The sequence below is a fragment of the Sinohyriopsis cumingii genome, chromosome 7 (assembly GCF_028554795.1).
Source record: "Sinohyriopsis cumingii isolate HCF-2022 chromosome 7, ASM2855479v2, whole genome shotgun sequence".
Taxonomy (NCBI): domain Eukaryota; kingdom Metazoa; phylum Mollusca; class Bivalvia; order Unionida; family Unionidae; genus Sinohyriopsis; species Sinohyriopsis cumingii.
In genome coordinates, this window is record NC_142967.1 from 103,547,481 (window position 1) to 103,619,569 (window position 72,089).

A 72,089-nucleotide genomic window follows, 5' to 3' on the forward strand; every position below is an offset into this window, starting at 1 on the left:
GACACTAGCTTTCGACAGGATTGTTACAGTACTCTTTCTAACTGAACGGTTGGTAATTCTCCCCTGGATTCCTGCCTTTTCGGCGGCTCGTTTCATCAGAGTTCCTAGTCGATTAACCCCATCTGGTCTCAGATAATAACTGCAAGTTTTTATATTTTTTCCAGTAAAATATATTTTTTATATTTCTTAAATGCACTCATTACAAAAATCAGTGTTCTTATATATCGCGAGGTTAATTGCATTTCATTGTGAAAATTGTTTGGTATTTGCAGAGCAAACCATTTATTCCAGATTTTTTCCATAGTTCTTTTTACTTTGATATAATTTTATTTTCATTTAATTTTTATTGTCGGTAAAACCTTTACGAATATATTTTATTTTATTAATTTTTTTTATTTTAAATAAAGACTTTAATTAAATCTTTAGAAATACAATTACCATCTCTGTGAGTTTTTGTCAATGTATGCATTGGAATTGGTGTCACATAAATGGGGCTGTTGGCATCTAACACTTCCAAGAGCCTTAGTTTCAAATGTTGCAGGTTAAGATGAACAGGGTCTCGCTTTGTTGTTATTCCAATAGAACAAATGCGAGGTATTATTGATCTGTAGTCATCCGTCCCATTACCGTCAAAGGTTCTGCTATCCTCCCTGCATATTTCCTGTGCTCGTCTCGGCCTTTAAATCCAAACATTTTTAAAGCAAAAGTGCAACAGGAAAAATTGCAAAGCAGGTGGCGTGTGAGAGCCCATTTTACCGGCTGACAAAAAGGTTGCTTCGTCATCGGCTCTGATGCTCTTGTTTTTTTTATAAAAACAGACTTCTTCAGTTGCATTTTTATAGAATTTAGTGCTTCGATTTATTTCTGAAATGGACGGCCTCTAAGACAGACGGGTAGACTTACGTTTCCTTTGTATGTTGTTTCTTATAGAATCGAAAGAGCAGGGCTCAAACTCAGAACCATTGGCTTTGTCAATCTTTATAAACATCTCGGCTAAATAAAATTTTAAATGACATTTTGAACGCAGCGTGTCTCACGTTTGTTATCATTCATTAATCGCTGCACATTTCTGATATTACCATCAGTCGCCTACTTCTTTGAAAGTTTATTTTTTGAATATATGAATTAATCCACTTTGTCAACTTTGGCATCTCTTTTTTCAAATGGCTCAAACAGTTGGTTTACTTCATCCACAGACAAATAAATAAATCAAAAGTGCTGGCATCTGTGTCCATCGTTTGTTTACAATAGAAAGTAGTTCCTATATGTACTTGAATGCAATATATTTGTATTTGCACGCGAGTTCAGAATCGGGCACTATTGCACAATTCTGACAATCTAAAGATAACGGAGAAAAAAGCAACATATAATTAGAACACCTTTTGTGAAAGTAATATTTGTCTCAGGATCACAGATATATACCGACATATGTGCAGTGGAATATTAAATGCTGTATTAAACGGGAAAAAAGTTTGAATGTATGCGATTAGTTGAAATGAATAACCAGAAAAGGGTATTCAAGTACGTATATTTGTAAATAGCAAATTTATGGATACTAGTAATTCATATTAGTCTCGAATCTAACGTGGTTTTCACGTAATAGCCATCGCGCATATTTTCTACAAAAATGTCAAATACGATTTTTCACCGGGCTGCATTTTTATAGTAGTCACGTACACGGGATTTATTGCTATAAACCCAGATGAGAATTGTAATTTTTCCGTTTTGAAATTTCCACTTGAGTAAATCATGCATTGATTTGTTTTGCCATGAATAACAAAACGTATTATAATATGGCAAAACATTACCATTACAGTCTTCAGAAATGAATCAGCTGTGTTGTTCCCACTATGGATCTTTTCCCATTTCTAAGCTGTCCTCACAACACGATATTCATCTAATAGGATAAGCATATCTCTCTTTCGTAGATGCAATCCCTTTTGACACTGTGCAAAACTTGACCGGATCTTAATTTGTTATTTACAGCAAATACATTTCGTTTTGTCCCCAAACCTGACAGCGATATAAAATTTTCACTTGCTCATGCGCAAAAGGCATGCACAGAGGCAGGGACCACCATCACTTCAACAAAAACTATTAGAGAAGCAGTTGCTCATGGGTACGACGAATGCCTATGCAGCTGGTTGTCGGAAGGAACCATGGAATCACCAAAACCGAATGACATATGTAAACAAAATGGTGGCCTCAGTACGGTCATTTGCACAAGTACTAACACTTGGTGTGTTTATTGTAACAATATATTTTAGAAAGAGAATTCATATGTTTAACCAATGCGTATTCTTAAGATAACACCATTTCGGAATGAGAAATGAACTTTTAGTTTCCATTTAAAAAAGAATTAGATTGTTTAGATAATTAGAATGTGAATAAATAATTACTTTTATAATATGCAGTAAATGGTGACACAAACAATATAAACATCTATCACTTCTTTTTTATGTAATATTCCATACAAATCAACTGTTCATGTAATAATGCATGTAGGCATGTATTTATGTATGTAAATGCCCATGTTTTATTCATCATAAATTTTCAATATTTGTCTTGAACTTTAAAAACAGACACTAGACGTAAACAAAAAATAAAGATTCGGCTTAATGTTTGGGAAATTATTGATTGAAATATTGGAGTCATTGAATGCTAAATATTCATATGTTTTTTTTATTTGCTCTTAGTATCACACTTTCTAAACAAAACATAAGTTATGATGTATAATAAAACCAAAAATAAATACTACTCATGTACATCACGGAATTCATATATTTGTGTGAAAATATCAACTTTTCTCCCTAATATATCCAATAAAACATGGTTATAATCATTCCCTAGAGTATGCTAATGTGTTCAGTAAATGTAATCCTTTGTATGACCAAATATTATTCTACTATTTGCAGGAAAGCATCTGGGGTTTTTTCTTGTTTATACGTTACGTAATGTATCTGAATAAATAAATATGTTTCGTCTCCTAGATCTTTTCTGTTATATTTACCGACACTCTCCGACAACCAGCTTTAACTTTGCAGGATCTTGGCATCCCAGTTAAAGTTTGTGTATCAATCATATGAAATAAGTTGCTAGTAAACTGGAAACTCTAATGACAAGGGATTGCCACAAGACTTAGTGATATTATGCTTTTCACATGAAGATTTGAATTTAAACGAATCAGTTTGCTCCTGAAATGTTTACCTTTAATGGGCATAGAACAGAAAAGTGTATCTTATGGCCTTTTACCTGTTGGTCATTGACCATACATCCATTAACAAACTTTCCTTAGTGCCAATCATCATAAACTACTCGTATGATGGCATTGAAACTTTACTCAAACGTTCATCCCAGGATATTGTATGCCCTAAATGAAAATGGTGATGCCCAGTCAGTATGGCCAACACACCAACCATCTTGCAAATCTTATTATTGCAACTCCTCCTCATCAGCATGTTACAATGGCATTGGGTATTCAAAAGAATCTATATTATCATATTTAGTTTTTCCTGAATGAAAATCGTTTCGCCTGAATATCAAAAATAGTCACCACAGCGGCCAGCATTAACTAATCACATCGCTACTAGAATAGAATAGATGTTCATGTTACTTAGGTTTTCACTGATTGACATCTTCTGATGTCTAGTTGGTCCTAAATCAAAGGCAATGACGATCTGTTTTCCGATATAGCAACCACAGTAGCCATCATGAAAATCTTGTTAATGATAGTCCTTGTTCCATCAACACAGGGTCTTGAATCAACGACTTCTGATAGTGTCGCGTTGAACTTTCAAAACAATTGTGCCTATCTGGTAACTAGTATGGCCGCCATCCTGAAACAAATCTGGCAGATCCGCATATTCGACGAACTTGTTGTCACAGAATGATGTAAATGTTGTTAATTAAATACATGTACTCGGGTTTCGTTTCTTTTCGCTGTACAACGATACCCGAGGGTGATTATATTACGGTCTATTGTATTTCGAAATCGTGAGTACGATTCGTCCTATGACACACGTGCAAGGTGCCTTCGATAAGGCAAAACGAAAATTCTAAAGGTATAAATACGTTACTGTATGTAAAGGAACTTTACAGTACTAATGGTTTTGTCAGCAAGCGGCCTGCTAAAAGGATTCGCACAACTCCAGCTGTAGGGGTAGGTAATTTTTCGGTCTTAAGTGATAACTAGTGTATTAACATATTTACCTTTACATGTTTGTTATGTAGTTTCCTTTATATCGCATAATGCGTGCATTTATTTTATTCTTGTTGCGACGTAGTACAGGATTTATGTTGGTAATGTAAAGCTACATTTTTTTATAAAAGAATTCTTTACTATTGTCTTATCGAGCAGGGTTAGGTTTACTATTGAACCTGTTTTTGTAATTGCCATAATAATATAATCTCTATAACTTACCATGTATAACGTCCTTACGTTATGTTTGTATCAAGTTTAGTACACTGTATCGGGTATATTTTCAGCTGTTTTTGATGGTAGGAATATCCGGGGTGTCCGGTGTTGTCTGAGAGTAGGAATATCCTGGGTGTCCGGTGTTGTCAGAGTGTAGAAACGTCTGTGTGTCCGGAGCGTTTAAGGTGCCGGAGTGTCTAATGTCTAGCGTCCGGAGTGTCCAGAGTGACTAAGGTGACCCAGCTGTAGAGCCGTCAAAGGACCAGGGGGTCCGGAGGGTCTAATATTTCAAGTGTCCGGAGGGTCTAATGTTCCGAGTGATCATAGTATTCCGAGGGTCCGGAGTCTATAGCAGTTGTGAAATTGATTCGGAGGAGCTGTGGAGCGGATATGGTGCACGGGTGACGGAGTGTATCTCCACACATGTATTTTATTAGCTGTATGCTAATTTTGGGTTAGTAAGACCCAGTGTATTATTCAGGACTGGAAGGATAGATTGTATATATCCGTCTTTGTGTTTAGTGACATAATTTCGCTACCTGAGCGAATACATTTTTTACTATGTGTAAAGACTTACATCGTTTACTATTTGAGTGAACTATATTCATCTTTCCATTATTGAATCATTTGTGAAATCATTTATCCTGTGTTTTAAGGTTACTGAACTAATTTATTTGTATATTTTTCCATCTTTGAAACTGCGTTTTTTTGTTAAATAGATCCAATATTTGGATTATAGATACGCACACATCTTCATAATCCACTACTCATATAAATCGCCACATTAAACCATATCTGTGTCGTCAAAACGTGTTCTGTTGTCAATCCGAAATATCCCACCCGGTTATCTTGTTACACTTGTAGTTTTCCTCAGAAGACTACTTATAATATATTGTTGGTCTTAAATAAAAATGGTACCGATCTGACTTAGACTAAGGTTGTTTTTCCTATCCTTCTTAACATATGGTGATATCAACAGGGGATGTTCACCAGATGTCTTGCAATGGTATTGTGCTTGTCCTAAATGAAAGTGTTATCGATCTTACTGCAAAAATGCCTGTCCAATGGTTACGTTGAATATCTTGCCACTGAAGAACACGGTCGGAACACTCAACCTGTTAGAATATGGTCTCATCTTGAATTCATGGAATTATTTTTCCTAACAGGGCCGAGTGGTCCAGGAAACTCACCATTACGGCTCATTCACATCGCATCTCTGTCCAGGTAGGTTTGAAACTTAGGTCGATGCATTTTAGTATTTAGTAGCTTCCCGTTTGCTGGTGGTTTATCCTGTGTCTTTCTCCACGACGTATACATGTCGCCATGTACCTTTAACAAGAACATCTTTACTTTGTATTTGAGAGATGGTAAAAGTATTACAATTTATGGATAATAAGCGTGTATATATTTATTATCAACGAATGTTTCTGTTAGATGCTTTGCATGTATTCTTGCTGAAGAAAACAAACTTTATTTTATAGATTGTTTCATTCTCACATTAGCTCATTTCTTTAACTTTAGCTTGCAATCCACTATAGTGTGCCGATAATAAATAACAAAAATGGGTATAATGCTTGTATTTAGAAGAGAGTTTGAAAATGTAAATGCAATATATTTTCTATCTTTCTTTGGTATCAATATTGGAAAATATGTTTCCTGTTCACGTAAACTAGTAAACTAAGTGTGTTTGCTGACACAGTGGAAGTGCATATGAAATGAAAACATAAAATATCGTCAAATTATGTTTTGACTGTCTCTGAAATTGAATCATGTCCCGAGTAATCGTCAATTTTTCTGTTGTTTAGTATTCATTCTGGGCAATGACAAACAAGTTCTGTGCATGTATTGGACCTTAACAAAAATGTCGCGTATTGGTGGAATTCAGTTAAACTTGGAGATATGCATGGAGGTATGATGATTGTGGTTAGAGCCGATTTAAGATGACCCCATATTCACAAGATTTTCGAATAGGCCTTGTTTTGAACGTAACAATCAGTGCCACCCCAAAGTTTCGCATTTTGAAAGAAAATGATGCTCTCTACATCTGACCATGGGACTTTATGTCATGTAAGTAAAAATACAATAATACTTATGGTGGCATGAGAAACTTTTCTATAAATGTACCTAATGTCCAGTGCATTTCACCGCTTTGGGCTTGGATTGATTTGGTGCTTTGTGGCACAGCAACAAAAGTAGGTTATATAGTAGCGAGGCAATTGGAGTAAAGTGACTTGAAGAATGACAAACCATGGCAACAGACTTTGGCTTGTCTTATGCTAAGATTTATCTAGCACAATGTTTCTCTTGAGTCCGGCACGCTACAAAAATAACGCTAAATTGTTCCTTATAATTCGGATTTAACAAATTAAGAAACTAAGAATGAAAACTCAGCATCTCATGGTATGATATACTTGGGTGAGAAGATTTAGGTAACTATTAATCCATTATCGATCAGAAGTCTGTAACAATGATTTATTCCATTACTATTCTAACTGTCCTCCTACCCATGGAAAACAAAAGGTGGTGTTAGCACGTCATGACATTGCAGAAGTCTTCCGATTTGTTCGAGGGTAGAGCGAGCCATACGGTAACATGGGTATAGGCAGTGATCTGCAGACTTTAGAGGTATGACCTTCGGCATGTTGCAGCTACCCATGATAAGCAATAGATGATTAATCGACGGAACGATCATCGCCTGATATACTTATACCCGCGCATTTCGCTCGACCCATGGACAGAGGTGATAAGTGTGCCACTGGTGCAGCTGCCATTGAAGTAGCGGCAAACGATAACATCACCATTTCAACGTGGACTATCAGTGCACTAAGTCCACCTGGTAGACTCGAGGAGCTAACCCTGAGATGGAAGATACTACTGGCACATACTTTCACTATGCGAGATGCGATGGAAGAATTTCTTAGAGAGATCAACAGATGCAGTACAAAGTGGACAAGAGGAGAAGCATGAGGATGAAGTCGAATTTATGGTACATGAGGACATCCGCTTGGTTGTATCTCCTTTCAATATTACCGTCAAAGTTCTTTTCACAATATCTAGCCATGATGACAAGGACGAGAATGTTTTATACAGCCAGCTTCAAACTCTCATTAACAAGACACCCAAGTAGGATATTCTAGTCATTCAAGAAGAATTAAATGCACAGCAAAATAGGCATCTTAAAGATGGTCTTTGCAAAGTCCAGACGACAAATAACACAACCAGACTGACGATATATTGGTGATGAAGCGTACGGTCTACCGTCAACATTGTCTGAACATGTAGCCTCCAAGAAGCTGACTTACGAAGCGATGATGACTTGCTGATGATACCTATCAAACTTTATCACTGGATGACCAAGACGTCAAAACTGGTTAGGATCAGATCCATGCTTGACTGAAGCATCTGAATCATTGACAAGCGGCAAGTTCAGCACTACAATAATAGGCACAGCCAAATACATCCATGGCAAGCGTTGTGGGATTTTAAAAATATCACTGGTTCACAGCAGTTATTCTCGGCCGCTTGGTTGTAAAAACAAACTTGGGAGGAATAGGCAATGCCTTAATGAGCAGGTACATACATATATGTAGATTAAAAACAGAATTACAAAGACTTTAAGGCAAGCTAAAGAAAGCTGGTTGAAGGTCCAATGTAAGGAAATCGATAAACGCCTGAACTATAATATCTCGGTAAAGAGGCATACCATGTGGTGAAAGACCTGAAAAAATAGAAACAGGGAAGACCAACAAGGACAAATGTCTCATAGAAGATCAAAGTACCCTTAATAGATTGACGGAATACTGTTCAGAACTGCACAAGCAGGAACCATTCTGAAGACCTAGTTGCGCTAAACATACCACTGACCACAACAGAGGTGGATTAACAGATATTAAGGGAAGAATTGTTGGCCTTAGTTAAGGCACTAATCAAGGGGAAGTCATCTGCGGTAGACATTATACCAGCAGAGCTTCTTCAAGGACGGGGAATCTACTTCATAAGTTTCCTCACAACACTCTGCAAAACATTCTGGCAAACAGAAGAATGGCCCAACCAATGGATTGGATCTCTGATTATAATTTTTCCTAAGAAAGGAAATTCGCTGATGTGCCAGAATTAACGAACAATTTGCTACATCCGAGACCCAAGCAATGATGTGCCACGGATCATGCTCAGAGAATACTGTTATGATTTAGACAATATCTAAGGATATCCTCCTACCTCAGGAACATAATTTTATAGAATTTAAACGCCCGACGAAACATTTATTCTAATAAAACATCACGATATTGTATCGTTGATGCAGGGTGAGATTTGCATTTGAGATTTGCATATATACACAGTCGTACTACAAGTTCTTTCATATTGACCAAAGTTTGATGGAATGGAGATCCATGTGAACAACTGTAAAAGTTTCACATTTAAGTGGATGGTCACATTTCCACCAACAAAGAGGAAACAACTGATCTTGAATTCTTGATACTTTAGGTAAGAATTTTAGATTTTTCAGGATTTAAGTTCCATATCGTGCTCTGATTGGGGATTGGTTGATGTTAAGTAAAGAAGAGATGTATTTAATTTTCTTAGGAATGAGAGGTATTCAAAATGCATTCTGCAAGACAATCGTTTTATGACAGGAAATGGGAATATTTCATTCGTAATGACTCGAGATGTGAATATTTATATCTTAGTTCATATTCTACTAATTCAAAAGGTGTTGCTATATTGCCGAATACTAACTTCCATCTCACTTTCCAATGTATATATAAGTCAATACGTTTCATAACCTTACAATCGTACAACAATTGGAAACATCAGAGTTACAGTTATTAAATATGGATGAAATGCAAATAATCCAGAATTAATTTACTTGACATAAAAGGAATATATTGGATTAAAACAATTATTTTGTCTTAATTGATGAGGATTAGTCTTGTGATGGATCAAATCTTATATCTTTCACTATTCTTAGATTAATGAAGGAATGTGTGGTATAGTCTCATACACTGTATCTCTGTAAGTACATAAATAATTAATGAGTGTAATTTTGTGTCTGCAAGCAAACGTTGGGAAATTCCTACGTTCCTGAGCCTGTAACTTCAGTTTCGTAAAACCATAACAAATGAAAAGCAAACTATATCAGGGGTACAACAAGGTACCGGGTATGTCCAAGTGCCTTCATGGACGGAAATAGCACCTTAAGGTCAAGAGTCTGGTGTGGAACGAAATATTTGAAAGTTATTTATCCTGCCGCATTCAGTATCATAGACAGGGTCCGGTTTCAGAACGGTTCAAAGGAGTAAGCTGAGGAGATTTTGTCACTCGGTATGATTTTATTTCCTTCAGGTTATTTCTTTTATCAACATTAAGCTCGCAACATCTGCCTGTGTCATGAACTTACTGTGATATATTGCTGAATCGGACTCGCATCAAATATAAGCATATAGTGCGACCAAGTAGGTCAACCCATTCCTTATCCTGTATTACAATATTGATAATTAAAAGCGGCGTGGGCTTTGTGCAGAAGAGTGAACTTAATCTTCTACGCTTCGATCCTGAGACAATTTTGTAATACAGTAACAAGAAAAATGAACTATCGTACGTTCAATTGTAATATATTTAATGATTCGAAACAACTACCACATACAATTAATATTAGCACAGTATATGCTTGTGTTGTTAACAATGCCACAACGACCTGCGAATTTATTCGCAGTCCCATAAACAAACGATGATTCTTCTTATCATCATCATCATCATCATCATTATCATCATCATCACTGCCACAACGATGTATATTATTTTAAAACTTGCATCCCCATAACCAAACGCTTTCTGAGAATGTATTAACAAGATGAGAGAATACCACAACCACCACGAAAGAAAAATTAAGCTCACAGCGGTGAATTGCAAATTCCAAAAGAATGGTCATGCCACTGCTACAGTTTGTTTCACGAAATATATCTTATACCCTAGTTTCTCTGAACATACCGTGATCTGTGGAACGGTAGAACGCAATCATATAACGTACCAACAATTTAGTGTTCTCAAGCGGGGCTGGTAACTTCGTTCTTCAAATTTCCGGTTGCAAAACAGCTGCAACAAATATCTTGGTCGATTTGTTGTAAATAACACCCTTATATATTCATGTTATTCTTGGAAAACATTCATTATCTTGAGATGAAAGAAAATAAAATATTTCAGCCCAAAAGAAAACCGTCCCTCCGTGCACCAAAATGTAACGATCAGTACTCATATTACACAAATTAGTTATCCGTGTGTCGACTGTTTTATAGCTATAATTAAAGTGGGATACTGAAGAAAGCTCTTTCATGCAAAAGGATTATTGACCCCGAAACCTTCCATAAACTATCTGTACCTGTGACCAGTAATATAATGTATAGTGAAACCATGAGAGGCATGCCAATTCCGGGGCAGGATATTTATCATAGGGGCCGGAAAACAAAAATACTGTCTCAGCAGCATAAAAGATAAAGATAACCATTAGAAATGACGTAAATTATAAATATAAAATAACTGTTCACCTAACATTCGACAATAAATATCGACTTTTCAAATTACTACACTTGTAAATATCTATACAAATAAATTGTTTTCTTTTTATCCTAATTTATTCCAAACGTTCAATTTCATCGTAAAATCTTTAATAAATGTTGGTTAGCAATTATGCCCATGCGCTACTGGAAGTGCCTTCTACGCATCCTAATGTTTAGACAGTGAACAAATTGTCGAGGGTGTTGGTGGCGCTGCAAAAGTACTCAGGTCACGGTATTTGAAAGTTTCGCTACTTGATTGACTCCAGTAATATTGACACAAATAAAGCATGGATACGTTATTCTTTAGGGCATGCGAGATCATTGTCGCAGGATGTCCCCGTCATGGACAACACTGCAGCACATGGGGAAAAAAATTTCTGTCCCTACAGTGATGGTCTCAATATACGAGACTGAATCCTTGCCTCTAGTGGAGACAGTGCATCAAAATCTTCGACTACAATTTTGACAGATTCTTCCAGCTCGCATCTTATGAAGAGAACATCTACATAACAGGTCCCGGAACTAATGACATTAACAACTGGGAGTGATACAATTTTCCACAAAAGTGCTGTTTCCCCAAGTTCCATGCAAGGTTATGGGCGCAGTTGGAAGCACTATATCGATTTTTCAACCACGTTAAAACTCTACAGCAATATCCTTGGCACTTTTCGCTTCATATCTTTTTGAAAACCACTATGCAGTATCTGACATATCTAAATATGTCTCGGTTATTTCCTCTGCACAGAAACATCAATATCCCTGATCCAGTCAATTCCTTTCTAATTATTAAAACATCTGCAAACACTTCATAAACCTTACCCGCAGACTAACATTGATAAATGTTTTCTTCAAAATCTCGTTCTAGTCCAGCCTACATTCACTTACAAAGCCTTCCGTGTGGCTCTATTTACGTCTGTGTTTCTCCTAGCATTTCATGCATTCTAGCGGTTAGGGGAAATGACAGACAACCTGGTTTCAGAAACACAAACTTCAAATTTAAAAATAAAATCCAAGGGTAGCCCTTTTGCCTAAGAGACATATCCCAACAATTGCGTGACCAGCGTCCTGTCCCATGAGCTGTGTTGTTATTTACAACAACTGAGTTGGCATTGGGGTCCAATCTTCCATACCTCTTGGCAGCTGGAACGGGTTGAACTCGACAGGAGTTCAACCAAGCCATCCGCACATCGCTCGTATTATTTGGCGTTATGTTGCATTAAATACAAACATTTAAGGTGTGAAATTTTGACACAACATGTGCAGGACTGGTGGTTTTTATATATGTACAAAAATGCTACGTCAGTGTACAGAACTAGTGTTCGTAGAATTTTGGCAGTGTCAGGCATTGTTCCTCATGTTTCCTATATGCTGTACTCTCAGAAGATATTTTGATTTATTTCGTTAGTCAGGTGCTTTGGACACCATTCCTTCCAAATGGATTGTCACATTCAAACTGGCAACCTCTTAGGGTGTTCTAAATTGACGTATATTAATATCGATTTAAATTTGGCATATTCCCCCAATCGGTTACACGTATGCTATATTAAGAATATAAAGGTCCTACTCCTTTAATATATTTCTTCGAGAGTTTTAATTAAGAAACTAATACTTTCTTCAGACTGGAATCAGCCTATCTTTATTTTACTAATCTGACATCGATCCAAAATGCACTCTGATCCGGTGATCACCGCTGCATAAAGTTTGTTGAGATAGGATAAATCCAAAATACACTAGCATGCTGAGATCAGCCTAGCAGATAGTCTACTTATAATGCGATCAGTTTTCGACAATATACGGAAGCTTTGACCATCTCGGAATACGCGTTCATGAAGGGATTAGCCCAGCACCAATTATGATTGAGCTGAGATCAGCCCATAATACACTATAATGCAGGGATTAGTCTAACATATATTTACCCGTTATGTAATGAGGTTTTCCTGTTCAAAAAGTATACTTATTATCTTACACCAAAGAGGGGATGAAATTGGCTACCATGCGACGACCTTGATCACACGTGATACAAAAAATTTAATGGCAGAAAATCAATGAGATTATTCAGACGGTGCAGGATTGCCAACACTTATTACATAAACTGTATCCATTAAATTAGGGTTGACGTGTGGTGTGTGTCCTAGTGCCTTCCTTTCTGGGATTTCGTTTACCTGCCGATTCTTTGTGGGCTCTTTACCAAAAAGTACTTGCCACCTAATAAAACATGAAAGTGGGCCCTTTAAATGAGCACGAGAAACTCATTTTGTTAAAAGTCTTGCGTTTTCATATGGATACTTCTCGGCCTCGACGGGAAAAAAGGATTTGTCAACTTTTAGTTACTGAAGATGCGTATGGCGATGTGTGTGTAGCTTGTGACTACATTTCTCACTGGACAGATGTACGTGACAGGAAATATTGCGGTTTCGAGGTATGGACCAAAGAAGTGGCCAATTATGCCCAAGAGTTGTGATCCTCAGTTCAAACGTCCAATGAAAGAAGTAACGCTTGAACTTGTGTTAGTGATAGTGCTAGAAGAACCCGTCACTGACGACAACCACTCCCTTCAGGACAGGACTGTCATGAACATTCCCGAAAGACCCTTACGGTAGGACACCTTTGTCACTCGACCCAATGTAGAGACTCTAAGAACATTACACACTGTCTCATGTACACCTTGGTTGCCAAAAACATATTGTACAGCGACTTGTTTATATTCTACTTTGATCGTTTTGATTTGTTTTTATTGCTGTACTTAACCCTTTGGCTAGTATGTAATTTTGTCTTTCATTGTTGTTCCATTGTAAAAAATCAACAAATGTGTCCTGAAAAATGACACAAACTCTTGTATTGTTTGTCTTCTTTTCAAATGGGGCATTTATTGCACTATGGCTACCTCTTCTGTCTCAGCTCCGTCTTCCTCCACTTTCAAAGTCGTCGACGGACACTTAGATCGTTCCAGTGGAGGGGGGAGGGGCTTGTATCTTTGCCATCCCTTTAACATGTTGATTGCCGGACCTAATGGTTAAGGCAAAACCGAATTTGTCAAATCTTTGATCGAACATAAACATCATTTGATCGATGATCCACCTCACGAGATCGTGTGGTGTTAACAAAGAGTGGAAATCGGCGTACAGCCTCTTGCGAAAATGTCAAGGCGGTTCAATCGTGTTTGTGGAACGCATTCCTAACGAGGTCGACCATACTCAAACCCATCTCATCATTTTCGATGACTGCTTAGGAGAAGAAGAAGGTTTAATCTGTGCTTTACTCGCAAAGGACATCATCGTAATGCCAGTATCATTTACATTCCTCAAGATATCTTTCAACAAAGTAAATCCCGTCGAACTATCAGTCACAATGCTCATTAGGTGGTCATGTTTGAAAGCCCTACGATGCCGCTCAAACCCCACACCCCTATTTACTCGTGGATTAACCCTCCCCGCCCCGATTATTTTAAATTGTGTACCCATCTGTTACAACACTGGTGCCAAGACTACTGACCTGTTATGTACACGTCCCCGTCGTCGACGTAACAAAACAATGCATATAAAAAGTTCGGACACTTTGGGTCTGTCTCACATGACGTCCCTCAAGCCTCATCTTCCCATCAAATTGATTCGTTCTTTGTACGGCATCAGACGCGATAAACGATCCTCAAATACTTGCTTGACTCTTCAAAACTAGTCTCAAGGAAGTCTTACGATGGTTTACGGTGAGAGCACGTCAATTACAGCAAGGTATCATTCCAATTCCTCATCAAATCAAATGCTTTTTTGAGAAAATAAATTAGTCTTGACTCAACATTCTCATCTCTGCATCGACACTCAAACCTAAACGAAAATCATTTTGAAACCTGGGAGGTGTCATCGTTCAATCCCTTTTCAAATGGGATCTTAATGCCCCCAAAGTCCTCCCCAAGAAAAAGGGCAACTATCAAAAAAGCCAAACGTATTCCAAAGAAGACAAAGAGCAGACGTATAAAGACCAGGTCACAGCCCCAGAAAAATAAAGCCAACAGAAAAAGAAAAAGGAACGTCCATAGAAGAAGAGAAGCCCAGAGAAAACAGTTTCCACACGCAAGAGAGACACCTGGGCCAGGACGCGACCTTACATTCGCAAACCACGACCAATTGGCGTCGGTGAACGCATCTCCAGTAGCCTCAGGATCTTCCACTTATCCGTTGCTGGTGATACCAGCCGAACCCAATTTGAAACCCGTTCTTACTCATTTGAAGAAACAATGGAAAACCGCGTCTCCAAAAGCGTATGCTCCAACGGTGACACCATCTTCCTCCTAAGCTACAGGGGCAGCTGTTCACAAAGTACCTGCCTTCGAAATCCAAGTCCAAGAGAGATCGGATATGTTACAGAGCTTACTGGATTTGTTCAATCAAGAACCGTCCTGACTTAGTCTGTTGCGAACTCCTCCACGACGTTTGATAAATGTCATCAAGTTGATACCACGTAAAGAAAATCAGCAACAACGCATTGCAGTTTTTTAAAAGACTTGTGAGAAAAGGATTCAATCAGTGTTTTTCTGCTCCTGAACGCTCAAAGGTGTCTGCTCAAAGACGTGCGCACGGTCACAATTGTCGTTGTCCTGTCCAAAATGGAAAAGGAGAAAGAAAAAGACAGTCTCGTCATACGAAATAACGCTTAGCCAAGTATCGACGTTATCTCCAGAAAAAAAAACAGTCGTCTGAAGAAGAGATGAGCAGCCAAACGCGAGGATTTTTGGACGAAGCGAAAGTCCAGAAAACAGATTAAAGGGCGTGTCCCAAGTCATCGACGTTAGTGTCTTATTTATGTGTGCCCTGGAACCGACAAACAATAATGTCATCCCCAAAACACATTCTTCTTCTACCCCAAAATGAAAGTAAAGGAAAGGACCTCCTCTTCGTTTAGCCAAACATTGGGAAGTGTTGTCCGTCCTCTCCAAACCCTCTCCACCCATGCGAAAACAAATCATTCAAACCGCTACCAAAGATGTTATCGATACTGTGTACAAATGTTGCTTGAACGTCTTCAAAGGCTTGATACATGTGACTAAATACCAGAACAAAATGATTAGCCTAAATCAATACGCTTTTTGCCCAGTAGTTTAAAAGAAAATACCCATTCGTCAAAATAAAAAGATGTTGATGCTACACGAAGGATTTTTATCTCTGTTAGGACTTCTTAACAGAGCAGTAGTAGGACACACGTTGGGGCTCCTCGGACATGTTTTATCCATGCTTCCATGAAGATAAATTGGACTTCAGAACTGACAAAATCTCAGGCATGACCACTGAAGTCAAATGAAAGGAAGAAACCTGTCTTTAATGCATTACATCCGATGGACGGAATAGCATTGTTGGCAAGAACAACGAACTCATCATTTTACTCAGAATCCAGTAGTTGATGGATCACAACGATTTGTTAGAAACAGAAAAATCGCAAACTATTGCAACACCACAAATCATTCACCAGGAAGCTTTAGACGAAAGAGAAATGCCAACTCTGGAGTATCTTAGGACCCTCTTTAACACCATCACCACCAACAACACCTCTAGAGGTCGATGCAGACGCTTCACCAAGAATGCCTGAGGAAGAATATTATCGAGAGGTCTATCAAAACACGATCAGCAGCTCCGGTTCTTAGCAAGATTGCAGCGTCCTTGCTGACCCCTTCCCCCACTCCTCATCGAGAAGAACTTAAAGCTTGGATTAAGGAGATGATCTCCACTCCTCCTCCGACATAAGTGAAAAATAAAGACAGGAAACCAGAAGTGAAAAAGGTATAGAGGACCAAAGCCATTGCATTACCACCCCAACCGTCACCAATACCCTCGACTTATACTCCCGTGGCACATTTTTTCCCGTCCAAAGAAGCATCAGTGAAAAGTAGAGAAGGTGTTAGCCAGTCTTTACTATGATCCATCCCATCCTGCAGATTACGGACGAGTTCAGAAATTGTATCGTGCTGCGACAATCTGTCTGAAAAGTCTCCGTTTACCTCAAGTACAACGATGGTTACAAAAGAATCTACTGACACATTACACAAACCACAAACCCATTCAACGAAATTTTTTCCATACGTTGCACCCGAGTGGAGGGATCATCAATGGCAAACCGATTTAGCCGATGCATCTCATTTGGCTACCTACTATCGTGGCTACAAATATTTATGTTGTGTCATCGACGTCTTTTCTAAATTTCCCTGTCGTGCCTATGACTTTTATATCGACAGTGAATAAGTGCGAGCCCTCGAAATGGTGTTGAAACAAAGCGGTCTTCACCCTCTTCGAAGGCAAACCGACAAAGACACCGATAATGATGAATCAAGCTTTCCAAAAAGAATTAAAGAAACGTGACATTCATTTTTTTAACCGGGGAGCATCGTGGAACGTTGTCAACGCACCTAGAAAGAACACACTCTCAAGTACATGTACGTTTTACCGCACTTGGTTCAAGTTTATTCTCGAACGAAGAACACGTAAAGTGGGAAAACATCGTATCAAATAAATCAAAGTACGTTGGTAAGGATATCCTCCCAGTTTTGATTCTTGCATTGACGTTTCGCAAGTCATCGGCTATAAAAAGCAGTTACGTAATGCCCTCCAAACAGCCTCAACTACGTCTACCACCGCAGTGAACACTCCTTCACTGAGTTCTTCTCCGTCAGGTGTGGACAACGGGGGCCTGAAACAGAAGTCGTCTTTTTCTACCAAATCTTTGTGGTGCATTGTCATCGATGCAATCATTGCAAATTTGAGAATACAGCAAGGATAAAAACAGTTGTGGACCATTTTACAGAGTAGATGCATCAGTTACCTTCATCTCAATCCGTCCATGAAATACTCTTCGATCGGAAAAAACATGAGTTTTGTGTCCAACACCAGTCAGCACTCCAACAACAACCTCAGCCACCACAATAATCCACTTTTACATACTAATCTGACATCAAGAAACCCATCAGACAGCAGCATTGCTCTGGAATTATGAACAACAACAACCAATGTTAATTAACGCTACCCAGTGACAGCTCCATGGATGTTTTTCCCAACAACAGTGTATGCTGTTACACGGCCACAATTACCTCAGACCATCCAATTGGATCATGAAGCCCATCGGGAAGTGGCTTTGGTAGAAATCATTCACCCTACAAGGTCCTAAATGTCCTTCAAATTCAAAACACGTTTTCGTCGATGATCTGAACAGAGCAGTGCAACTAACCATGATTGGAAGTGAACAACATCAAAACTTAACTAAGAATCGACCAATAGCACCCACCACGTCTCCCCCATTATACATCAATGATTTCAACATTAACCCAGACTAATATTTTAGCGGTCAACATCTTGTGCACGAGATTTCTGCAGGATTCACTGTAGCTTTTGAGATAGTTCTGACCAATCAACTGAACAAACCTGTCACCATTGAGTACCATAAAGTGGTTCGTCGCCTAATGATGACATTTCCGGATGACATAGTGATAGGTATTAGATTTTGCATAGAAGTTTTTGACATTTTGGCGGAAATCTCAATATGATCACGAATAAGAGTACTAAAAAGATCACCATACCAACCAGAACCATCAACCTCAATTCTGTGAGATATTTTCAATCCCCATTATGAACAAAGGACTAAATTTGATCTTTGTGTACTCCGATGTCTGGAGTACAATGTCGTACACACCTCCGTACCGTTATTGCGTGTCATTGCTTTCAATGTGGATTCTGCCACGAATGCAGACGAGGAAAGGGGAAACACATATCAGTTCACCGCGAATTTGTACAGCCTCATTATTTATCTGTCAGTAAGTCGTATATTGACACTGTCAATGTTGCTATAAAAGGAGATCTGGGACAAAATATTCCGTTCACCAAAGGGAAAGACACGGGGAAACTCCATTTTCGAAAACGATTATCTAACGATTAGTAAGTCATGTATCCTGTGTATCGAAGTAACGCTCGACAACGAGGACATGGCTTAGGAGATGTTACTGAAATCGGCCTTTCGTTCCGTGGCCCGGGTTTTGAAAACGATGGTGACACCAGGATTGCACGCCTTGAAAGATGACGCATTGACGCAAGGCAAAACAAATTCTCCAAAATGTCACCATCGACAAACAAAACTCTAAAGAAGCTTTCGAGAGATCAGGAATAAATGTATGAGCCGAAGAGAAACTCTTATAAATGCCCTGGAAGCTACCGAGTCAGGCATTCCTGCTTCCCTGACATCACGGCAAGGATATGGCAGAAAGAGACGACGAAAACACCCCATCAGAGGACTTCACACTCCTAGAGCTAAAAAGACTAATCAATGAAGAACCGTCCGAAACAAAGACGTTTTTGATTATTAAATAAATCACACAGAGAAAGAAAGAAAGAAAATGATGCACCGAGTCTTACGCGTGTTCCCTGTCGGAACTGAATCAGTTTGCCATGCCGACCCCAATGATGACAATGCTAGAAATCTGAACGAGTCAAATTTCATCCCATCTCCTCTTGAACGGCTTCAGCTCCCATCGAGTTTGAAATGAAAGGACAGCCAGAAGATTACATCAATCTGAATAGCAGTTACATGTACATGAAAGTGAGGGTGTTAGAAGCGGACAATACCAATCCAGAGGACGACGATAAAGTAGCCACCGTTAACAATTTCATGTATTCCTTGTTCAGCGAGGTAGATTTGTACTTAAAAAAACAAACTGGTCAGCAACAGCATGTATATTTACCCTTACCGAGCGAGTCATGGAAAACAATTTAACATACGGAAAGAAACCAAAACCACACATATGGATGCCTGCGTGGTATGGAAACCTTACAGAGCAGGCAAATTCAACGATATGGAAGGTCTAAATAAATGATTCGTCAAACATAGACTCAAACTGATTGAAGAGGGTAGTTTAGAACTGATGAATCATTTGCACTGGGACACGTGCTTGCAAGAGAAGTATTTGCTGAAATCCCTGGATGGATGTCTGAGACTGAATCTTAACAGTACCGCGTATTTGATGATGCTACCACTTACAAAACCATCATCGATGAAGCCAGACGCTACGTACGACGTGTGGAAGTGTTACATAAAGTGGAAAACAACATCAGTCACACTTTGAATAGAAATACCACCAAGTATCCGACACGACCATGGAAGTGAAGACTTCCACCATTCTCAAGGGTCAGCTATCCATGATCGAAGATCATCTATTCCATGGACAGTTACCCAAGCGTTTAGTCGTTGGTATGGTTGGCAATGTAGCCTTCAACGAAACCACCAAGGAAATTCAGTTTGAGTTTCAGCATTACAACGTGTCCAAGATCGAAGACAGTCGTGATGCAGAGGCCTGGAGAACCAGAATTTTCGTACCTGACTTTTTATTAATAATGATGAAGATGAAGACAAAAATAAGAAGACCAATTACTTGAGATCGTACTTATCCCTGTACGGAACCGCCGAACATTAATGGACCAACACCATTGACGGCATTACGTACGAGGATTATGCAGAAGGTTATGCTTTGTGGGCTTTTGATTTCACTCTTGACCAAGAGAGCGACTAGAGACATTTCCACCCTATAAAATCCGGCTAGATTCATGTGGAACTTCAGTTTAAAGTACCGCTTAAGGAGACAGTGAACATCATCATGTATGCTGAATTTGATAATACCATATAAATCAACAGTTTGAGACAAGTCATTCTAGATGATTAGAAGCTATGGAAGACTGTTGTCCCTCTTTGAATAGTAAAGAATCTATGGCAATGGATGGCAGGATACCATGGAAGTAGTGTCACGGAATTAAATTATTTTGCTTATTGAATACATGTACTCCGGTTTCGTTTTTTGTGTACATCGATACCAGAGGTTGATTTATGTATGTCGTGTCGTATTTTGAAATACTGAATTCGGTTCATCCCATGCCGCACGTGCGAAGTGCTCTCGATGGCATGAACCGATTGTCTACAATGCACAGGCTGTGTATAAATACCTCACCGATGTACATTTCTTTACAATACGGAACAGTCTTGTCAGCCAGCAGTCTGCTTCAAGGACATGTACTACTTCAGATGTAACGGTATGTAGGTTTATTAATTTCTAATCTATCAGTTATAACTACTGTATTACCACGTTTACTTTTGAATGTTTGTTGTGTAGCTTTGGTGTACACAGTATAATGCATATATTTCTATTCTCGTTTTAGACTTAGCAAGGGATTTATATTAGCAATGTAAATATACAATTTTTAAGAACTGTTTAATATGGTAGGATTTTTATAGAGCAAGTTTAGGTTTATTTTTGAACCTGTCATTTTGTAATTATTGTGCTGATAATGTAAGCTATATAACTTTCCGTGTATAACGTCATTACGTTATTATACCCGTGTAATGCATAGTGCACGGTATTGGATATATTTTCAGCTGTCTGTGATCAGAGTGTCTGTGTCTGGAGTGACCAGAACGTCTCTGTCTGTGTCTGTGTCTGGAGTGACCAGAGTGTCTAATATCCGGGGTGTCCGGAATGTATGTGTCTGGTGTGACCAGAGTGTATCATGTCCGGGGTGTCCGGAGTGTCTAATGTCCGTAGTGTCCGCAGTGTATAATATCCAGGGTGTCCAGATGATCTAATGTCCGGAGTATTCCGAGTGTTCGAAGTATTCCGAGTGTCCGGAGTATGTAGCGGCTGTGAAGCTTAACTATAGCAGCCGTGGAGCTGAAACAAAGTGTACTGATGACCGAGTGTATCTCCGTCCATGTAATTTGTTAGCCGTGGGCTTATTTTGGGGTTCGTAAATCCCAGTGTATCTTTCAGGACAGTAAAGATAAGCTATATATCTGTCCCTCTTTTTTATCACTATAATTTCGCTATCTGAGTGAATGCATTTTACTACATGAGTAAAATTGTACATCCTTTAATACCTGAGTAAACTATATCCTTTGTTTTCATTATCAAATCGTTGCGAACCATTTATCACTTGTCTTTGTATTTGCTAAATTAATTTATTTGTATTTTTCATCATTACTTCTGTGTTCTTATGTTAATTAAATCCAATATTTGTAATATATATGCAAGCACATATTCATAATTAATTGCCCATACAAGACATCCATTATTAAACATTGTATTTATATAATCGTCAAAAGTGTTATGTTGTGAATCCGAAAATCACACCCGGTTATCAAGTAGAACCCAAAGACAAAGACGAAAAGGACGTAGTGATGCAGTCCAGATGGCCAGAACAGGAATAACATTTAGTCTCCTGTTTTGCCAAACACCTGACGGAATAAAATACGAAATTGATCAAGAACGATTGATGTGGATGTCAAAACGATCATCTCAGTCAAATTAAAAGCAAGAATATATGATGCTGAGTCAAGAAGAAATATTGGACAACTATCTGGATGAAGCTTGGAGTCTGATCTCCGAAAAAGCAGTGTTGCATCAGTGGTATAAAAACGTGTCTGAGCATTCCTCTCCTCCACCGATGGCTTTAGAGATCCATCACATCAAAGCTCTCTTAGCTCAGAGTGCGGAGACAAAGAGAAGAAACGGATAATTTTCAGACACTTTCAAGCAAACATTCTATGAAAGAAAACGAAAACAAAACAACACAAAAAATCGATCGTACACTGCTTCTTTGAAAACTGTTATATGTGCTAAAAATAAACTGCCTCATTGCAAACCTCCATACCATCAAGCTTATTTCATCATCACGGACGGCAATCATCTCCCAGGAACCCACTGCGTATCCGTCTACATTTCCCGTGATGGTTGAGCGGAGTATTTTGATTCCGTATGGATTGCCACATTTGGAAAACATCGTTGACTTTATGAGAAGAAATGCCTTGACGACACGATTCAATAATGTGAAATTACAAGGTACATATTCCAAGGTGTGTATACAATATTGTGCGTATTCTTTCATCAACACAATCAATGATATTCCTTTGAACACTGAGTGGCTTATTTTGATCACAACTCTTCTAGAAACGATGACAAATTAGATCGAAACGTTTGTGACCATTATGGTTATATTTTTGTCTTTAGCTAGAAAACGCTGTGTACATCACTGGCCCAATGACTTGCATCAGTGGAAGTCTAGATTAACTTCACAACGTTGTCATCATTGTCATAAACTTTGTTATCTGAAAAATGTGTTTGTTTTATTGTTAAGTCTTAATTATTGGTAGTGGGTTATTTGAATAAAAATAAAAATGCTGTTTTAATTTTTTATCATGATATATGCTCTTTGACTCCTCTCTATCCCTTTCCTTCTAATTAAACTATCATAGCGTTCCGACTCTAAACGTTGTAGGGATATTTTATATCTCGTCCGCGCACGAACTGTATACTGTGAGACAGTCTCAAGTCTGACCATCCATTGTTGACTCATCCTCCAATTAAGATGTGTGCAATACTATCCGAGCTGAACGAAGCTTACGTGAATTTATATCGTGTCAGGCATTGCCAGATACCGAAGTCTGAAGATATAGAAAATGTCCGAATATTGAACGTGACCGAAGACCTGATAGAAGAGCTCTTCAGATAGGAAATCTAGCAGGAGCAAGAAGAGTGGACTGGATTGTACAGACTTCACAAGCAAAGAGAATAGAGAGAACAGCAGAAGGAGCAACAGCAGGAGCCAGACCAAGGATTTGTTGACTGCCGTGTAGACATGAAAGAGTTCTCCTTCTCTATCCGGAGAAGCTGACCTATCCTTTGGGAAAGCCTGTCGCCAGACTGGGACACAATCTTAGACGATAAAATATTGCCATAACTCCCCGCCAACAAAGTCATTCTTTTTTTAGGTCTACTCCAATACTCTACAAAAGTGATACTAATTAATTTGCAAATTGTATGTGAGCAAGTTAAAACATAGAAGTGTTACCATAAGCACTTTGTTTCTTCGTTTTATGTTGAAATAGAAATGTATCTACAAGCACTTCGTTTCCATAGCTTATCAAATTGTATTTTCTTATGCAGTTAGTGACTGTAATTAAACCGTGAGTGTATGTTTCCTTTTCGTCCGCTCTTTCCATTTCTTGTGATAATATGGGCAATGTAAGTTTTTATGTCAGGGGATGTTTCCTTTACGTCCGCGATTCACATATATAAGGAGAAATCGTTCGTCAGTATGGATACCCATTGGAATCGCCGATGTTTTTTTGTGGTGCCCTGCCTGGGAGGTGCCAGTACTAAGCTGGTGGATCTGAAATTTTGAAGAAAAAAAAACAGCTCTTTTCGGGCTAACCAAATCAAGTTGCCAACTTCAGTGAGTGTTGAGTAGTGTGTCTGTAAACACTCACTAATCTACTGGCGTGATTGTATGTATGTGTGTGTGTTTGCATGAGCTCGCGTACGCTTGTGTGGATAGCAGAGTGTGTGTTTGTATGAGTGTGCATACGTTTGTATAGATAATAGATTTGGGGGATTGTAAGCGTTCGCGTGAATAGTAGATATTGCGGTTTTCCTCCTTCCCGTGTGTGGATAGTACATATTTTTTATTCTGAATAATATATAATAGGTTTTTTTCGCGTGTGTGGATAGTATATTTTGGGGTTTATGATTGTATATTCTGGGTTTGTATGCGTTAGCGTACGTTCGTGTGTATAGAAAATATTGTGGGTTTTTTCTCCTTCCTGTGTGGGGATATTATATATATGGTATTGTTTTTCCTCTTCTTATGTGTAGATAGTATATATTAGGTAAAGTGCGTGTAAGGGATTGTTTCCTTCATGTCCGTGCTTGTAGTAAATATATCATCTTAGTGGTCGGCATTTGGCTACCTCAGCGTTCACTAGTCAACACCTTTGGAAACATGAATTTGTTTAACAACTTGAAATACAGTTTGTACTCGATGGTGGATGCAGCCTATGTAATTGAAAGGTTAGAACATGACTGGAGGTATCCAGTTACCAAAGACTTTGCGACAAGACAATTGACCAGCATGAAAGTCACCAGGGATCTAATGAAAGACAAGATAGAGGAGAAAGTGAATAAATTAAGAGGCTTCATTCAGCTTATCTATGCGAGACTGGTAACATTGAATCCGGTCCGTGATAATGTAATGAAAGTGAGGTGCTTTTAACAAGACATTGAATTTCACAGAGTGTTTGTTTGTAAAGTGAGAGCTAGATCAATTAAAGAAAGGGAGGAAAAACAATAAGAAAGGTGCTGGAAGAAGATATGAAAAATATTAAAGAAAACTGTTCTAAAGAAAGTAAGGACAAAGAAAACAGAAGGACAAAATGGGAGTTTGAACAAATGAACGATAACTGGATGAAGGTGCAAGAACCGTTAGATCGACTGAACATCCTGAATGGATACCAGACGATGAAAAGATTACAATTAAGACATTTATCTGGTAATGATGGCAATATTTCGCTTCATGTGTTCCATTAAATTTAGTGTGAATGTTTTTTGCCTATGTATGTTTTAATTATACTTCATACACATTATGAATAATTTATCTTAGAAAATTATTTAATAAATGATTTATTTTAGAAATATCCCTGCTGAAGTACAGTGAGGCAGTACATATTAGAGGGGAGATCAGTTTTACATGCCGTCCATGCAGAGAATTGAAGAGGGTATAATTTGAAGCAACTAAAATATAAGAAATCATGTTTACCACGTATGACCATGATAGTGGAAGGTGAAGACAAAGATGAACCCAACTTTGTTGTATATATAAACAAGTAAAAATATAGTTGATTAACTTCTCATAAAATTCGCGGAGTTTATCCAGAAATGCTGCTGACAAATCGTAAAACTAATTTGTTCATGATAAGCGTTTATTGAGGCAAATTTTGCATTTAATAAATATACCTTATTCATTTACAACAGGTTCTAATGAACATTGCTGTATCAGATAAAGACCAGGACGAGCCAGTAGACACGCCTTTTTGGGGGTTAAGTGTAAGTGTTTAAACTTCATAAGTCAATACGAGGAATGGATGATTTTATTGTCATTTGCAATAAGGTAAACAACAGTAAATTGGCGTTGGTGTGGTTTTGATGTTATATATATACGTATGGGATGCCAACATCCTGAAAAGATGAAGATATTTATCAGAGACAGCCAGTAAACATAACAGTATTGACCGAAGAGAAGAAAACGTATTTATTGAAGCTGTGACATTACGGAATGTGCATAAAAAACGGCTGCTCTCCTGAAAATAATAGGTCTGATTTGGTCTTACAAAGGAATATATGTACTTAACACATTGACATATTTTAGAAAATTACGAAAACTATAATTTATCGCATATTTTGGAGAGAAATGTTGATATTTTAGCAAAACTAAAGTATGTATGTAATATACATGAGTAAATGTATAGCTTGGTGTTATTGTACATCATAAAACATGTATTTGTTTCCATTAAGTGTGATAATTAAAGGAAGTAAACAAAACATATGGATAATTAGCATTCAGTGTCTCCAATATTTAAATCAATGTTATCGGTTTTCCAAACATTAAGCATTATTTTCATTTTCTTTGAAATTTTATTTTGTGTTATGTAGACTCAAGCGAAATATTGAAAATTCGTGATGAATAAAGTCATCAGCATTTATAAATATTCATACACACATACTTATATACATACACAAAACAGTTGGTTTATTTGTAATTTTAAAGATAAAAGAAGTGAAACATTTGTCAATTGTTTGTGATACTATACACTGCATATTATAAAAGTAATTATCTATCAATATTACGATAATCTAAACTATCCAAGTCTTTATGATAATATAACAAAATGGTTGACAATTTGGTATCTGAAGAATACGTATTGATTGAACATCTGATCTCTCTAGAATATATTTTCACAATAAACCCCCCAAGTGTTATTGCTTGTGCAAATGTCCATACTGAGGCCGCCATTTTCTTTACAGCTTTCATTCGATTTTGGTGATAGCATGGTTCTGTCAGACAACCAGCCGCATCGGCATTCGTCGTAACCACGAGCCACTGCGTCCTCAATAGTTTTCCTTGAAGCAATCGTTAAGCTGGCATCTGTGCATATCTTTATCGCATTATCGAAAGAAAATGGTGTACAGTCGATCGGTGCGGGAACAAATCGAGTTGTATTTGCTGCAAATAACAAATTTGAATCGGATCAAGTTGTTCTCAATGCCAAAATGGATTGCATCTTCATAAAAAGAGATATGCATAAAAGTGTATAATATTAGCTGTATATTCTGTGGTGAAGACAACATATAAATTAAAAATGATCCCTAGTGGGCACGGAAAACTGATTCAGTTCTCAAAGTCTGCAATATTAATGTTTTGCCAGATTACAATAGTTTTTGGTAGGCCTGGCAATACAAATCAGTGTATAATGTACTCGAGAAGAAACTTAAAAAAGAACATTGACATATTTCGCAATTGGATCTTGAGAAAGAACTTCTGTGAACGTGTCTACTATCAAACTGTGGTCCGGTGAAATATCGTCCATGACATTTCTATAGTAAATGAGACATGACGGCTGTAATATGAAAATCATGTCAGCTTCAACTTTAGATACTATTATCCACACGTTTGCTACTTCCGTAAACAGGTATGTTATGACTTTCTTCCGGTTATTATTTTCATCCAATCGGGTACCTTCAATATGTTTTCGTTTAATACAGCGTTTAATGTTTCCCCTCAAAGGGGTTGGTTCATGTCTTTGACCTGGAGTCAAATATTATTTTGACAATACGTGGTCATACTCATCAGCAGTGTTTGCAAGAAAAGTTGTGAAAACGCATAATCGACTCACTGTAACCCTTTTTAAGATATCAAACATGTTGTTTCACCTTCAATTCAATTTTTACAATTTTAATGAGACGTTGACCAAAAAACTGTACTTATGGTTTCTTAACCTTGAATAAAGCTATAATCTTGTACTTCTACCATTGGAAGACGAGATGTATCAATCATACATTGATGTGCTCTAATTTATTGCAGATTGGTTTTGGAAGACCTCCGGTATTAATTGCGCTGTTGACCATAATACATTAAACATAATTGATTGTGATATGGTAAGATGTTGTTTTCAGTCAATAGTTAATACAAAAATGGATGCTGTAAATAAAAGTATCTTAAGTTTGCACAACATAGAAATTATTATCAATATTTAGATGGGAAAAAGATAATACAACAAACGCGCAACCAAACAAACAAAATTTGAAAAAGGACATTTCATTCGTCAGGACTGGCTGACGAAACTGGTGAGGCGCGGTTGAGCATGGTTTTTACGGTTAATTTCCACCGGAAACTACCTTCTGTTACATATTGTATCTACTAAAGCTAGTAAAAAGATTTGAAGTAGTTAACTGACCGGAGTGATTGGCTTTGAACAGCATTTGTGTAGCATGGGGCTAACTTTACATTCCCTGTTAATTATTGTTTTTATTTTGATGAATTCTCAGAAGAAAGGAAGGTTTCATTAGCATATTGCTTCCATAATGTTACACTTTGGATGGAAGTGTACTTGCAATTTTATCAGTGTTATACATATTATCGACACTTAAACAGCATGTGTAGATGAGAAATTGGGTTGTGAAGAACAATAACTTTGAACATTTGCGTACTTGGAATAGACTTGGGGAGAGGGATCAGAAATTAAAGAGAGGATACTATAGAAGGTATGGTTAGACAAAGGTGCAAGCACAAACAAAGAAGGGCATTTAAGAATTTAAAGCTCGAATTAGAAAATGACCTGGGACAAAGAAAACAAATAACGGTGTAATGTTCATATAGTTAAAATACAAAAATATGGAGAGGGAACACGAAGGGATTTTTATTTTTTACACATTACTACTGATACGAAATAAGAGAGTAATATGAGCAAGCAAATGATACAAAATTTACCTCCGTGTAATGAGGATAGAGTTAATATGGCCAATTATATGCGCAGATTTGGATAATATGGTAATGTTTTCAAATGGAACAAAGATATATTCTGTTTAAGTCTTGTCCTGTTACTAATGTGCAAAGCTAAATGAACGTGACAAATTCCACTTTCAAAAAGATGCATGATTAAAGAGATTTCAGTAATGCTGCAATGTTTCCGGAACCAAACGTTTAAATATGGTACATCTAAGAAAGAAACAAAACACTCCCAACGTGTTAGCAGGACTGTAAATTATTTATAAATATGGACTAAGTTTACTAAGCTCTAGAAAACCACATCAGGTTTTTATAGGCTTTTTCCTCAGATACATGTTGCTAAACAATTCTAGGGATTTGCACCTGCTTCGGAAGGAGGAATCCTGCAAATAAATATTTGACATGAACACTGAAGCAGATTATTCAGACGAGCGTCACGAGCGTCAGGATCACTAAAAACATGATTGGGTTTTCAATAGTATAAAAACCAGAGGCTTGAAAGCCAAAAAAATTAGAAAGGATTGTTTGCTTTGAATTCAACTTGATATCAGAAAACGAAGCCCCTTTCTTAACCTCAAGCACACAAGCACTATATATGGCAAAATCAATACAGGACTTAGCAAATCAAATGTCAAAAGACTCCCATATGTATCAGATTGTCGTGCTCCTATTCTTCAAATATTCAAAACTAGGTCACAGGCGAGAATGCGCGCGTGTGGGGGGTATTAGTGTCTGTAATTGGATTTTAACGTAGCTTTAAAGACATTTCAGTCATATAACTACAATGTCTGCAGTGTGACAATTTATTGTGCTGTCTAACACTGAGGCCTCATGCCGCAGACATAAAGAATGATATCCCACCCAGTCACATTATCCCGACACTAGGCTCACCTCTTCATGCTGAGCGCCACGCGAGGCAGCGGTTAGTTCCACTTTTTGTAAGTCATTGGTATGATTCTGCCGGGGATCGAACCAGCATACTCCCGTATCCGAGACCGACGTTCTAACCACTAGGCAACCGGACAGATGGCGAGAACGTAGAAACAGTCACTAATCAAATGTATTGTTAGGAAACCGGGAGCAATATATCGCTAATTTAGTTTATCATGGTGCATGGACAAGACGTGCACGTGAGCGTGACCGCGGAATAAATATTATCTGGCATTCATAAACATCCCTTTGATGTTTGAAATGTTTATGCACGACATAAATATTATAGATGGAATTTTCCTTGTATGACAATATACATTATTCCATGTGGTGGTTCCCCAGTTAAACATGTTATATGTACTTGGAGTGGTGCATTAGTCCATTATAAGGTACGATTTAGCAATAGGAAATACATCTAGGTGAATATTGGCCGAAATTATCTACCCTTGCGTAACAAGCGACTTGAGAGGATTGTGTAGTTAGTATGAATATGCCAGAAGTAAGTGTAAGAAAAGTCGAATAACGAACGTATCATTAAACAAAATACCTTTAAAATGTATGCCCTATTTAAGGTGACAGATCTTGCTATTTTCGACAACATATTTCCTGTTACACATCATAAGAAATATCAAAACTTTATTCTTGTGGATTGCGCAACTAAGAATCTTGAATCCGCATTCTTGCTAGCATGTTGCCAGTCCCAGCATGATAGAGGTATCTGAGTAGCTTCTCAATGACTGTGGTGCCGAAATTTATAAGGGTGTTTATCAGGAAAACGTCGAGCACAACAGTTATCAAACAATGTAAGTTTGGGATTCTCGTCGTTCAAACAGTTATGCTGCAGGACAATTCATGGTATTGCACCGATCCTGCGCCAATAATAGTATGGTAATGCCGCGGACGAGGACGTAAAAGCAACATTACATTGTTCACATCGACTAAGCATTATAGAGCACGTGTCGGAAGGCACAAGACGCTTCATTGCGGCTGGGCTCTATGTTTACAAACTATTACAAATGCAGAACGCGAAATAGGAAATTTAAATTAATTGTACGGGTGCCTGATTTTCTACCTACTAGCAGAAACACCTTATACATCCATAAGAAATGGCTCTATGAAGTGAAACAAGTCAAATCCAAATGAATTACACAATAGACAAGATTTATATATTTAAAAAATGTTTAAAAGGATATATGGAAAGGAATGGGTAAATGATATTGACACAGTTATTCGACTCATCATATAAGATGATTATTGAAAGCGAAATGGGTGGCGAGTAATGAGGACCCAAGTTCGGATATGTTTCTATAGTACAAATGGCGTGTAGAAACAATAAAAAGATAAGGTCTAAAATTATAATAAACTTTGGAGCAACAAATCTCTGAGATTTTTCAATATTTATCCGTATTTGCCTACGGAGAGTATAGGCCACACTGCGCTAGTAAATTATGAACTAAATTTAAGCACACCAGAGACGATCCGAATTAATTGCTATCCAATACATTTTAATACACGTGCTATAGTCAACACTGAAGTACGTAATGAGTGCACCTTGATTTGATAGTACCCTTAGACTCCTCGTATTCTTACCCAGTAATACAAGTTCGAAAATGGAAACAATAAACCGAAATTAGATCTCACCAAAGGATATTCGCAAGTGCTTCTCCCTGATGATGCCTGCATTTTAACTGCAATCACAGCTAATGTGATATAAAATACTTTCAGGTACTGCTATTTGGTTTGATGAGAGTTATCTCATCGAGCTGTCGTCATATGCGCAAGTTGATAAAATGCACGGAAAATGTAGATTATTTCGTTGCTATATTTTTTGGAATACGCTTATGTACCACAAGCATATCACGATATTAATTAACTAGCTCGACAACCTCCCCAAAGGCCAATTTAACAGCAAGAAAAGCCAAGTGTAGTAGTACATATTCTAATTTGGGATGATCATGCGATCCAGTAAGTTGATCAGGGCATTATAACAATTAACTGGACAAATAATAATAAAGCAATTATATACATTTTTAGACTATTTCTAGATTATTGTTTGTTAAGGGAATGCTTTCGAATTATGTTTCTATTGTTAGCCCGTAGACAGACCAGATACGAAAATGGCAGCTTATAAATAAGGAAAGGAAAAGCACAAAACAATTCATTGTTAATAATCAATGGTCAGTCCTTTGTTCAAGAAAACATATTAGTTTCCTGCAGATTTTGAATAGCTGGACAATTATTATTAGACATATCCCTGATAATTTGTTCCGATCTTTGTCAGATGTTGCAAAGCTCTTTACCTCATGTGTCAATAATATATAATCAAGCACTTTGTTGGAATTACCAAGCATACTTTACCCAAGAGATTTAACAATATATGGGCACGGTATGAGTGGCTGTTGCCATCAGTGATTAACACAGAATCAAATATATGACATTCTCTATAACGATTGCACAAATTTGCCCACAAAAGCAGATGATTAATTTTAATAGCATGGGAAAACCTTTTATTTGCTTACCATACATATGGATAATCACTTAAGTAAGAAGCAATAACACTCCTGATATCAAACAACACAATTATTAAATTTAAAATTAGCAATATTAATAAGCTCTCCTTCTGATTCATATTGATAATTCAACTACAGTATACAGCCGTATCTCTTCCAGGATAATTTATGTTTACCTTTATTAAGAAAGGTTCATCATTCTAAAGTTATATACAATTCTTAATTTATAAGAATTTTAAATTTGACATTTTATTGACATAATATATCCATCATTTTCGTCAGGACGCTTTAGATAGTTCTATGCAAATAATGCCCCAGCGGAAAAGACCAGGACTCTACGTTCTATTTGAAATAATGTTAAAATCAATGATTACCACAGAAAAGTCCTCTATATTTGTCAACAGTGCCCAACGGACAAGCATTACATTTGGAAAGTAATTCATCATAATACTCGTTCGACCCGCAGCACCTGTCATTCCCTCTGAGTGACACAGAGTCGTAAACATTCCGATTCCTTGTTTGCTCCACTGCATACAGATTCCTGCACAAAATAATTCAATTTTCATAATTTTAGCATCGATAAAAACATATTGCAGATTGTATTGATAGAAATGAAGTCAACAAAATGCGATGGAAGTTTAAGCATGAGCTGATGTCATTTTTAACCGCTTTTAATTGTTATGTTAGCATACAAAAAGTTTTCAATTAGATTGTCAAAATTTATTACTGACTTGCCAGAATGTAATGTGTTAATATACTTAAAATCCAAAATAATGTACTGTCTTGTGGGCAAGAAATAATTTTTGCGCAAATGTTGAACCAAATTTCATTGACAGCAAACTTTATGTAAAATAAATTGATCATGCGGATTTGAAATGCATTTAGACAAAGTGTACTGTAAAACAATAATAATACAAATGTGTTTCAGATTTGTTACAAATTAATTGTTAGTGGATTTAATTTATGTTATGTCTGAGAATAAAGATTATTCAGAATACCACCTTACTTCCAGTCATAGTAATCATTACTACTACTGGGTTATTCTATGTAAATAATCTTAACATCGATATATATATACAAATATATATATATATATATTATATATATATATATATATATATATATATATATATATATATATATATATATATATATATAAACATATATATAAAATCAAAGACAGAATTGAAACTTAGTAAGTGAAAAGAGTATTACATACTTTGCAAATCCACTGTTACGTTTCTTCTTTTTCAATGAAGGAATTCGACATAGTTGCAACGCAACTCTTAACGATATATCTGTTGAAGGCAAGATGAGTATGTCCTTTTCGTAGCCAAACAATTTAATATTCCATTGTGCATAGATAGATGGACAGATATTACCTAGAGAACTACATGCATGAAACGCTGTAGAAAAGAAAAATAATTAAATAGTAACTATCAACACCAAACGAAACAAAGATGAATATATGAAATATACCTAATGCTGACCGTATGTCATTTATCAGAATGGAGTATATTGTTTACATAAATAGCTAATACATCATATATATTCAAATAATTATTCTACAAAAATTAATTTGTATCTATTAGCAGAATGCGTACTAATCAATATAATTAATATATTGATGCATGCAAATTAGAGGTATAAAGGAATTTCGAAAAATATGAAAAAATGAAACGTAATATCAAAAAGCCAATTTTTTTCTCTCTCCCTCTCATATATATATATATATATATATATATATATATATATATATATATATATATATATATATGTGTGTGTGTGTGTGTGTGTGTGTGTGTGTGTGTTTATGCGTGTGTGTATGTGTGTATGTGCATGTATGTATGCATGCATGCTAACATGCATGGATGTACCTACCCACGTATGTTTGTATATATATGTGAGTGTGTGCGTTTGTGTGTCTGTGTGTGAGTGTGTGTGTGTGTGTGTGTGTGTGTTGTTTATCCGTGTCTGTATTGATACTTGTATTATGTATATCTAAATTATGTGCAAATTGATGTTATCGTGGATGGTAAATATCATTTAATAGCCAATATATTAAAGCCCATGTCACATTGTTGATCAAAACTTTATTTATTCATCTTTTATAACCAAAGTTTGGATTCATTGAACAAGCTATCTGAAATGAGCTCTTCTGCGAAATAATCAAGATTTTAAGTCTAAAAGTTCAAATACTCAGTTTAAAAGTAAAAGATGCCACCACTTAATTCGTTCCACGAAATAGCTCGTATTTGAAAAGTAGTGATGTGATACATTCGACAAATTCCGTTAGTGACAAATCTAATACCAACATTTCGTGTACGTTACGTCCACAGTGAATCAATGGCGAATAAAGAGGGGCATGTCTGTTTTAATTTTAGCGTATCTTAGAGGAAAATCATGCATTAGATTAAAATGAGACAGGGTTTAATGTTGGAGATCAGCTTGGGCGCTGGAATATGCAATGAAGCACCAACGTGGGCTTAAAATAATCCGAGATAGTGAGGTTTCAGCTTCATGTGTTGGTAACGGTGACGTCATTAGATCTTTTGTTGCAGTTTTTGAACGAAATCGGTTGACTAAGGGATATAATTTTAGACCTACATTAATATTTTGTAATCTCTGCATTGCATGTTAACGTTCTTGTTAGTCTGACTTCACTGGCTTCGGTTTTTTATATTTTTCATTTGCGTCTTCTACGTTTTCACCAGCCCTATACGAAATAAAGTATTAGTTCCGTCGTCAATAATGGTGTTATTCTGGCCAATTATATCTTTTATTGTATGAATCTGTTACATTTCAGGCTAGTCCGTACAACAAAGATTTTCTCCTGTAAATTCTTGTTGTATATAAGTATAAAGAGAGGATTACAATAATGTCCAAACATTTCTTACATTCTGTTCTGACAATGACCAATGCTGCTGTCTAACATCGCATAAATTCATATTACGCAACCCTTTAAAATGCACTAAATAGTCAAACTGTAAAATTTGTACATGGTTCCTCTGAATAATAATGTATATGAACATCAAATTGCATCTACGTTTCTTTATTGGTTTATTTACGGGATAATGCCTTTCACAATATGAGTTAATGTTTAACTTGTTTCCTGTAAGATATTGCACATGTACTACTGTACTGAGTGTAAACATTATTTACAACTAACCTACGAAATGCATTATGATTGTGTTCCTTGTCAAAGGAATAATTTGATTATGTACTTTGTTGATTCATGTAATGCCCTGTAAAACAAGATGGGTGACCCTTCACGGTAATCACTGTATTATATATTGCTGAATTAGAATACTTATCAAAATAAGATCCATTTTAGACACATTCGTGGTGGCTGAGGTATAGCTGTGTCATAACTGTACCACTTGACACCTCAATAATTCTCCCTCTTGTGATTCAGAAGCAAATATATCCCGTTTATGTACTTTCAAAAAATAGTCCTGACAAATCCTTTTATCTATCGATTTCGCACTAAAAGCACACGCACATATCAATTAAATATCTCCATTCACGTTATTAATTTAGCATTAAATATCAGGTGTCAAAAATATACGTTTCAAGGTTATGGTGAAAATTCATTTCTACTCCACAATAATTGTTAATTCTGATTTTCAATCTGTTTATATTACTGTGAAGAATATTTAAACAAGAAGGTCTCTACAGTTTTAGAACGTGTGTATTGGTGCGTTTTTTTTACAACTCTGTATACTTCAATTTGGTATATTCTTTCTCTTTCCTTACATGTCTCAAACAATTTTATTTGCACTCGATTTTTTATTAGGATTATATTTATGTTTGCTGGTTTTGCTTATAACATATTCACTTTCCTTGGTTTGCTTTTAACATAGAAGTGCTATTGCATTTTTCCAATCTAATATATTAGCTTTATGTCCACGTGAGCTCAATTTGGGATTACACTACTTTCCCTTACATAATCAAAATATGACTCAAATAAATACAATTAATCAACTCGTTTTTAGTCCATTTTAGATGATTGTTATATTGACATTTTACATATCTCCCTTTATAGCATGCAGTGACCATTAGGCCTGAATTAGATGTCACATGGTAATAGTGGCATTTATATAGCTTCTCTATTTGTCATTTAATATTGACAAAAATCGAGTTCCACCATGGTACTTGTGGTTAGAGATTTGCCTATTCGTTGACTCATTGAATTAGTTAATTGTGAGGCAGAATTTCAGATATAACAGTCATCTTTGTATACAGAAAATAAAAGACATATTCTAATACAACTAGTGCACCATCTTTTAAGTAATACATTTATTGTAGTTATTTATATCAGTTTCAGTTATCTAGATCGCACGTTTAGTTTCATCATTTACCTGTTTAAAATTTACTTAGCTGCTCGTCGAAGGTTTTGTAAGACGATATTCACGTTCACGTTCACGTGCGAAAAATGGAACAAGCTCAGGGACACGATAAGAGAAACTATGGCGACCCTGTTATTAAAGAAGCGAATCCATCAAGACTGGTTCGACGAGAACAACGATGCCATTGAAAATCTGCTTGCCAGAAATAACAAAGCATTCATGGACTGGCAGAATGACACAAACTCCATCAACAAAAAAGACCGCTTCAAATTCTATCAAGCTGAGGCTCAGAAGGAAATCCGCAAGATGCATGACCATTGGTGGGAAAAGAAAGCTGATGAAGTGCAAAGCTATGCTGACACTAACAACTCCAAAGAGTTCTATAACGGCATCAGGTCAATCTTCAACCACGCAAAGTCCAGCTCTGTGCCTTTGATCGCTGCAGATGGCATTACACTAATAAAGGACAAAAAGGATGGCATTAAGGAAAGATGGAAAGAACACTTTAGTCAGCTCCTAAACATGCCGTCATCGGTCAGCCAATCTGTTCTTGACCAAATATCTCAGCAGCGAACGCACTACCAACTGGATATTCCACCAACGATGGAGGGGTTGAGGAGGGCCATTAAACAAATTAACTGTGGCAGGACAGCTGGAAAGGATGGTATCCCAGCGGAAGTGTACAAGGCTGTCAGTGAACAGACTCTAAAGGCATTCCACGATGTGCTAATCAGCATCTGGACGGAAGAAGAGATGCAAACGAACTCAGGGACGCATCAATCAAGACCGTCTATAAAAATAAAGGCACAAGTGTGGACTGCAGTAACTACAGAGGCATCTCCCTGATGTCCATAGCTGGCAAAATACTTGCTCGCATCATCCTCAACAGGCTTATTGCAGCAGTGTCAGAAGATAACCTCCCCGAGTCTCAGTGTGCTTTTCGCCCAGACAGCAGCACCGTTGACATGATCTTCGCAGTGAGACAAGTCCAAGAGAAGTGCCCTGAGCAGAACATGAATCTGTATGCTGTCTTCGTGGGCCTGACAAAGGCTTTTGATACAGTCAACAGAGACGCACTGTGTGTAGTACTCAAGAAACTTGGTTGTCCTCAGAAGTTTACCAACCTCATTCGGCTCCTCCACGTTGACATGACTGGAGAGATTCTCTCAGACGGTGAATCCTCTGAGCAATTCCCAAAATATAATGGTGTCAAACAGGGCTGTGTACTTGCCAGGATACTCTTCAAACTCTTCTTCGCACAGGTACTGTTCCATGCCATCCGTGACCTTGACATTGGCATCTACATTAGGTATCGCCTGAATGGATCAGTGTTTGATCTCCGTCGCCTATCTGCAAAACTAAAGACACTAGAAAGACTCATCATTGAAGCACTTTTTGCAGATGACTGTGCCCTCATGGCCCATGAAGAGACAGCAGCAGGGAAGTTGTACAGACCAGTGCGTCCAGACCAAATAAAGCTTCCTACGCGAACTTTCTGCGTAGAAGCCTCGGATTTCATTTTTACAGCCTTCTACGGAGATCAATTTTCGTGCATTCCAGACCAAGTGCATCGGGTGGTCGCGCCGTGTGTGTTAGTAAATATAGCGTCCGAGACAGGAAAAATAAATGTCAGGGAATAAATTTTTTGTGTTATTTTTTTTGTTGCATGGTGGGGCTGCTTTGGCCCATTTTACGTCACATTAAAATGATATACTTGAAAATAATATGAGTTCGAAAACTAGCACAGTTGGAGAGCCTCATTCTGCTAGATTAGCGCGAGAACAATTAGCGGCACTAAAGAAACTTATTCCAGTAAAAAAATTATTCAAGGAAAAAGTTCGTGAGCACGAAGATACGCAATATGAAATTACCGAGATATCGTCAAAATGGTTAAAGCCAGTTACCGAAGTAACCGAAAGAGTCTTTTTTGGCGACGAGGACGATCCGGATATCAGGAAACGTGGAATTCTTCCCGTGTTGAGAGGTATCGAGGAACATTCACGAGTATTACCGGAACGACTAGCAATACTAGCACAACAACACGGGTAACAACCAGGAGGAGGAACCCCTGCAATTGGTTTTAAAATAAGTAAAGGAAAACCTGGAGGAAGAAAACCTGGAGCAGGAAAGATGCCTCTTTTCGAGAATACACGCAGAAATTTTACCGAGGAGGGCTGGGAAATGATATTACGGCCGCTATCGCTTTATGAAATAGATGATTTTGGTAGGAAGGCGGAAGATTATTTTAATGAAAAAGAAAGATATCTATCAGAAGAAGGATTAGGCAAAATGAGAAACCGCGATGATTGGTATAAAATGTTATATAGAGCCTATTCGGAAAAACCACAGGCAAGAAGAACGGATCCGCTTTTTAGGAGATTTTTGGTAGCCGCGGTGGAAAGAGAAAGATATAATGTGCAACAAGCGGAAGAAGAAAAGCAACAAAAGAAAGAAAAAATTCAACAAGCGAAAGAAAAAAGACGACAGGAGAAAGAAGAAAAGCCTAAATCTTCACGGAAAAGAAAAGCAAAATTAAAAGAAGATATTCAACCACAGGAAGAAGATATTCAACCACAAGAAGAAGAATTTCGACCACAGGAGTTTGAATTTCGACCACAGGAATTGGAAGAAGATATTCAACCACAGGAATTAGGATCTAGACCAAAAGAAAGAAGTCAGCCTCAGGAAAAAAAGAAAAAACCAAAGAAAAAAGATAAGAGCGACCAGGAACCAATATTTCATCCAAGCGACTACAAAAAACCTGCGGACGAGAGAGTTCGAGCATTAACTGAGGAAGAAATTGCATCTCGTTCAAGAAGATCAATTGATTATAGTAAATCTGCCGATTATTATTTGAGGGAAGACAATATCGATATACTCAAAGACGATTTTAAACGATTAGAAATTGCTGCGAATTATACTCCAGAAAATAGAAGATTATTCTTGCGAGAAAATTTCATTGATACAATCAGATCAGGAGATTGGTCGGCGATAATTTATTTTGGTAGTTTAAGAAAGCCGATAAATTACTACGATCTCGGATATTCAGATTTTTTAAAGGAGATCAGTGAACATAAAGAAAGGCAAATGAAACGATTATCATTATCACCACCACAATATCCTGGAAAAAGCGCGACACCATTTGGAGATCCTAGACCAGGTACGCCACCACCGCAAGATCCTAAAATAGGAAGCGGATATACCATTTGCCCTGACAGCGTCGTCAACGATGTATCTCGCCTCGAAATATTAATCGGAGGAAAGCGAGCCGGAAACAATTCTTCTGAAATAATCAACGAGGCCTCAGATATGGTGTTATTGATTCCCACATTTACAAGGAGCTCGTTGACGAACTCATCGATTAAAACAACATTAATTGAAATAACATGATTGTTCACAAACATCAACGCAGACCTAGACAGGTCCGCATAGTTAACTCTCGATTGCCCGTATATAAATATATTCACGGTAACGGATTAGGCGATATCGTTGGAAGCCTCGTCACGCGGGTAGTCCCTAAAATAGGACCCGCAGCCAAGCAAATTGCATCAAAAGCAATAGGAAAAATTGGCGAGACTGTCATTTCTGGTATTGGTAATTTGGCCAGTAAAGGCTTCGATTTTGTCAAAAGCAAAATATCAAATTTGATGGGCAAAAAAAGGCAGCCCGTCAAACTACCTAGCACCAGCGAAATGCCCGCCGATGTCAGTAAAGTTATAAACGACGCAGCAAATAAAAAAATAAATGATCTAGTACAGGAAGTTGCAAACACAAATCTAGCAAAGGAAGTAGCGAACACAAGTTTTATATCAGGCAGCGGTCTTCGTTTTAGATGAAATTCTTAATAATAAATGTTCGCACAAGTGTCAAACGAAGTGTTCGACATGGACGAGCCTGTAGGCAAGGACACATCCGTGCGTGATTTCCAGTATTTCTCGTACGACGCAGTTGAACCAAACACATCTAATCGCTTGGAAATTCAAGTTCACGATACAACAAGATATTTTCTTCCATCTGAGGCGTATATCGAAGTTGTTGAGGAAATTCTTAAAACAGATAATACCGCCTATGGAGCAGATTTTAGGGTCGGATTTGTTAACAATGGCATCATGGCATTATTCAAGAACGCTACTTACATGATCGACGGAAGAGAAATTGAGTCAATTACTAATGATGTTGACTTAGCAACAACGATAATAGGCCTAGCTAGATACTCGGATGATTTTACCAGATCAGCTGGCCCTAGTATGATGTTTGCCAAAGATAATTCTGATCGCCCCGATAGTAGGCCGTATATCGTCAGACGACCGACTGATCGCGCCAATCCTCCTGCACCCGTTGGTGTCGAAGATATGATTATTAATACTAATTCTGATTATAATCTCGGATTTGCCACGCGAAAACTCACGCTAACACCAGATCGCAGAAGATTCTCCTGTGCTATTCCGTTATCCCATATATTCGGATTTTGCAGGCATTTCAGGAAAATTATCTACGGAGCGAAACATACTATTATGTTTGTCAGAAAAGGAGATAGCGATGATGCTATCTGGCGAGAAGGTGCTATTGATTACGCTACTAACGTGATAGATGCCAATGCCGATCCCGCAAATAGAGGCCAGGTAAAATTACTCAAATTTACCCTGTGGATGCCAGCGATAACTCCATCAATAATCGAGGAAGAAAAATTATTATCGTTCATGAACCAAGGCGGTAAATCTGTCATGTCATGGCTGACAACAACAACAGATTCCATAAATACCAATATTGATGGTGATTTTACCTGGCGTATTGCATCGCAGCAAGGTACCTCTGCACCTAGGCATATCTTTATCGCTTTTTTGCACACGCGAAGATATCATCAATTATACAGCCACATGATATTTGATAGTATTGGCGCAACAAACGTGTCATTAAGGATAAATGGGCAACAAGAACCATCGGAGGAAATATCGATTGATTTTGCCAACTATTCTACGGCCCGCGCGTATCATCGCTTGCTAAGTTTCATGGGTCGTGATCAAAATATCGATACCGGATTGCAAATATCGCAGCTAGATTTTAATAAACTTTATCCTATCTATTACTTTTCTCTGGAACATCTCGATTTGGTGAAACAATCTGTCGTTGATATCCATTTCAAAGCCAGAATTACCACGGGAGGTGCTTTGCATAAAGCAGTCGCGGTGATTCTCAGCGATAGAACAATGATCCTGGAAGGCATCAGCGGCAGAATGAGAATCATCGACGCTCCTGTCGAGAAAATGTAACAAAAACCTAGATTTTCTAAATTTAGATTAAACGATTATTAATATGCCATACGAACACGTCAGCGTAACTCTGACCCCGGGTCAGATGAAAAAACTTCAAACAGCAACAGCAAAGCGATGCGGTGTGAAATTAACCCTGAAAAATGATCAAATTCAGGGTGGTCCTAACAAACTGTCGCTAACTAAAAATCAACGTGAACGTTTCACCAAAGCCAAATCAGCGAATTCCGGCGTTCATGTGAATCTTAGTATAGGCGCCATCAGAGACATGGTCAAAACAGGTGGAATTTTCCCTTTCCTAGCCGCTATTCCTGGATTATTATCCGGGGCTCTTCCGGCAATTGCAAAAGCGATAGGATTAGGTGCGGCCGGAGCTGTAGGCGACAAACTAGTACACAAAGTAATGGGAGGGCGATATGGTAAAAAAAAGGGAAGCGGCCTTTATCTAAGACGCGCCCCGTACGGATCCGGCCTAAGATTAGCACGCCCTATTCAAATTTAGATTTATTCAAAGAAGCAAAAAATAAAAAAATAAAATTTTTCAGAGGCGTATTTATGCGGGATCAACTACCAGAAAAACCAAATTCCACCGAGACAGGAATAATAAATCTCGATTCAAATACTGGCCCTGGCACACACTGGGTCGCCTACGCGATTAATCCTCGCGAAGTTGTTTACTTTGACTCGTACGGATTAGCTCCACCAAAAGAATTTATCGATTACGTGTCAAAGTTAAATATTCCAATTTGGTATTCGACACTTCCGACGCAGACGTTAATGGATCCACCGATATGCGGTCCTGAATCAATTAACGTCCTTGATGCAATTTCAAAATCATCCGGTCCGTATCATAGAATCGTATTTGAATATGCCATAGATAAATATCATGGTTGATATTTACGGGAGATTCCTCTACAGGAAGAAGGAAGCAGAAGTGACTGACGTCGATCTATCAAAATTCGCAACCAGGGATGATATTAATAATCTTCTATCGCTGTCAGAGGTAGATCCTGGCGAAGTTGCTGTTTTTCAGAGCCGCGAAGGAAGATTACAAACAAGCAATGTCAAAATAACTGATATAATCAAGCGAGACGAATATAACGATCGCATTAATCAATTTACTAGCCTGTCAGATTCGGTATCGAAATCCATCGCTGATATCGCAGATATTATAGCGAAGTTGTCACTGAAGGCCAATATCGCGGATGTGGAAAAAAAGGACAACGAATTATCAGCAACGTTGCTTCTGAAGGCCGATAAAACATTATACGACGATCTTCAGGACAGAATGACAAAAAGACTTGGCAGGCTAAATAACGATCTTAAAAAACTCGACGATACCTTAGCTAAATTTAGCAAAAAAATCGAGGAAGATATAAAAACATCCGTCGATAATATCTCCACCACCGCAAACGAGCTAGCAAAGAAAAAAGTCGATCAAGCATCGCACGATGATCTTAGCGAAAAAGTAGAAAAAATCAACAGCGACATCACTAACGTTCTCGTTGATATTACCGAGATAAAAACCGTAATGAGTCAGAAAAGCGATAAAACATCACACGACGATCTCAGCGAGAAAACAAAAAAAATTAACGAGGATATTACTAAAATCAACGATGATATTAACGTGGCACGTGAATTGGCGCGTTAAAAGATCGACATATCGGTGTACGACGGAGAAATTCGAGATTTCAACACGAAACTTAATGACGCAGCTACAAAAATTAGCGATATTAGCACAAAAATATCGTCAGTGAATCTTAAAAAACTAGCGCGTATTATTACACCATCGGAGGTAGAAACAGAAAAAATTGATTGTTATGTGCCATTTGTGTTAATGAAACAAAAAAAAACAGATGGTTTCCCGAGAATAACACATTTAGTTTTACTTTTTCGATTGCTGGTGTATATAGAATATATTTTATCTCCCCGGTAAAATTCAAAGTAAAACCCAGAATTCGTGACTCTTATGAGTATCATCCCGGGTTTTTAATTCTTCCGATATACGAAAACTATACAGAAACGTTTACATTAGAACCGCCAGATAGAACGTTTCAGATGACAGTTGAATATATTGTAATTTTCGAATATTTATCCGAACTTCCACAATCAATTGATTGGGCAAGTTAACTAATAAATGACTGCATCGGACTACCGATACAATCAGGCGCGTTCATGGCAGGATTCGTTAAAAAAACTCCTCGACGAATATCAAACAAAAATAAAAAAATATCAGCGCAGATTAGTTGCCATCGATGTTGCTGTGTACGCGGTAAGTGCAATTATCGCCGGCGCAGGGATAATCTTATCCGCGGTAACAACAATCGCGCCGATCGTAGCAACGATAATAATCTCGTCGACAACGACAATCGCCGGTGTTCTCAATATTATCGCAAAAAAAATCCTCATGCACAAACGAAAAATTATCTCTGTACACGAGTAAACTATCCCAGGTCAACGAGGCGTATTCGAAATTATCATCGCTGCTTTCTGAGAGTCTCAACGACGGCGTTATATCCGATCTAGAATTTTCCATGATGGTAAATATCTATTCTGAGATTGAACAAATGAATATCAATAATGTCGGAACTAGCTCAAATCGTGACAAACACGACACCACCGATAACAACGCTGATATCGGCAAGTTCAACCAAGCCAGAATTTAGTATCGATTTTCCAACACCAATTAGCGTTAAAGAAATTGCGCTGTCACAGTTACGCGTCTATAACAGCTGGCCCAATGTTAGATCAAAACCATTCGGTAGATTATCGCCGAATAATTCGCTTGTTTTTGCCAATAAAAACCGTCCCGATGGAACTCCCGATTGGATCGTCGTTGGCATACCAACAGGCAGTTACGAAATTGAGCAAATCGATAAGGAACTTACCAGTAGGATATCAAATATAACCGGCGATGCTAAGCCAGGAATAAAAATATTAGCACACGAACCAACGCTGTCATCGATAATCGAGGTAAAATCGCCATATATCGTCGATATTTACCAATCATCGATTAGGACAGTGCTAGGTTGGCCTGAAATCCCACCTCTGGAAAAACCAGAAAAACCAGATGTTTTTATTCCAGGTTGGCACGAGGAAGCTCCTCCAAAGCAACCGGAACCAAAAAAATCTGATTTTACTACTGATGAGGGATGGTACGGAGATATCAAACACAAGTCTCTAATCCTCACTGCCATCGGCCTCGTGAACATCCACAAATTTAACATGTTGATGTTCGCTTTTACTTTTAGGGACGAAAGAATTCTCTCGTGGTTGGTTCTTCCCCAAATTCCCCCCGGCGTGAAAATCTTCGACGCTACTAACATTAACAGGACAATATTCCCCATAGAAGGCATCATGATAAGAAAAACCATCAACGAATTTAATCAAGAACATAAATTACATTTAAATTTATTGCGGGAATCCTTTCATGAATGCATCTTAAATAAATCAGGTTCATGCAGCGAAACTATCGGACGTGTGAAGATTTTAAATCAACTCGCGAATGATGTTGAATATTATCACGACATGTTCATTCGGGCGATAACCGATGATATATCAATTGCCGATTATGTTCTTCCTATTAGCAGCTTCACGTTGATCAGAAATTCAGGAGAAAAACAAAAATTCATGAGAGTATTTGGATTAACCGAGGAAACGCTACCAAATTTCAAATTTCCCGATTATGACGTTGATAAAATGAGAAAATCTGTTACTGATACCATCGATGAGTTATTTCCGAAATTACACGCCGCGTGGGCTAAAAAAATACAATCAGAATCAATTCTCAAACACAATAATGATCAAACGGAAGGGGGACGGCATATCTCGCCAGGTATCGTTAATATAACAGAGGTTATCGCGATTTATCTTTACGCGGACGTCGTTGAAGGTAGCTATAACGCAGATGCGTCTGTGTCAGAGCAGGTGCAGCAGGGATTTATCTTATATTCGTTTTCACCTAGCGCATCTCCGGGTTTTTTGATAATAAAAGAGCCAGTAAATCCGTTTTACCTGCGATGCCACAATCGATTATTATCGGACCAGAATGGAAATTTGCTTGATATACGCGGGGAAACACTGAGTATCAACTTGCTGGTGAGATCGTAAAAAATCTGCCCGCCAGAGAAAAATAACCAAAAAAATAAATAAAAACCAGGAAATTTTTCAAAATTAGTAAATTTCTTAATTTTGATGGGGTAAATACCCGTCAAATTGAGTAATTTATATAATTTCGTAAATCTGTTGGGGTAAATACCCGTCAAATTGAGTAATTTATATAATTTTATGTTTTTGATGGGGTAAATGGTAGTCAGAAACAAGAAAATTGCACAATTTCAGTAAAATAAATTAAAAAAATAATAAAAATTAGAATCGGAGATTCTTGAAATTTTGTTTTTTTTTGTTGATAGAAATTTTTAAGAATCTTCGATTCTAATTTTACTCTCATCAACCAGCTTTTTTAGCTGCCTGACGCGCGAGCTGGTAATTTTTCTTGACTCGTACTCGTCTGATAAACTCGACCTTACTTTTTCTACCAGCGTCGATAATTTAACGAAATCCTCGATTTGATCATCGCTGACATACGCAAGCGATTGGTACATGGCAATCTGGATTTTCTTTATAAACTTATATTCGGATGGTAGCGTGTACCTGTACTCGAGTTTTCCTTGGACGATCGTTTCAAATTCGGACCGGATTTTACCTGCGTCCAAATCCGAAGATAAATTTATGTTTCTGTTTTTCAGATCCTCGATAGCTTCGATGATGTTGTTTACGTTTTCCTCGTTCATTTATATTTATATTTGTAATCTTCAATTTCAAAAATCTTCGATTTCACTTTCCGAATCGGATATTATTGGAATATAATAAAATTCGATCCATGAGCCGAGTTTGTAGGAGAATGTCGCGTTGATTATTTTTTCTGTCACACGTTGCACCGATGCTGGATTAATACTAAAATATCTTGCAGCGGCATTCATCGATGTGAATACAATTTCCTCATTTGTTTCTCGATTTACTGATTTAACTGCCTTAGCTGGTCGCCGTACGCCACCGGCATTACCAAATTTGGAATTTTCACTCGGAGTTACCACCCGAAGATTTGACAGTTTGTTGTTAAGTTTATCTCCGTCGATGTGGTCGATAACAAGACCGACTTGTATTGGTCCGTTGAAACATTCGAATACAAACTTATGAAAAAAATAACTTGCGCATCTTCGTTTTTTGTTTTTGTTGATGGTAAAAACAAGATAACCTGAATTACAAACCCTACCGATCCGATTCTTCGTCTTAATATTCCTAACGATACCATCGGACGACGACTCGTATTCCGTGATCGTTGGATGAGATTCAAACTCGCATGTCATTGTTGTTTCTGGAATCGTTGATTTTGGATTCATATATGATAATCTATATGTCTAAATCGTTATTTGCTTTGAATCGATTAATATAATCTTCTTCGCATGTTATCACCGACGAAGATCTTTTTTCGTAATATCTCCGCAATTCCCGATAATTCTTTCCTCCACATGCCAAACACAATCGAGTTTTCCCTCGCGTGCCAACTTGACAAACTAAGCAACGTTGTGGTCCTTTACTGCCAGCCGAATCGCATGTATATGAGCGCTGCAATAATCGCCTCTGCAAGATTTGTCACAATTATTTGTTGAGCCGATTAGTATCCATTTGCAATGCATATAATTTAAACATATGTCTAAAATATAATCATGGATATATTTGATCTTGATGATGCAGAATATATTATTCCTGAGGTTGATCGAGCCAAGAAAGAGTTCTTCGATGATGGAGCTGTTCACACTTGGTCGACATGGAAAACAAATTCTATTGATGCTACGATGAACCTGGAGCGAGCTAAGAAAATAATCGAGCATATAAAAACCGAACAAAAGAAGAGCGATTTATCTTTGGAATAAAATTTATCGCACAAATGCCTGATGATACCTGGATTATTCGCGATAAGCGAGATCCTGTGCGTGGTGGTAAGAAAAACGTTGTTTTTGATAAAAATTCTAAACCCGGATTGTTACTGGGAATCGATGGCCCTTATTATGCTAGATCCTATCCAGCCAGCGCTGTTGTTTATGGAATTTATCGGCTGAATAACAATCCGGACGTTAAAAACCTACCTGCGATGAAAGAATCACCGATGATAAATTGCGTGGCTGAGCGTGTTATCGAACATATGAAAAACGCTCGACGTGGATCTGGTTTGACACAATTAAGGTTGGATAAAATTAACGCGTGGGCGAAGACTGTCGCTGATGGTGCATCGGTGGACGATGTAGCTGCGTTGAGTAAAAAACTTAAATTTCCAATCACGGTGAAAACGTTATCGGGAGAAATATTATACTCGTCGCCGTACAGATCCCGAGGAGCGCCAATCGAGATTCTCGATCATAACTCCCACGCGTGGTCGCATTCGGTAATGATATTTCCGCGGGATCGTGTGGTTAAATTTTATCCCGTGGAATTTTCCACGGCGGATGTTGCGAAAGATAATTCCGATGCCATGTTTAGATTTATCAAAAAATTAAGCGCATCTGATCCAATATCGATATGGTTGTTTTCGAGCGAGGAAAGATACGATCAATTTATCCTACCATGCGGTGATATTTACAGAGACGAAATATTACACGAGTCGATGAAAAAACTCGCGGTGAAATATTCTTCGAATCCCGATCAATTATTAACAAATTGCTTTACAATTCCGTCTGTTGCTGCTCACGCCGCTAGAGAGAAAAACTCGTGGAAGCCTACGAGGAACGAATTCCTCGCTGATATTCAACTTAGTTGTATCGAGTATGGCCATGGCGGATTGTGGAATACCAAGTACGATTTCGAAGATATGATCTCCGTTGACATGAGTGCGTGTTATCCTGGAAGTTTCCTTGGATATGGCAATTGTGCAGATTATTTTGCTAAATTCGGCCATCCTACCAGCGAGATGACAAGAGTAGCAATTAACGGACCATTGCCTGATTTTGTCATGACCGGATTCGCTTGCGTTACGTCATTCGAGTTTGCTGAAAATCTACATAAAATCTGCTACATTTGGTTTGGCAAGCATTTCTCTCAGCGCCGTTGGGTCCCTACGGTGTTATTGAGATATATGCTAGATTCGTCGATGTTAGTGTCGTTGACGGTGAGCGAGGCGATTGTATCTTACAGAAAACAGATCGAGGTGTGCTTGCCGACGGACTGTGACAACGCGAAAGATATAGGAAGAAAAATAATCGGTAAATTTACTCAAGGTGGATCCGTTGATCACAAACATCGACACGCTAGATTATTTATCAACGACGCCGAGATGGATTTTATAATCGCAGATACGGTATCACGAGGAATATTTTGCAACAGAGAGAATATTATCATTGATGGAGCAAAATTAGGTACCGTGATTAGCTACCTTGACGGAGAATCAGCGCAATATACGCATTTGCGGTCGTCGATGCTCGCCTATGTAAGTATAAATTTACTCTCGATGATAAATAAATTTTCTGATATCGCAGTAAGGGTCGCGACGGATTCGTTTTATATCGATAAAAAATACCAAGATAGGTTGGAAAATTTAATCACCGATGGTAGCTCATGGGGAACCTGGAGGATAAAAAACGAGGATATCCTAGATTATTGTGAAGACGCCGATGTCGAAGATTGCGATGAATTTCATCGGGGTAGATTTGAAAGATCTTTGATTTTGGAATCTTCGGCGGCCGCATCTGCGTTTGACCCAATTTCACGCAGCAAATTCGTTTACCTAAATGGACCTGGTGGTAGCGGTAAAACAACGCGAGTGATAAATTTATTTGCAAATTCTGACATGATTGTATTAACTCCGACACATAGATTAGCACGAGAAATAAGGCAGCGTGGCGTTAATTCTTGCACGTATCACAGTTATTTCAAGTATAGTGGCGGATCATGGGATTCGGTGCGTATGGGAGACAAATATGTCAACAAAATCATAATATTTGATGAGATTTGCACAGTAAATTTAGATATTTTAAAATCGATCTTGACTTGGCTGGAAGGGAAAAATACCGCTGTGATAATGTGCGGTGATCACGGCCAACCTAATCCTATTGATGGCGAATCGCCTCACAAATGGCTCAGAAACTTCGTTGACTATTATGAGGAAATCGACGCTGATTATAGATCTACAGATATTTTGTTGACCGAATTCAAAAAATTGATTCGATTACAACCGAATAAGATTCAGTGTGACGTCATGAGGAAAATAATCGACGAGACTCCGATGAACGATTTTCTAAATTTGTGGCGTCCCGATCATCTGATTGTCGCTAGTAGGAAAATTATTCGTGATATTATTCAGGAAATGTTATTCAAACTACATTGCGAGAAATTTCCAACGCTGCAGGTACCGTTATGCTATAGGCCCACTGATACTAGGCGACAAAATATTAATATTATTTTGCCATGTGGAGAGGAAAAGATTTTGGTCCTGAATGATATTATCTTCGTTGATATTAATCTCGTTAATGACGCGATAAATGCAGAAAAATCACCGTGGAAATTAGGCTACGCAACAACGATACACTCGTCACAAGGATTGACCGTAGATGGACAAGTTTGGATCGTCGATGACAGAATTTCTTGGTCAAATTTGGTATATTTGGCCGTGTCGAGAGTAAGAAAATTATCTCAGTTAGGACGAATTCGAGTAAATTATCTCAATGACGCTGGCGGTAGTTGAGTATCTTCGGGGACTATTTGTAATTCTTCCTTGGTAAATCCGCGTTGAGGCGCTAACGAATCTAGGATATAAATCACTGGTCTTCCTGACGATCTTGTTACGGCGGATATTTTGTGAGTTGTGACGCTCCAGGTTGGGTCGGTTGCTCTTTTTCTGCCTCCTTCAGCCTCGCCTTCTTTATACAAATATCTGACTGTGACGCTACCTAGTACAGGCTGAATTGTGGAATCTCGCTTTAGGGGTATATTCGATTTTGTAATTGCAATTGCGGGTTTCATTGCTATTGTTCGAGTTACTTCGTTATTCAGCGCGTTAATTACATGAGGCAATCTTGATACCCAATCGTGAGATCGATTATCCTGAATAAATTCACGCGCGTATTGGTATCCGAATAATCGTTCTGCGAGAGTTTTATTGAATCTTTCGACGATAGCTTGATTGTGATGAACACCTACGATACCGCGTCGGATTTTCACATTATTTTTTTTCATCAATGAAGTAACCGCGCCAAGAAATTCTCGACCTGGATCAACCTGAAGAAGATTTGGCCATGTCAACGGGGATCGTGAATAAATTTCATTAAATGCCTTAGCAATTTCCGTCGCTGTTTTATTCGATAATGGCTCTGCTTCCTTGTACCTGCTGGCGATATCGACGATGGTCAAAACGTATTTGTACGTGACGCCGTCAACGGTATCGTGAGGAAGAAACATAAGATCAGCCTGATGGACCTCATTAGGGACACTGACGGTAAAACTCGCGTATGGTATTTTTTTAGGCGGAGGGAGATATATTTGCCAAATTGCCTGTTTTGATAACCACGATTCTGCGAAGGATGATTTTACTTTAGCGGCTTTAGCGAGTTTGGCAATCGCTGATTTTCCTCGCCAAAATCCTCGCGGAGAATAATATATCTGCTCCATATTATTTACCAGCACCGAATACTAATTTGCCTTTCATAGCGCCTTTTATCAACCAAGTTGCCAATTTTTCTTTGAAACTTTTATTAGGAATCGCGTCTAGTGCGTGAATTAGCTTGATATCAGCGAGATGCCTTTGTTGTAAATCTCCGCTGCGATATGCAAGATCGTGGTAGTAACAAGCTTTATCGATAGCGTTTACCGGATCTTCACCTTGCTTTGGTTGGTCATTATCGTCGAGTCTGATATCGAGCCCCGTTCCGGGTCCACAATAATTATACCCTGGCAGATGCTTTTCTCCGGGATATTTTGCCCAGGGGGTCCCAGGTAGATTTGTCAAGGAGGCTGCGATATCTCCTCCGGTTCTTCTATTTTTTTTTTTACAAATCTGAACTTGCGCGTCTTACAAACTTCGCATTCACCTGAGATCGCATTTCTGTTGTTGCGTGTAACGATTTCGGTTGGATTTATCGTAGCTGTGTGCGTGCGGCACTTAACACAATATAGATCCATGTATTCTAGTAACATGAATGTAATTGATTTTTCAGCCACGAAACGACGCGAGCAGGTAAAACATCATGCGGAATTACCGAATTCGATTAGAATGATAATCATCGGTCCATCTGGATCTGGTAAGACACAATTGTTACTGAATTTGATCATGCGATGGCTAAAATGGGACAAATTGTACTTGGTTGCACCATCCGTGGACGATCAACGTTGTTATCAAGTGTTAAAGGAATTTAGCGACAATACCGACGAAGGCACAATCGAATTCATCACAGACATCAATGAAGCTCCATCCGTGGAGAATTTGGACGGCGATATTAATAATCTTGTTGTATTCGACGATGTTATGCTGGAAAAGCAGACCAACCCGGCTAGGATATTCTCGCGTGGCAGACACAAGAACACCGATGTTATTTACGTAACACAGAGATATACGCAGATTCCGAAGGTGATTAGGGACAATTGCAATATTTTATCGGTGTTCAATGGCGTAGACACGCACACGCTGAGAAATATTCATCAGACCTGGTGCAACGGTGACATGGATATAAATAAATTTAAAAATTTGTTCAGTCGCGCTCAGGCAACGCCGCATGGTTTCATCACGATAAATCTTCATGATCCACACAGTCGGTATCGAATTGGTCTTGATCAAATTTATTCATGAAAAAGCAGCCCCACCATGCAACAAAAAAATTAACACAAAAATTTATTCCCTGACATTTATTTTTCCTGTCTCGAACGCTATATTTACTAACACACACGGCGCGACCACCCGATGCACTTGGTCTGGAATGCACGAAAATTGATCTCCGTAGAAGGCTGTAAAAATGAAATCCGAGGCTTCTACGGAGAAAGTTCGCGTAGGAAGCTTTATTTGGTCTGGAAGCACTGGTCTGTACAACTTCCCTGCTGCTAGAGACTCACCTACAGACAATCATGGACAGATTCTCTGTGACGCCTCCAACTAATTTGGACTCACAATCAGCCTAGGAAAGACAGAAGTCCTATTCCAGCCCGCCCCAACCACTGTCCCCTCACAACCCTGTATCACCATTGGCGACACGTAGCTGAAGAATGTGGACAGTTTCAAATACATTGGCAGCACAATATCTAGTGACGGATCACTGGACAAATAAATCACTGCGAGGATCCAAAAAGCCAGTCAAGTACTAGGACGACTTCGAACCAAAGTTTTGCAGCACAAGGACATACGCCTGTCAACAAAGATGAAAGTGTACAATGCAGTTGTCCTCACGTCTCTCTTGTATGGCTGTGAAACGTGGACACTCTACCGAAGACATATCAGTCAGTTGGAACAATTCCACCAGCGCTCCCTAAGATCCATTTTGCGGATCAGGTGGCAGGACCGAATCACCAACCAGGAAGTCCTTGACAGAGCCAACACAACAAGCATCGAAGCCAAACTAATCCAGGCCCAGCTTCGTTGGACTGGCCATGTCATCCGCATGGATCAAAGCAGAATCCCAAAGCAGTTGTTCTATGGCGAGCTAGCCCAGGGAAACCGAAACCAAGGCCGCCCTCATAAGAGGTACAAAGACAACCTCAAGATGAACATCAAATGGACAGACCTCCAACCCCGACTGCTCGAGATCGCTGCCTTAGACAGAAGCCATTGGCGAGAGCTGACCAGAAAAGCCTGTTCCACCTTTGAGGATGACTGCCGCCAGCGTCTTCCTGCAATTCGGGAGAGACGTCACAGAACTGTATCACAAATACCACCAACCACCGGTGTCCCATGCCCCACCTGCAACCACCTGTGAGCATCGGAATTTGGACTCAGGAGCTACATGCGCGTCCACCGTTGAATGAGATCGCACAACTTCTCTTCCTCGGCTCGAGAGACTACCATTATTATTATTATTCACGTTCATCTATTTATATATATTTTCGTCTTTTCCAAAGTTACTTCTACAGATGATGAATCAATCTTTCTCCAAAATTGATCTTATTACCTCAAACTTATTTTGCAACAATTGACCTAATTAGGATTAAAATCTTCCTTGCAAAGTATTCATCCCGATAGATACATGACTAAGGATACTTCACAAAGGTATAAAAAGAAGAGAAATTTAATATAACTCGCAAGACTTGTGTTATAATTGTACAGGCAAAGCAGGAAATACTGGAATTGTATAAGATAACAGATGGAATGTGGATAGATATTCAGCTTTTATATAAAAATGTAAAGGAAATCTCAAGAGCATTGATTCAAAGTTAGCTTCTCATTTGGTGAAAGTTAGAACAAATCATTAAAGAAAATGTACAGCAATTGATAGCACATTTCAAAGCTTTAGGCGTGGTAAGTAATTTTAGACCTATCCATAGCAATGTTTGCAAAAGATTTATACAAGAACATGCAGTGGTATTGATGAGTATAATTGATAAATCCGTTTTAGGACGAAGTTATATGACAAATTTTGCAAACTGTTTGCTTGGTTTAAATACGAAATTAGGAAAACAACCTATTTATTTTAGAATATTGATGACATTTTATTTAATATACAAATATTTAGCTTACCTTGAGCCTGCAAGTGTAGTAATGGTTTATATTTCATTTCGCGGCTACAAGGATGCAAAGGGAAGGACTTAGAGGGAAAATATTATCTCTTTGAAGAGTTATATTGTACTATACAATACAAGCGAATTTGAATAGGTAATATTACTTATGTATTCAGCTAGATAAATTTCCATGTCATGTAAACTGACACCACATTATTGGTGGGGAACGTTTGCAACATTATTGTGCAATAGTTTAAATAATTTTTTGTAGACATGCACTTTTTCTACCGTGTTCTTATAATTGTATCGGTTAATTAGCACAAAGTGTTGTTTATAAACACTTAAAACAAAAATAATGTAGGCCATCAAATTAGTGTTGAAAGCAATGAGCGTGATGATAATGTTCTGTGGTTTGAGATATGTTTATAAAATTGAATGTGGAATTAATGCAATGCTTCAAGTATATTAGAAAGCCACTGTCTCAACCCTTGATTTTATGAGCCTTGTTTCATTTTGGTGTTGAATGAATGGAAAGGGGGATTTGTCTATGAAGTATATAACGAAAATATGTAAAATACCTGTTGTCACTGGACATATATTCGGCATATCTCGGCAGTTATCATTGTAAGGATTAGGAACTTCGCTCTGCCGGCACGTCCGACTACTTTCCCCTTCTCTGTAGGTATATTCGAGTTTCACTCGGGGAGATAATATATATTCCGTACCGTGAGGCGGTCTGAGCTGATTTCCAACAGTTGCTTGCACATCAACGTGAACCTTGCTCATAAAAAATGTATAGCATATTGAGTTCCAGAGGGCTTAAATCGGGTAATTCACCTATTTCGAAATATATATATATGTTTAAGTTTGTCGCCGTCGATACATTTCCTTCTTTGTACTATTGTTTGGCCACCGTGGAGCAATTTATTTTCCTTAGAGAACAATATGGTGACCTTTGGATGAAAGTAATTGAAATCAAGTGATATTGAGAACATATACTTACTACTGAATCGGATAGATGATTGATAATATTACCTCTACCATGATAATAGTACCTCTACCGCATCAAGAAAGACGATTCCATCCTTATAATGTTCTGATCAGTTTCAGGCTTGTATTTCTCTATTCTCTTTCTTAAATCTGTTTCACAAGATGTCTACTAGTAATATTCCATTTGTACAGGAACAGGGACACTGCTACGATCAGTCCAAATCAGCTGGTAGACACAATGAGAAAATAATGGCTTGACCTAACATTACTTCCAAAATTAAAATTATTGTTTGTCAAAACGAGCGTAGTGATTGTGTCTGTAATAGATGCCTGTTATTATATTAGCATCAGCAGCAGCAGGGGTAGTAGCAGTAGTAGTAGTGGTAGTTTAGTTAATTAACTATAATGGAGATTTCACCTAAGAAGTATGGAAATGGCATGTCATGGAAATGTGCTATTCTTTCAATATTTTTGCAATTTTCAGTCTCATATTTGAAATAATACTGCCAAAATTAAATGAAATATAAACAATTATAGGATATGTAATTCTCCAATTATATACTACTATATTCACATATGTAAATCATCATAGTCATATTTATATATTTGTACCCCAACACCGCTCTTATAAAATATAAGTGAAATGTTTTTTAGTTCAAACTTCAGTTGCTCCATAGCTTCTAATCTTAATCAAATGTTTCTAAAGAAGTCATCCAAAGACTTACTGAAATCTTGTATGAAACGTTTATCTCCATATAAAAAGATTTAAAAGGAATATTTTCACATGTTGTTATGACATATAGGTATCAAGTAAAGGAAAAATGACTTTTAATCTTATAACGTGAATAATATCTCTCAATACGCTTCTCCGTCTAACGTATAAAATGCATTTTTGGTGGGACAAAGATAAAGTTCATGACATATACAACGTTGATTTTCGCAGTCCTCTTCGCCGACTAAGCTCTGTGTTGGAATTTTCTTCTGACAAACAATGACGCCTAGAAGTATTAGGTATAGAGCTATGGGAATGTATTTTAGCCTTTATTTTTATGTATATCCATATTTGCCAACATTGTTATTAAAACGATACACTTTGTACCGTGCTCGATTCGTTTGAATTAAACTTGAATAATGTATAGTATTTAAAGCGAATATTATCGTATACCTTGGCAGAATTTGAACAATGAATATAAATCTGGTGTTATCATAATTTTAAACATGAAAACCCGACTCATCTAAAACACAAGAATGTTTGTATCTCGACTGTGAATGTTATGTGTACCTTCAAATAATGAGGACGATGTGCTATCATCATGAATTCATATGAGAAACATAATAATTAATGAATGTCTCATTAGAACCTGACAATTATGTCATTGTCCGACTACTGTATATCTAGGCACTTTTCGCTAGAATTTTGTAAACCTTGTATCGACTGTTAAAGGTGCAGAAGGCGGAGGGTGGAAATTTCTAAACAACATATATCTCTTCATGGGTTAGTCCATGGGTTAGTCCACGCTGAAACGTACATCCGTGAGATATTATGTTTTTAGTGTGGGTGGATCATTGATTTCGGTGTGGTTAGATAATTAGACAAGTTGGTTGAATTTGTTGTAGTTGTTAGTTTAACAGCATTTTTTAGATCATGATAGGCTATACACTGCGGACAGTATATGTAGTAGAAAAAAACAATCCGGGATAGCCCTGCAAAGAACCCCCTATTGACGGGAAGCTCCTGACAAGTTTCCCACATTCGCAGATCACGAGACTCGATCCCTCTTGAACAGATGAGAGATGTCCGTGATCTGTACAGGCCTTATGCCTCTCGGTCACACTATTCCCTCGAGGTAAAGACACTAGCAGTATTAAGAGTATTTGTTGTTGTTATAGGGTTTAACGCCATTTCTCAGCACAGGATAGGCTATACATGGCGGCCAGTATAACTGGTGGAGGAAGAACCCTGGAAAACCCAGGGAAGAACCACCGACCCACGAGAAGCTACTGGCAGGCTTTCCCACGTACCCACGCTAGCCGAGTCTTGGACTCGAACCCACGCAGACAGAGGTGAGATGGCAGTGATCTGGAACGGTGAGCGCTTTAGACCACTCGGCCACTCGGGGCCCCATTAAGAGTATTAATTATTTAATTAAAAGACAAAGACAAACTAGTCCTGGTGCAAATAGCGACATATATATATATATATATATATATATATATATATATATATATATATATATATATATATATATATATATACTACCCATCATTGTTATTATTATTATTATTATTATTATTATTATCATCATCATCATTATCATCATCATCATCATCATCATCATCATTGAAATGCAAGTATTGCTCTTTCTAAAATTATAGCTGAACAATACCTGTTTGTTTTTCTTGCTGACAGCTGGAAGATAAACCTCAAATCGTTGAACAAATATCTGATCATATTGTTGATGCGGTGCAATCCATTCGTGCTCTATTAACCACAGACTGTCTGGAATCTTAAATGTAACAGTTTTCCCGGCATAAAGATCATCCAGGTTGATATATGCTTTATCTCCCGGCTTCGAAGGCTTTGTAGGAATGCTCAGATATTCTAAAGAGGTTATGCATGTGAATTTATTTCTACTCAGAATAGATGTTATTGATTTTTTAGCACCAATGCACTCAGGTGGTACAAGCCCTTCTTTATATTCTAATATATCGCATAAAGAATCTATGGCAGATAATACAGATATTTTGTGGGATATCATTGAGAAAACTGATTGCAACTCCAGCATGGCAAGTATGTCAGGGTTGTCAGCATGTGTAATCTTTGTTGCGTCTAAGTCTGAAGTTATCGCTTTAGCCGCCTGGAATGATGTGAAAGCCCTCATACAAGCTGAAAGGCTGTCCAACAGTTCAAACTGGTAATCGTAAATCTCTTCATAGATGGTGATCAACCTTTTAACCTGTACTTTTGCATTCGGACAGGTTCTTTGTGCAGCCAATATTGTCTTGGTTATACCTGAAGCTATCCCAGAGGTTGAGTCTAAAATGTCACATGCTTCATCAACAAAGTTCTCCCAACATGCACTTATTGCACTTAAGTCTTCTTTTGCAATTGCTGGCTCATAATTTTCGTAAAGCTCAAAGAATGTATTTATTGGAGCTTTAAGGTCACCTGATGACGATGATACTAATGCAGTCTGCAGATTTTTTATCAAATGGGAAATAAGGTTTAAATATATGTCATTTTTACTGAGTTTTTCAACATATTTTCTGGTCTCAATGATGAGGCTGTCGAAAGCCTCTTTTAGTTTGGCTGCTTTAGCAACATTGACCATGGCCTGAGAGACTTCCTTAGTTGCATCAAGTATGCCAGTTGCAGTTCCACCTGAAAAGATTGCTTTCAATGGATTACATGCTTCTGCTATTGCAAAGCTTAATACTAGAGCGGCTTCTATCTGGTCCCCAATCGCTGCCGCCAAGGCTGCATTCAGTATTTCGTTCATAAGAATGTCAAGTGTTTTAGATGATTGTTCTGATGTAGTTTTGTACTTTACTAATGTGCTAGTAATGTCATTTATGTCAATTAGAGCCTGTGTCCTGTCGAACTCTGCTACTGTTTGGAAATAGTTCCTGAGTTCTGCAAATTTATTTGTCATCGCTAATTTAAAATGTTGTGCCACAAGTGATAAGGTATACTGTGTTGTTTCACCAATATTTAAAATCTGCTCAAATCGTTTTTGTTTTAGGAATGCCTCATAATCTATGCTTGTGCTTATTATCTTGGTATTAGTCATGTTGTTTTTTCCTGCAAGATACAATGATAACGAATTTACTATATTGAAAAACGTACACTCAGTCCTGTTCAGCGATAGGAATTCTGCAGTATCATCACATGATAGCACACTCTTGTAAGGCAGTAATTCTAACACTGGACGTAGAGATTCAATATTATCGTTTTTAAGGGAATCAAATAAGAAGAGGGTGATCTCTTTAATCCATTTCTTGATATCGCTATCGAAAGCAAAAAGGCGTGCCATGAATATCTCTGGTTTTAACATCGATTTCATCTCGTCCATCTGTAATGATTGCAAATACATCCTCATTGCATTTTTCAGCAGTTTGGAAAAGCTGTCTTCCCATTTATCTCGTTCGGCATAAGTCAATAATATTTCGATTTTATCTGCTACCTTCGTCCATACCCTCATCATGCAGATATTTTCTGTAGATGAAACCGGGCAGATTCTATCAATTTCCTGTCGAAGTCCTTTCGCATTGATATTGTCATGCAATAACTTCATCGCAAAAAATTCATCGAATGACGTCAGATTGGAGAGCGCTTTTAAATATCTCCATAATGGTAGCAAAGGTTTAGAACATTCAAGTTTTGCAATACGAGGATGCATGCGCCATGGTCCGATATAAAGACTAAAGTAATTCGGATAAGAGAGGGACATGGAACTAAACGTATTTTGTATTCTTAGGAGATCATCCATAATAAGGCTGCCAATGGTAACAAAATCTCTGAATGCACATATAGGCTTATCGTCACTTTTTGTTTCTTTGCAACTTTCCTCTGCGATCTTAAGTTTCTCCGTCATATTTAAAGAGCGATATAATGTCCTACCTATCGTCTTTAAATACTCATCCCATATAGCTTTAAAATCGTTTGGATGCATAGTAGCATTTATTCCTGGAAGGTATAGACTAAGGCAAGCGAGTTTATTAGAGACCGCTTGGAAATTTCCTTCATCGCATAAACACATCAGTACCACAAGCCAAGATATAGAGTACAACCTCATTTTTGTTCATACAAATATGTCGCTTACTTCAGCAACTTCCGGTCGGTACTTTCCTTGAAGATAATGACGTTCCGAATTTATAAGCCAATGGAGGTGCTGAAAAAATTAGAAGATATACAGTATCATTACTTAGATTCTTCGCTTAGTGGATTTTAATAATTTCAACAAGATGTTAAGATACTATATTATATATAATTTGCAACCATAATCTCTCTTAAGAATAGTGTTATGTCTGTCTCTATCACACAAGCAAACACGTCTGGTTGGTTTAATTCCCGCATCCCATCCAGATCTAACCACGTACTGCAATAGTTAACGGTCCTGAAAATCTTTATCATTTCATCTCTATCAAGAATATGTACAGTGCAAATAATACATAGGTTTTTTTTTCTTTCTTCCAAAAGCAATTAGTTCCACTGTTTTTCTCATCTGATCACATCCATTTAAGCGTTAAGAGATTGCGAACTAGATGCAATATAGACATACATCCTCCCTCCGAAAGTATGCAAAAGCATGTGTTACTATATTTGTATACAGAAATTTACTTACTTCAAATTGACATCAATGCACATATTATATGGACAATATGAAGTTATTACAGTTAACAATATATAGCATCCATCCGTTGGACCAATTTGCTAGTCTCGTAGCTTACATCAACCCCAGCGCTACTATAATACCTAAAAGTATAGAGTAAATCGTCAGAAGCTATCCGTTAGCACAACCGCCAATGGTACGGTGTGACATTCAGTGTATTCAAAGTTAGGAGAAATTTAGTAACGTATATATTAGATGCTCTTATCATCCACTTATCACCGTATATGTCGTTCCGTTGAAATATGGCATTTATAAATATATAAGTAGCTATTATCATAGTAGCAATTATATATTTTCCTGAGAATTCGAAAACACCAAAACCTTAAAATTTTTCTCTGGTCAAGAGCTCCGTCAAACGTTTCTACACATAAAACTCTACATTTAACATAACTCTTAATTGATCAGTTACTAATTGAATAGGTGATATATCAAATTCTTCTCAGTTAATAATTTCAACCATGAATGAATATGTTCCAACAATACGCGTGTGGATGGACAGAATCACGAATCAGCAGCCGACAAAACAAATTATACTCCTGATCAAGGAAGAATTACACATCAAAATTAATGTCGACATACCTGCAACGATGATCTGAATATAAAGGTAGATATTTTATGCTCCCTTCTAATGTCCAATAGCAATTCGAAAACAATGTATTAAACTGTGGTAGTGGCCTGAAAACATAGCAACAAACATTTGATGAGCTTATCATATTTTTGTCTCACTTCATAAGAGTTTATTTATATTTTCTAATAGGACACAAAATATTCTACAGATGATATTCTTTTAATAAAAGGAGTATTATTTTAGATTATGTGACTAGATAAAAATGGAATCCTTATGAGAAAATGGATAAGACCGGGTGTACGTGCTGTTGACAATTGGTCGGTGAACTATCACATCTTTATTTCCAAAGTCGTTCAGACAGAAAATAATTCATTTCACAGTTAATGTAAGGATCCATGGGACTTATCACAAAATATTTAATAACTTTTATCGGCAAAAAATTAAAATTGATGTTTGCAAAATACTGCGGATCTTGCCACACTTGTCAATTATATGAATTCCCAATCAAAAATACATGGGTCTCATCCTTACAACCTATTCCTGCATTTAACGGACCATTAGAAGAATTACGGTAGATTATGTCAGTACCCTATATAGGACAAATACTTGTTAACCATAATATGTGCGTCTTCAAGATTCCCAGAGACAATTCTTTTCAAGAATATTAAAACTAAAACGATAGTGAAACCTTTGATTAAACCTTTTACATAATTTGACATTCCACTTAGTGTTTTTGAGCATTCTTCAAACTTTTCTTCAGAGTAGGTATCATGGTTCCTCCAAAGTTACCAAGAAAATGAGTTCCTTACATTTCCATATTAGTTCTCATGGAAAGGATACATATTAAAGGAGTACCGGTTTGTTGATATAGATAGCCATGTTAATCATGTAATCAGTTTAGTTGTAATTCACCCACACAATGACGTTTAAAGAGATTTAAAGCAGTCGGACTGTAGTGACTATGTAGTAACCAATCTCCGGAATTCAGAAATTAAGAATAATAAGGACCAAAACCTTTTAAATTTAAGCGACAGGAAAAGAATGAATTAAAACGCCGATTACTTGAATAAGAACACTTGACTCCAGATGGTCCTTAACGAACAAATAAAATCTACCACAACACCTGTCCAATACCATTCATACAGGATGTACCTTCTCAGACAGGAATGCTTGAAAGAAAAACTGCATTTTGTTGCTAGAGAATAATGTCATATTACCGAATAAAGGTGATTAGCCTAGAAAATTGTGAGCTTATAGCGATGATGCCATCATCTACAGCGACACCTGGAAGAGTCACTCAGCGAAACATTCAAAATTACATGACAGACTCATTGATGCGAATTTTGATAATTAATATCTCAAAATGTGAATTTGTCGTGCTTGTGTTACATTTCTAGGACATATTGTGGAACATTAAAAAGTTAAACTTATACATGCTAAGGTTAAGGCTATCCCTGAATTTATTACTTCTATCAGTGCCTGGATATTATAGGACATTTTGTAATATTTTCATAATTATTGAACCCTTGAAAACTGTATTGAGTAACAAAGCAAAGATACCTTGATCCGGAACATGTCAGGAGGTTTTTGATAAAATAAAGCAAAAGACATTACTTAAGTGTGCACCAGCTAGTTAAGCTCCATGTTTTAGTCAATTTAAAATACATGTTGATGTAATTAATGTTTGGGTCGGTTCAGTATTGATTCAAGAACGCACATATTGTACAGATCATCCAGTGTGCTAAAATTCTCATAAATCAAATAAACTCCTTAGAAAGCATTACTCAATTAACAAAGAATGTTTGGCTCTGATATGCATACTCTGCAAAACTTTGAACTGTATATTAGTTCAGCTCCGTCTCTGATCATTGTTTTTATGAGTCACAAACCGTTAACATTCATTGCCAATATAAAAAAATCAAATTTTTATTAAGGTAGAATTTGATATTGCGGGAAAACAATATTTATCTCAAGTAAGGCAAGGAATATACACTGTAATAGCAGATGCACTTTCACGTGTATAATAATATTATTAAATTTTCAAGAATGTTTTGTGTTACTTTTAAGATTTAATTTTTGTTTAACGTTTTGTCATATGCATATTTTAAGAGTAGAGGAAAGATAGTTGTGTTCCATACATCCTATAAAGATAAGGTGAACTGTGATTGATATTTAATTTTCATTGTATTTTAGGTTTTCTAAGATTCATCGTATAATATTGTAAATGTAATATTGTATTATGGACTTAACCGTGTCCAAAATCAAGTTTAGGTTCTCCTTCGCCTGAAATATTGATTTCTTAAATTCTATATGCAATAATACGTAGTTGAAATATTATATTTTCCATGGGTTTAACGTGTGCGATCATTATTCAAAGAATCTGAGTCTTAGTCAAGGTTATAGGGATTTCCCTGGCATGTCTAACACAGTCCATGCTCTATATTATAATGTTAGTTACATTAAGTCTAGTTATAACTAATAGCGTTTTTGTAAAACATATATAGCCTTCCAGACTGAAATTTTCCATTAGTTTGTTGCTTTGTTTTTAGAAAATGCGAATTGTGGATTGTGGTCAACTAGAGTAATATATCATATTTCGACTGGAAAACAAAATTCACTCGTGCCTTAAAATATATAAGAATCAATTGCATTTTTGTTGCTTTTTTGCGGGAGTCGGAGGCTTTCATTTGCACTTTTAATTCTAGAGAAAATAATGTTTCTTGAATTGTATAAAGCTTGTTTGCTTCTCCCTCTTTTATATTACTTAATTCAATACAAAAGAGCCATGCTATACTATTAGCATTTTTGCGATAGTGAAATGCGTATATGTTTGTGAGAAACAATGGAATTTTTCTAAAGACCTTACCGTGACATTGAATGAAACTAAAAAACGAAACCTGAATATAATTATGATATTTTAATATAATTATGATATTTCTCTTCCCACTACGGAATTATGTTACTGAAATGTGCTTTGGCAATAAAAAAAATCTAATAGATTATTAGGTATTTGGAAATTAACTAACTTAGTTATATGTAGACATCATATTTAAATTTATTTCAATGTTAAACAAATGTCTATTTCTCAGCCATTGGTATGGAAACTTAGAATGTGATACATCGCAATATTTAGATATATATCGTATCTAGAATATAGCATAGTAACATAATGCAAATAAAATATAGTAACAAAACACCATAATTTTAAGTGTGTGATCAGGGCTAAATGTGATCAAATGCCAGAGTAACACGTAACTGTCATATAAAACAGTCATATCACTGGATTTTCGAAATAGCACCACTCAGCTGAAATATGTTTAGATCTGAAGTAAATACGAACAGTATTATACACTCCTCTTATTTGGCAGTTACACGAGCTATTGTATTCGTCTGTATACGCGAAACACATATTGCGCATATTCACAATAACCAAAGCTTACACCTACAAACTCTCTTCAAGAAGCTTCATAGGACAAACAATATCAAGCTTTTTATAAATTGTGGCTTCTTAAAGAGCGCTACCTTGTCATAGAATTAGGCAAAGAAATAACTTGGTTTTGTCTTAAAACTATTCGACTTTTTCTCGTTGTACATGCGTACAACATTATCTAGGGTGAATATTTGTTTTTCCAGGCAAGCGACTGTATTAACATGTACCTAGCCAGATATTACTTGTGACAAGGTAACATGACTAACATGATATGCACGGGTATTCTACCCTGACTTGTACTCACTCTCCTATGGATTTAAGTAAGATCAATTTCTAAAACCACACTGGTCGTTTTTGGATCACGTCAAGGAATGTACGCTCTCCATTGTTCTCCAGCCATAGGGTAAGTGTTAAATTTACTACATTTTCATTTGATATGCGAAGCTTATTCGGTTTGTAATGTCTTATCGCGTAATAATGCATTTATTACTACGCAGATGTGAACTTTGAATTACATGTCACTGTTAGAGGTTAAAGTATTATCATATATCTAGAGATTATACAGAAACTAATATGATCAGTTTGGTTTTATTGTAGCTGATTGTGACTGTCGCTGTGATTATGTCTGTCGCTGTGAAGTGTGATTGTAAATGTGAATGTGAATATGACTAGAGCTGTCTGAAGCTGCCTAAAGTTGTTTAGATTTGTCTGGAGTTTCCAGAATATTTAATGATGCGTTCTGTCGATACGAATGTATGTATGAATGTATGTACGTATGTCTGTGCCACGGACGTAGACGTAGCAAATTGAAAAGGGTGATGTATGCTGTCTGTACGTATAACGTATGACTGTACTCGTGGTGGATTCATAAAGGGTGCGAGCGGCCGATAAGAGTGTGGGCCAACCCAAGGAATCGTGCAACTGTACAAGGGATCTAGAAGCATACGTTTGGATCAATTGTTGTTCCATTGCATTTTTATATCCATAAGATTATTTTGAATCTTAGTTGTGTTCAGAAGATTATTTTGAATCTTAATATAATTCATATTCGAGATTATGTGAATCTCTCTTATGGTGTAAAATACTTGTTTGAAGCGTATCTACAGTCCATGAGGTTTCCTGGGTCTGTACATCATATTGATTTAATATTTTTGGTTTATGTTCGATGTGTGAATGTTGTGTAGAGTGATTTGAGTAAATCGTATGTTGAGAGCGTGAGAGAATCATTGTATTTTGCATCATATATTTTTCTTTATTAATTCATTCATAAATTTCCATCTGTCTCACATTGTGTTTGTCTTATTCATTTAGTCCAAAAACCCACTCTGTTTCTATTCTGCGACATACCTCTTGACACATTTTCCGCATATATTTTTTATAACTTTGAGACAAAAAGAAAAACCGTACAAAATCGCTTATTTAGAATACATCTTTGAGTTACAATCGTCCTTTAAGCCTAAAACGAGAACCGATGCATGATAACAGTGTACCCTTCAAATTTCCCATTTAAGTTGCTTGGAAAACCCGCTTTTCTCGAGCAAGAATCTGTCACAGTGAGGATTAAAGCAAGCATGCATTGCACTTCTGCACAAAATATTATTTAGCCGTTTAAGTTTCAATAAAATGAATTACTCTGCCTTTTTAATGAAACGACGACAAGACTTGTCACGAAAGGGCAAATGTATGTGGAAAACAGCCTTTCTCACAACGGATGTATGCACGTGATTGCTGTTATCATACTCCTAGATACGATAAAAACTACTAGATCAATTAAGCTGGAACAAATAAAAACGCCACTTACATCACCAAATTCCACCGAATCCCGCCTAGTAGGACTATTCCTTTAGAGAGACTGGCACGTATTCGATCGGATATCCAGTTAGAGGATCTGTAAGTATGTGTACTTGAACATCATCTTCACGTATGTTATGGGTATCAAACAATCATCTATTTATAGCCAAATACAGTGTAACGTACCAGTATCACAAGACCAGGGGCAGAGCTTATCGTCCAACAGGGAGATTGGTAATCATAAATAAATAACAAAGCCAGTTGTAAATGGTGTTGTAAATAATAGGATTCTTTATGTCACGATTAAAGATCAATGTACTGTTGTTTTCTGTTAGTAAATCAACAAACCTACACCTGTAGTGATTCATACACTTTTTATAACTCCAATCAGTTATAACTATTCCACGATATTTTCAGCTCACTTTCAATTAATACTGAATTTATGCTTTATTCTTTAGATGTCGATTGGAAACTCATATTATTTATGAATGGTTTCTGAAATAAGATATATCTTGCGAGAATCAATGACACTGCATTTCTCTGTTAATTATCATTTTATTTTTAGGATCTTGTATTGCCCAGGTAAGTGTCACGTACATGTTTATGTTCGGTTGAAATATTTGCTCATATTGTTAAAAGACATACACAATCAAAAGAAGTTGCATAATTGGAATATAGCATATTTTACAAACAGGTCATTAACAGCCTTCTTTGATTATTCTCTGATACTTCTTCTATACAGTTTCCTATCTTAAACAAAATATCCTACGCGTAATTGCAAACCGTTTCCCATGAATATATACATTTACTTCGTCATACCATTGTTAAATCATTGCCATGTTAATCTATCTATACTGAGCATAGTACATTAATCAAAGTCAGGATCATGTTTAAAAATTGATTGACACAGTTAAACTAGATTCCTATAGCGAATGGTTTCATCGAAATAACAACTTACTATAACGAAACTTATTTAATAATGAACATGCAAGTCAATACACAAATTCTACAACGATATATTAAAATGTGTCAACGGCTATTAATTGAAAATATGCAGAGAAAACTACGACATTAAATAAACTTGGAATGACCCAATGGGGCATTATCGATACCTTATCTGGTTGTATGATTTTCTTCCTTCAAAAATTTACTAGAGTTAGCGAAATCGGTATAAAAGCCCACATTAATTTAAACTGCTAACGGTGAGAAAATACCTTAACACCACAGCATGCTGTTAGATCAAATAGCAATACTATTGACGGTATGACGAAATCGAAACTGACCTGCAACAATTTTAAATTGCACATCGTGACATAAGATACGTCAAAAGAGAGGCAAATACATTAACGATAATGTGCACAAGAAACGAAACTTGTTTAATTCTAGTTGTCACAGAATCAGGCAAAGAAATAACTTGGTTTTGCCTGAGAACTATTTGATTATTTCTCGTTGTACATGCGTACAACGTTATCTAGGGTGCATACGTGTTTTTCCAGGTAAGCGACTGTATTATAATGTACCTCGCCAGAAATTACTTGTGACGAAGGAACATTGATGACATGATATGCAAGGGTATTTTACTCTGACGTTTGCTCACTTTTGACTGTCGCTGTGATTGTGACTGTCGCTGTGATTGTAACTGTCGCTGTGATTATGCCTCTGTGATTGTGACTGTTAATATGACTAGAGCTGACTAGAGCTGTCTGAAGCTGTCTAAAGTTGTTTAGATCTGTATGGAATTTCTAGAGTATTTAAGGTTGTGTGTGTGTGTGTGTGTGTGTGTGTGTGTGTGTGTACGTATGACTGTACGTGCGGCCGATAAGAGTGTGGGCCAACCAAAGGAATCGTGCGACTGTACAACGGCTCTACAACTATACATTTGGTTCATGATGTGAATTTACAAGCAATTTATATATATTTCGTCCGCAAAACAGAATTCATTATGGCCTCAGTTTTACACAAGCAATACAAGACTTGGAATCCAGTGAAATAAATTTGCGCAATGTGTGCTACTCTTAAAATGTATGTTGCATTCTCTCAACATAGCGGCCAACTACTCATAATGAAACGAACCGAAACTTCTCACGATTATTTATGATACCCCATCACTACATTATACAACCTGAACAAGTCAATATCAGAGCCGATTTACAGGGTTCAGGAGACACGGTACTAATTATACGGATGAACTGTTAACCACTCTAGAAATGAGTGAAGAAATAATAGAGTATTTACGGGTTTGGTGGGCCATAATTTGTTAATATTGAAAATTAAAATTTTAGTAAAAACATCTTTTGAGAGCTTATTCTATATGTAATTTTAAAACTATATAGACATATTTCTACTAATGCAATTTTAGTCTTATTACAGGCTTGACTCAGGAGTACTAAATAATGAAAGTAGCACCTGATTCATCTGGTGCAAAATCAATACCATGTGTTTCATGCACATGTATGTAAACAAAATGCCGCGGCTCATATGGTATTCTCCACACATAAGCTTGCACCAAGGTTAGATGTGCATGGAGAATTATAGGTCTCATCATCAGCTCCCAGAAATTTTAAGTTATTGAATTTTGAATTTGATGGTGTTTCCATATGTTTGCTATTGGAGTTGAATTAGTACCGTGTGTCCTATATGGCACCTATACCATAATAGGGGCTTGTTGTTTACATGGTTACCATGTGCATCCAGAGTATCATTTTGGTGGGTTTTGCATATGACAATCATAATGGAGTCTCTTTTCCATGGTTTGCATGTGATTTTGGAGAACAAATCTATAGAAAAGTCCCATGGGGATGGTTTTATACACTGGACAGTGAGATTAGATAGCTCAGGACATGGGGAAAATAACATAGCATGGCCTGATGGTAGAATTTCATATGAGGACACAGATTGGCCTATATGATTAAATACCATTTAACACATGCAACAATTTCCCAAAAGGAGGTGGGGGAAGATTTTATATGTACGCCACTTATGTCACAATCACTTAAGTATCAATACTGATCATTTAACTTTAGACAAACATTCAGCAGATCAAAGCAGAGAGCATTGTACAAATCAAGGACTGTGCACAAAACTGCACATGCTGCATTGTCTCAACCTGTAAACTGCATCATTATATGTCGAGTCACATTGTGTATCAATTATATATGTCTTATTTCTTATCATATAATTAAACTCCTTTACACCTTTTCTATGTTCAGCATGTTTCTCATATTGGTACATTCAATTTGTTGGCAAACAGTATTGGATCTTTTCTGCATCCCTTTTGTTGAGGGAGCAGGGAGAGACATTTTCACTTAAAATAATAGTTTTCAACCGTTCATTCTCAATATAAATCTGCAAAAGTCCTATATGTATTGCATTATTTACACAGGCAGTTTTTCTTCCACAACCACTCTTCATACAGTTGAAACATTCTTGATGTATAACTGCATCGCGAACATATTGCTCTCTCCCACCACAACAGACCTCTTGAACCAAGTCCCATGATAGAAAACCTTTATAGTCAGGGTGTTGCAACTGGTGCTCTCAGAACACATTACTCCACATCTTAGCCTTTGTTCCTGTGTGCACTAAGCGATATCTGTTTTGTTCACCAGATATGTAGTTGTGAATAGATGAAAACAAGCTTCATGTCAGAAATATGGTTTCATATTTGAAACAAAAGCTATTTATAAAGCCAACATTGCTCTGCACTTACTATCAAGTAATAGTAAGGAATCATTTAGTGTAAATTAGAGCTTGCTATCTGGTTTGCAAAATCAAGGTGCATTACCTCCCCTTTGACTATAATTGAGTGATTGCAAGGTTTGCTTTGTTTCTCTTTTGTTCAATAATTTATGCATTTTATTCAGCTTTATATTAAAAAGTAAGTAATTTAACACTGCTTATATTGAAAGTACCCACAGTAATGATTTTGAGACTTTTTCTTAACTTTGTATGAGTTTTGGGCAAATGAAGACATAGATTTATGTATTAGACAACTTTAATATGCAATTCAATTCTATTACTTAAATTTAACAAGTAGTTTATGCAGTGATAAGTTTTATCAGTGTCTGAATATTGCATAGAGAGATGGACTTGTCTTTGCATCGCCAAGTTTTTTCACACATTTCTCCACCTCCAGCTTACTTAATAGCTTGAACGGCAACACAGTATGTACATACACTTTCTGTCTCCAACATCAATATCAACATTATAGAAACTTTGGATAGCTTTTTCAAATTTGTCTCTTGCTGTCCTTATGTAACAGACCTCATGTCGCTGTGTATTTTGGGTTGATGCACGTTTTCCTTCTTGTTGTGGGGAACAATACCAGGCTTGAAGAAATTCCTGTCTATTATTTGCTTCCTCATCCTTCCCCATAGTTTTATACTGAAAAGTAGCACTCTGTTATTTAATTATTCAGTATAATAAAGCTTATGGAACGTTTCTTTGGTTTTTATACCTTTTTCTTAAGATTTGGGGTGATGAATCACATGTGATGATAGCTTAAATAAGTTTGGAATGTCAGCATCTCTTGATGCTTCATGTGGGTGTATTTGTTTTAGTCACAAAAGGGCAATGGCCTCTTATCATTTTGACATATCATGTGGCACACTTATTTGATTTGTTTGATTGATGTGAATAGGGATGCACTGCATCTTATTTCTGTGAGAGTCAGCAAGAAAAGTAATGCAATTTTGAAATTTAAAACATTTAAAACTTGTCTTATAGCCAGTGAGAGATGAAAATACAATGCGTTATGTAATTTGATACCCTGTGATGTCATACTTGCTGATGTCAGCATGCTTGTGTTTCTTATGTGCAGCATGCTTGCCATAGAAACATAACATGAAAATACAAAGGCAGAAAACAATTATTTTAATAACAAGAATAAGCCACTATTAAGTACAATACAACACAGCAACATGTAATGCGGATGCAATTTAGCTATAGACATTGGTATCACATAAAATGCTATTGCACTATTATCCATGCACAAGCATGGCCAATTCTTTCTTATAATTATGCTCCAATATCAATGAGTAAAATGGAACTTTTTTCTAAAAAATTGAAATCTGGTTATAGGACACACGGTACTAACTACACGGATGAACTGTTAACCAGCCTAGAAATGGGTGAAGAAATAATAGAGTATTTACGGGTTTCGTGATCCATAGTTGGTTAGTAATGAAAATTAAAATTTTAGTAAAATTATTTTTTGAGAGCTTATCCTATGTGTAATTTTTACAAAATATAGACAAATTTCTACTTGTGCAATTTTAGTCATTTTACAGGCTTTTCACGAGTACTAAATAATGAAAATGCACCTGATTCATGTGGTGCAAAGTCAATAACAT

The 72,089-nt window shown here is 37.2% G+C and overlaps 1 protein-coding gene across 1 annotated transcript; it reads right to left on the bottom strand.

Moving 5' to 3' along the window:
- Positions 1 to 26,754: 26,754 nt before the first annotated feature.
- Positions 26,755 to 59,056, bottom strand: LOC149795849 (uncharacterized). The gene is made up of 5 exons (XM_089963865.1): positions 57,944 to 59,056; positions 55,145 to 55,343; positions 33,477 to 33,663; positions 32,632 to 32,798; positions 26,755 to 27,035 (listed from the first exon to the last, which is right to left on the bottom strand). The coding sequence occupies exons 1-5, from the start codon at positions 59,054 to 59,056 to the stop codon at positions 26,755 to 26,757; spliced, it is 1,947 nt and encodes a 648-aa protein (XP_089819991.1).
- Between the last annotated feature and the right edge of the window lie 13,033 nt (positions 59,057 to 72,089).

Excerpts from the sequence above, each read along its gene's own strand:
- LOC149795849 (XM_089963865.1), bottom strand. The coding sequence starts at position 59,056 with ATGAACGAAATACTGAATGCAGCCTTGGCGGCAGCGATTGGGGACCAG. Across the intron at positions 33,664-55,144 it reads TATATGTCCAGTGACAACAG|CGTTTCATGCATGTAGTTCT; the intron begins GTATTTTACATA and ends TCTTTTCTACAG. Across the intron at positions 32,799-33,476 it reads CGTAACAGTGGATTTGCAAA|GAATCTGTATGCAGTGGAGC; the intron begins GTATGTAATACT and ends TATTTTGTGCAG.